General features: G+C 41.7%; 1 protein-coding gene and 1 pseudogene across 1 annotated transcript; one reads left to right on the top strand and one right to left on the bottom strand.

Annotated features, from left to right (window-relative positions):
* On the top strand, positions 14,997-54,288 carry LOC109219245 (annotated as a pseudogene).
* LOC109219238 lies at positions 65,333-65,858 on the bottom strand. Its single transcript, XM_019383684.1, has 2 exons — positions 65,559-65,858; positions 65,333-65,404 (listed from the first exon to the last, which is right to left on the bottom strand). Exons 1-2 carry the CDS (start codon positions 65,856-65,858, stop codon positions 65,333-65,335), a joined length of 372 nt encoding a protein of 123 aa, XP_019239229.1.

Here is a 72,089-nt window from a genome sequence, read left to right as displayed (position 1 = left end):
ATAAAAAATGGGAGTCTTCCATAATTTTATATTCCTTCCATTAAAACTCAACCTAGGGCGATTCTTGAAGAAGGATTTCAACACCAAATCATAGGTTTGTGTTCTTTAACTCATTTCTTTCATTTTCCATCAACACCCATTAGATTTCTAGTCCTAAATGTTGCTCTTTATGGGTAGAAATTAGGGATTTTTGGAGAAATGGAAATTTTACAAATTTGGAAATTTAGACCACGATTTGGGGTCGGATTCCGAAACTAATTACATATTTGGGTCGTGGGTGAATGGGTAATCGGATTTTGGTCCGAACTTTGAGTTTTGACCAAGCAGGCCCGGGGTCAAATTTTTAACTTTTCGGAGAATTTGTTGGAAAATCTATAATTATGCATTAGAATTGGTTTCTTTGGCATTAATTGATATTATTAAGTTAATTATGAATAGATACAGGCGGATTGGAAGTGGAAACTAAGGTAAAAGCGATATTTGAGGCTTGAGTTTGGCCGTGGAATCAAGGTAAGTGTTGTGGCTAACCTTTGCTTGAGGGATTAGGTATTGTTGCCTTAACTGCTACATGTTTATTTGATGAGTACGGCATATAGGTGAGGTGACGAGTATCTGTACGTTGTTGTCGGGTCATAGCATGCGAGTGAGTCTTATACTTGTGACCGTTGTGTTACTTTATACGTATCGTTCCTGCTTAAACTGGTTATTACTCATGTTAAACAAGTTTTATTATGTTTTTCCTGGTTTTGGATATTGTTGAGTAATGGCTTAAGTTGAGAATTCTGTTGTGAAATTAAATGATGAAACGAAGTTGTTTAATTATGATGCCCTTGCTGGGTTGTTATTGTTTCTGTTGTTCTTATGGTTGTGAAGAGTGATAAAGCACGAAAAGTGATGCCGTGCATGTTTCTATTACTTATGTGGTGAGGAAGAGTGATAAAGCACGAAGGGTGATGCCGTGCACGTTTCTATTATTGATTGCCTGGTAAGGATTGAGAGTAAAAGCACGAAGGGTGATGCTGTGCATTTTCTGTTGTTATTGTTTCCGTTGTTCTTATGGTTGGGAAGAGTGATAAAGCACGAAAGGTGATACCGTGCACATTTCTATTACTTATGTGGTGAGGAAGAGTGATAAAGCACGAAGGGTGATGCCGTGCACGTTTCTATTATTGATTGCCTGGTGAGGATTGAGAGTAAAAGCACGAAGGGTGATGCCGTACTTTTCTGTTCGTTGTGTTTATTTGTTATTATCGGTTCAAGGTGTTTTAGCTGTTTAAATTCCCTTACTGCTTTGATTCTTTATTTTGGTACCCCCATAGCACGTTGCCCCTTCCCGTTAATTTCTGCTTAACTTCTATTAATTGTTATTCTGTTAGCATATTGTTTAACTGCACAGGTTTATGTTATTTGTCGTGTCCTAGCCTCGTCACTACTTTGTCGAGGTTAGGCTCGGCAATTACCAGTACATGGGGTCGGTTGTACTGATACTGCACTCTGCACTCTCTGTGCAGATTTCGGTGCCGGACCTCGTGATGAGAGTTTGGGTTGCTTCCTTCAGTCCACAGGAGACCCAAGGTAGATCTGTCGGCGTTCACAGACCCTGGAGTCCCCTTCCCTCTATCTTAATTCCTGTTTTCTTTCATTTCGAAAAACAGATGTATTATTCTTGAAACCAGTGCTTGTAGAAATTCTTAGACGTTCGTAGATTGTGACACCAAATCTTTGGGGTAGTCGTGTATTAGAGTTTTAAACTGTTATAAAACTTCTGCATTTCATATCTATTTAGTTTTAATTAATGTTATTTACTGTTTTTGATTAATGGTTAATGTGTTAGAACTATATCTGTTGGCTTGCCTAGCATTCTCAGCGCTAGGTGCCATCATGATCCCGACGGTGGGAAATCCGGATCGTGACAATTAACCTGCGCTTCACGCGATAATACATTTCTGCTTTTAATTTTAATTGATATAGAAGAAACAAATTTCTTTTAGTACGAAAACTTTAAGAAAAAAGACGAATATTTAATCTAAGGAATGCATACAAAAATGCACAAAAATCAAATGTATAAGAAAAATACACAAGGAAAAGGTTAATTAGGAAAAAATACAAATAAATTGTCCATCTTCTTTTACGTGTACAAAGAAAGAGTTCTGGACGAATTATCCTCTCAAATCTCAATTGGGAAGAGATGTTAGCGCTTACTTTACAAAGAAAAATATCGTGTAATGTAAGTCTTCTTCCCTTTGGAATTTGGCTTTGTGGCAATTGCAGTTTTTCTAAAATCTGATGTTTAATCTCCCATGAGATCTTATACACACATGGAATTTGAAAATAAAATGCAAGAGATTTGCAAGATAATATTCTTCTATTTAAACTGTAAAGGATTATTGAACCATTTCTCTTCATTTCAAATTCTTATTTAATTGTTCATAATGCTATTACATTTATGCAATTAAAAGTCATATAAGCACTATTTTAATTTGCGTAGTTAGATTTGGCTTTGTAGTCAAACAAATATGTGCTTAATTATATGATCTTTTTTCACATGAGATCAAAATAACATAGAAGGTCGATCAACAGATTCTTGTAATGTCATTTTCTACCATTGAAATTATAAGTGGAAATAAGAGAACTCAATTTCTCGCAAATAAAAGACTACACTTGTTACTACTTAATTAATATTTTTGGAAGATAGTATTTATTAATTATCAAAATTATCAGTTGTATATTTTTAAGTGCATGGACAGAGAGTAAAATGTATAAACCGTCTATAAGGTTTCATACTAGAACTTCCTATTTAATAGACTCATATTTCTACTTCATTTTTAGTTTGGCAAGAAAAAAAAATAATATAAAAGGGACCAAAGATATTTTGACACATTTAGTAAATTACATAAATGATGAAAGTTTTGAGTAAATCTATTTATACTTGATTGTGTTATAATTAATTGAGCGATCAAATTACCATGAAAGTTTTCCCCTAAATTACTATGTATTATACCATCAGTTTTCTTTAGTCTTTCTTTTTTCCTTCCATGAATTAAAATGCTTGTGTTGATTGGAAAAAGTAAAGATAAATTAGAAAAAGAAAATGATAAAGATAAAGTTCCAAAATGAGGGATTTACCCCAAAAACAGAAGGGAATCACCTATAACCAATTTTGTTTCAACAATTAACTTCACGAAGTATTTCCCAACTTGAATCAATACTAACAATGATCAAATATTCAACACTATCATTCAACTTGCTCAACATAGAGAAACATCTTTTTAAGCATGAATGGTACGTGATAAAAGACATAACAGTCATAATATAAGATTCATTTGCATGCTCGACACCAACGTATAGATACTCGTCACCACACCTATACGTCGTACTCAACACTAACACGTAGCAAATAAGACCACAACACCTATTCCCTCAAGCTAAGGTTAGACCAAACATTTACCTCAATTCCACGGGCAAAATCAAGCCTCAATTACCTCTTTACCTCTCGGTTCCACTTCCAATCCGCTTGTATCTAGTCATAATTTACTTAATAACATCAATAAATGCTAAATAAACCAATTCTAATGCATGAATAAAGATTTCCCAATGGTTTCCCCAAAAAGTCAAAAATCGACCCCGGGCCCGCTTGCTCAAAACTCGAAGTTCGAACCAAAATCCGATTACCCATTCACCCACGAACTCAACTATGCAATTGGTTTTGAAATCCGACCTCAATTTGAGGTCTAAATCTCCAAAAATTAAAATTCCTAATTTCTATCCAAGAACACCCAATTTCCCATGAAAAACCCTAGATTTTGAAGTGAAATCATATAAAAAGATGAATTAGATTGAAGAAGATGAGTTAGAAATCACTTACCAATGATTTGGAGAAGTTTGATTCTTTGAAAAATTGCCTAGGGATGCTTAGGGTTCGAAATTTTGAAGAATGAAGTTGAAATCCTGTCTGAAATCTCACTTAACAGGCTGCAGTTATCGCAATTGCAATTAGGGGTTCGCAATTGCGAACCCTTTGAATTACTGCTGCCTTCGCATTTGCGACACATACGTCGCATTTGCGACTTCTGGGGCCTTCGCAATTCCGGCCAATGTTTCGCATTTGCGAAGTTGGCCTTCTTCGCTTTTGCGACAATATTGTCGCATTTCCCAGGCCAACAAACTTTGCATTTGTGAAGCCTGATCTCGCATTTGCGAGATCAGAGGCCTGTGGCAAGCACCAGATGCACAACTGATTTTCTCTAAGTCCCAAAACACTCCGTGACCAAGCCAAAACTCACCCGAGCCCTCGGGGCTCTAAATCAAACATGCACACAAGTCTAAAAGTATCATACGGACTTGCTCATGCTATCAAATCGCTAAAATAACATCTTAAACAACGAATTTAACACCAAACCTCATGAAATTCATAAGATAGTTTAAAATTCTATTTTCTCAACCAAGGGTCCGATTTATATCAAATCATTTTTGTTTTTCACAAATTTCATAGATATGACTTAAATATTATATTAAACCTGTACCGGGCTGCGAAACCAAAATACGGGCCCGATACCATCACGATCACACACTATTTCATTTATAAAAGTCCTTATATTTTCCAGCAAATAATTTTCTTTAAAAATTCTTTTCTCGGGTTAGGGACCTCGGAATTTGATTCCGGGCATACGCCCAAGTTCTATATTTTACTACGGACCCTACGGAACCGTCAAATCATGGGTCCGGATTCGCTTACCAAAAACGTTGACCGAAGTCAACTTTAATCAATTTTTAAAGGGCAATTCAATTTTTTTCTTAAATTTCACATAAAAGTTTTTCGGAAACGCGCCCGGACTGCGCACGTAATCGAGGGGACATAGAAAAGTACCTGAATCTAAAACAAAAGATGACCCTTTGGGTCATCACATTCTCCACCTCTAAAATAACCGTTCGTCCTCGAACGGACATAGAAAAGTACTTGAATCGGTGAAAAGATGGGGATATCGACTTCGTATATCGGACTTGGACTCCCATGTCGCTGCCACAACAGGCTGATCTCTCAACTGCACACGAACTGAAGGGAAATTCTTCAATCTCAACTGACGAACCTGCCGGTCTAGAATAGCTACCGGCTCCTTCTCATAGGTATAGTCCTTGTCCAACTGGACAGTGCTGAAGTCTAACACCTGGGATGGATCGCCGTGATACATCCGAAGCATGGACACATGAAACACTGGATGCACAACTGATATACTCGGGGGCAACGAAAGTTTGTAAACCACATCTCCCAATCGATCAAGTAACTCAAAAGGACCGATGAACCTAGGTCTTAGCTTGCCCCTCATCCCAAATCTCATCATGCCCTTCATAGGCGACACCCAAAGCAACACTCGCTCTCTGACCATGAATGCTACATCTCAAACCTTACGGTCGGCGTAACTCTTTTGCCTGGACTGAGCTGTACGAAGCCTATCCTGAATGATCTTAACCTTGTCCAAAGCATCCTGCACTAAATCTATACCCAACAACCGAGCCTCCCCCGGCTTAAACCACCCAACTGGCGATCGACACTTCAACCATATAATACCTCATAAGGGGCCATCTGAATGCTCGATTGATAGCTGTTGTTGTAGGCAAAACTCTGCTAATGGCAAGAACTGATCCCAAGAACCTCCAAAGTCAATAACATAGGCGCAGAGCATATCCTCCAAAATCTGAATAGTACGCTCGGACTGTCCATCCGTTTGAGGATGAAATGATGTGCTCAACTCGACCCGTGTACCCAACTCACGCTGAACTTCCCTCCAAAAATGCGAGGTAAAATGCGTACCCCGATCAGAAATGATAGACACGGGCACACCATGGAGACGAACGATTTCTCGAATATAGATCTCAGCTAACCTCTCTGAAGAATATGAAACTGCCACAGGAATGAAATGCGCTGACTTAGTTAGCCTATCAACAATAACCCATTGAACTTCCTCTAAGTCTGTGGGAGTCCAACAACGAAGTCCATGGTGATACGCTCCCACTTGCACTCAGGAATCTCAATCTTCTGAAACAAACCACCAGGTCTCTGACGCTCGTACTTTACCTGCTGACAATTCAAACATTGAGCCACATATGCAACGATATCCTTCTTCATTCTCCTCAGCCAATAATGCTGCCGCAAATCCTGATACATCTTGGCGGCGCCCGAATGAATATAATACCGAGAACTATGGGAATCCTCTAGAATCAACTCACAAAGTCCATCCACATTAGGCACACAAATTCGACCCTGCATCCTCAAGAATCTGTCATCTCCAACTGTAACCTACTTGGCACCACCGTGCCGCACTGTGTCCCTAAGGACTAGCACATGAGGATCGTCATACTGCCGATCTCGGACACGCTCAAATAATGAAGACCGGGCTACTGTACAAGCTAAAATACAGCTGGGCTCAGAAACATCCAACCTCACGAACTGATTGGCTAACGCCTGAACATCCAAAACAAGCGCTCTCTCACCGAGTGGAATATATGCAAGGCTACCCATACTAGCCGACTTCCTACTCAAAGCATCGGCCACTACATTGGCCTTCCCCGGATGATACAAGATGGTGCTATCAGTCTTTCAATAGCTCTAACCACCTCCTCTGCCTCAAGTTTAGCTCCTTCTGCTTGAACAAATACTGTAGACTCTTGTGATCTGTGAACACCTCACATGGCACGCGATATAAATAATACCTCCAAATCTTCAACGCGTAAACAATGGCTGCTAGCTCATGAACTGGATAATTCTTCTCGTGAATCTTCAACTATCGTGAAGCTTATGCAATAACCTTGCCATTGTGCATCAACACCGCACCAAGTCCAATACGAGATGCGTCACAATATACTGTATATGGCCTTGAACCTGTGGGCAAAACCAACACCGACGCCGTAGTCAAAGCTGTCTTGAGCTTCTGAAAGCTCGCCTCACACTCGTCCGACCACCTGAACTGGGCACCCTTCTAGGTCAACCTATTCATCGGGGCTGCTATTGATGAAAACCCCTCCACAAACCGACGGTAATAACCCGCCAAACCTAAGAAACTCCGGATCTCTGTAGCTGATGTGGGTCTAGGCCAGTCCTTGACAACCTCTATCTTTTTCGGATCCACCTGAATACCCTCTGCTGATACAACATGACCCAAGAAAGCAACTAAACTCAACCAAAACTCACATTTCAAGAACTTCGCATACAACTGACTGTCTCTCAGAGTCTGAAGAATGACTTGAAGATGCTGCTCATGCTCCTCTCGGCTGCGGGAGTAGATCAAAATATCATCAATGAAGACAATCACGAAGGAATCCAAATACGGCCTGAACACTCGGTTCATCAAATCCATGAATGCTGCTGGGGCATTTGTCAACCCAAATGACATCACCAGAACTCATAATGACCGTACCGAGTGCGAAAAGCTGTCTTAGGGACATCAGATGCCCTAATCCTCAACAGATGGTAGCCAGATCTCAGATCAATCTTCAAAAATACCTTGGCACCCTGAAGTTGATCAAGCAAATCATCAATCCTCGGCAATGGATACTTGTTCTTGATGGTGACCTTGTTCAATTGCCGATAATCTATACACATCCTCATCAACCCATCCTTCTTCTTAACAAACAACACCGGCGCACCCCAGGGCGAGACACTAGGTCTAAAGCCCTCATCAAGCAAGTCTTGAAATTGTTCTTTCAACTCCTTCAACTATGGCGGGGCCATACGATATGTCGGAATAGAAATGGGCTGAGTGCCCAGAGCCAAATCAATGCAAAAGTTGATATCGCTATCGGGTGGCATCCCCGACAGGTCTGCAGGAAATACCACCGGGAACTCCCGAACAACTGGCACGGAATCCATAAAAGGAACCTCAGCACTAGAATCACTAACATAAGCCAATTAAGCCAAACACTCGTTTTCAACCATACGTCGAGCCTTCATATAAGAGACAACCCTACTGACAGAATGACCAGGAGTCCCTCTCCACTCCAATCGAGGCAAACCCGGCAAGGCTAAGGTCATGGTCTTTGGATGATAGTCCAATATAGCATGATAAAGTGATAACCAATCCATCCCCAGAATAACATCAAAGTCAACCATATCGAGAAGTAGGAGGTCTACACGGGTCTCAAGAGCCCCAATAATAACCACACACAAGCGATGGACACGATCTACAACAATAGAATCACCCACCGGTGTGGACACATATACCGGAGCACTCAAAGAATCACGAGGCACAACCAAATATGTAGCAGAATAAGATGACACATAGGAGTATGTAGACCTTGGATCAAATAGAACTAAATCATCTCTACCACAAACTGAAACCGTAACTATGATAACGGCATCGGATGCCTCAGCCTTAGGTCTGGCTAGGAAAGCATAACATCGGGGCTGGGCCCCACCACTCTGAACAACATCCCTGGGATGGTCCCCTGGTTGCTGGCCTCCACCTCTAGCGGCCTGACCTCCACCTCTAACACCTCTACCTCCACCTCTAGCTGTCTGACCCGTGCCCCTAGCTGGCTGAGCCGGTGGTGGAAACCTGGTGCTTGAACTATGGCACGAGAACCCTGATGCTGAGAACTACTCGACGCTCGAGGGCAAGACCTAGCAACGTGCCTCGTATAGCCACAAGTATAACAAGTCCTCGGCTGCTGGGACTGCTGACCCTGAAACTGACCCTGACGATCTGTGTAACCACCCTAAAAACTCTGGAGCGGAGGTGCACTGATAGGAGCTGGTGATGCACTGTAGGGTAGCTGATCAGAATACTGCATATTGTTGATACCCAATTTTTCCCTATAATACTTTTTAAGTACATATATACCTTCAAAACTATGCATTAACATCAATTGATATTTTTCAATAATTTCTACATTTTTAAATTAATTCATTCCAGTATTTAATTTATATAAATAATTAAAAAATTGCATCACAAACGATCTTACAACATGTCATGATCAAATTTTTGCTATTTATAGTCATATTAAGTTCAAATTATCTCACAAATGCCCAGATTTACACTTTTTGGTTACAATTGCAATAACTTTGCAATTATAGCCCATGTGTACATTATTGCATTATTTTACCGGAAAATGGTTCATTGTATTTTTAAAATATTTAGTAATCATCTTAAAACATTTCTACGCATGAAAATTATTTTTATAATCAGTTAATTATTTTATAAAATATTTTTTATAAATTGTTTGGGCATTTAACAAATAGCCCCTTTTATTTCAGACCTGACCTCTTTAAAACCAGCCCAAAACCCTTTTTAAAATTAGCCCAAACCCCTTTTGGCCCAATCTACCAACCCCTGACCCACTAGCCCATTCAATCGTGGTCGTTGATCATTTTGATCAACGGTCCACATTTATCCTTACCTTAATTAACCCCCATAAACTACCCAAACCCTTCTCATTCTTTCCCTCACCCGCCGTCATCATCTCCCTCGTCTAAAACTCCCTCTAACCCTAACCCTAACCCTAACCCTAAAATGCCGTCACCGGCGTGAACCCCTCCTATGGTGCTTCTATGTCTTCTTCGACCAGACCTGGTCTTCTACACGCCACGGCTCTTCGATTTCTAGGGTCCTTGAGAAGCTCTCAAGGGAACCCCAACTGGTTCCGGTTTGAAACTTTGTTTATCAGCCTGTCTCAGACCATTTTCCGTCTGCGAGTAAGAACTTTTTCTTGTTTTATTACGGATCTTTGGGTTCTTGACATATTCTCTCATCTCTACTAATTTTCTGAAAACCCTAGCTCTATAATGTCGATTCTTCTCAGATCTTTAAAGATGTGAGATGATTCGAATGTTATTAAGTTATTTCTCTCAAAAAATCTTTGTTTTAATTGATTATTCCGATTTTTAATCACTCTTCCTAAACTAGGGTTCATCCCTAGTTATTTTTCAAATGTTTTTCTAACTTCTAAGTGTTTGATTAATTATTCTTTCGTCTTCGTGACTGATTTGTGCAAGAATATGTAAACCCTAGTTGATTCTATGTGGTTCCTTCAATCTTTGCTTTGAATTTGGTTATTTTTTTGTGACACCAGTCGTGCTAGTTTACTCTATCTTTTGGACTTAAATATTTTTTCTTGTTAAATCCAGTAATTTTGTGGTTTTGCCCTAATTCATTTTTTGGGTTCGAACCTGCTTTTCCGGCTAAGTTCTATATTTTCTATGAGGTCTTACTTAGTTTAATCTCTATTTATGAAATTTGAGTAATTCTTTCCGGAAATCAGTATTCATTTGAAGGTTTTGCTAATTACTTTACTCTTTTAAGATTCGTGTGCATAGATTTTATTCATTTCCTTGTATTTGACTTTAATTGGTCATCTATGCCTTAATTGATTGCCCATATAATTTTAGGATTCTTACTGATTCCTTATTGGTATGATTTGGACTCTTTGCCTTAATTAAACCCGTGTTGTTACCGTTAATCAATTACCCCTAATTAAGGGGGTCTATTCCGAACCCCTTTATGTGACTTGATTCTGTAATTCAGTGATTTTCCCCCATTGACTGGCTTCTGATTCTTTTACCTTATTTGTTCTACTCCTAAAGTTCTATATATACACTCTTGTTTTACCTCTCAACACACAAACAATTAGTTCAAAACACACACACACACACACAAAAAAAACTCTCTCTTCTCTATCTGCTACTTGTGCTAACTGCTTGTCTAGCTGGCCGAAAGCCAAGGTTAGACTGTGGAACTCTACTTGCTTTACTTTCTGCACTTTTCTTCCTTAACTAGTATGTTCCCAGTTTAATTCTGAAACTCAACTCTATGTGCTCCATGTTTGTTAATCCATGTATCCTTCTGCACTAGTTTAATGGCATATGTATTTAATTGCCCTTCTTGTTTACTGCTTTATTCAGCATGCTTAAGTTTGCCCTCTCTTGTTCAACTGTGTAATCAGCATGTCTGGATCTCACTTGTCTTGTTTGATACTTGGCCAGCATGTTTACTTGAGTTCCTGTTTATTTCCCTCAACTAGTATGCTCATGTTAGTATCATAGACATCTAATGTACTTGATTAACACTAAGCGGCAAGACTAATTCTGTGTGATAGACTCTTGTCCTCAGCATGACTACTCCCATACCCTGTCTCTATGTCTTACTGCCTATTACTATTTTAATTTTCGAGCAAGATTCCCTTGTTAACACTTTGAAGTAGTAGTTTTGTGTATCAATCAGTTCCTACTTGTTCTTTGTACTTACTGGTCTATATGCTTCTCCTCTTATCCATGTTTATGTGTTTGTGATTTGAGCTCTCTATGTCCCCAACCCCCCTGATCCTTGTCTGTAAAGTTGTTTGTTTCACTTAGAATAAGGTAATAAATGGCTCTGAATCTGGGCACTCTAAGTTTTTTTTTTGTTATTGTGTGTTTTCTCAGAATTGCTTCCAAAACTGTTTTCACTCTTAGCATATTTTCTAGAACTGTGTCGATTCCTGAAACCTTTTTTCACTCCTGAAAGTTTTACTTCAACACTGTTTTACTAAGTTCTTCCAAACTATGTCAAGCACTCTCACTTCTACTCTTAGATGATTTAAGTTCCGCCCCTCTAGTGTGTGTACTGCCTAGGAATCCATGAGATTCCTCCGAACTCTGGCACACTCGGGCTGGCCCCTCCACACTGCACATAACCAGTTTCTCTATTTAAGAAATGGTCTTGGTGTGAGCATTGCCCGTGATCCCTGAGGTCCTAAGGGAACTTTGATGCACCAGGATACCCCATTGGATACTATGGCATCTTGGACTGTTTTGAAGGCCTGGTATTCCCAGGTTCACTTTGGGCCTATTTCAGGCCCCCTATAGCATAGCTTATATTCATTATATCATTCATTCATTTTTGGCCTGTAATAATAACCTTTGTAAACAGATATTGGGGAATTTAATAAAAGGGGAGGGATGCCTATATGATTTTTGTGAGGGAAACCGGGTAGAAATCATGCCTTTAGGTTTGCTATGCCTGTTGGTAATAGAAATCATACCATAGGTCTGTTATGTTACTTGCATTAGAAATCATGCCTTAGGATTGTCATGTTTACTATTTTTTGCATACTATAAAGCCTGTTACAGGCTCATCACTTCATTCTGCTTCTGCATAATTATCTAGAAATTCTGTTATAATTCTGCATAATAAAATGGCCATTCTCTATGTGCATTAGAGATCCTGCTTTAGGACTGTATTTGCATTCGCATTAAATCACGTCTATATCGCCTAAATCAATAACCATCTCGTTTATAAAGATGTTTAAAATCAACCCCAACACATAGACACCATGTTATAGGGTAAATATGTATGAAATCAGTTTCATGATGGCCAACACCTAGACAAGCATGTTTCTAGGACGTATTAAAACCCAAATTGTTTGCTTTCCTTTAATCAATTTCCAGAATTTTGTTTGCGTTTTTTATACAGCATGTTATAAGGCATTGTAGTTCCACGCCTAGGCAAGCCTATAGGTAATCAAGGTTTTATAAATAATTGTAAAAATTGTGCTCTGCTTATTCGTGAACTGCCCAGATTCAACAAGTGCTAAAATCAGTAGGCAAACTGATTAGGTTTATGCTACTTCGCTCTAAAACAATGCTGCATATTCTCTGTTTGTCATGCTCACCTAGATATCCTGTTCTAGGACCTTTCTGAAATTCTCTGAAATCTGCTGTTTGAGACGTGCTAATTATCTGCTTATGTGTGGAGGTAAACATGAGCCCCCTTAATTGTTTTCTTATTTGACAGTCCTATATGTTCTTTGTTGTCGCTTAGATTTTCCCTTTTAAACACCTTAGGAGGGTCTAGAACTGCCTAAGATTAGAGGTCCTAAACACCTCTAGGGCCACAAGGAAGGGACGGGTAAAGCACGCTTAGAGTTCGTTAATTAAAACCGCTTATATAACCGCTAAGGGGAGGGTAACTAGGTAGTAGAGGATATGATGACCTGTGCGCTAATGCCACGTGTAACCCCTCTATTTGAGGAAGGCTTACCGGGTATTGTACAGATGTGATCCTATAGGCCAACAAACCTAGGACTTCCCTCACCTTATTCACATATGTGTATATAGACTACCTATCTGTTAACCTTCTTTTATTTACGTATGTCAAACTTCTTTTACTTGCAAATGGGTGCTTAGACTGCCTATCTGTTAAATGACTAATTCACATAATTGAGTTCGGCCGGGACCCACCGTTGTTGACCGCGAGGGGTGCCTAACACCTTCCTCCCAAGGTTATTTCGAGCCCTTACCCTAATCTCTGGTAATGCAAACTAGTTATATGAGTTAATTGCTCTAAGTGCCCTAACGCACCTTAATCCGTTAGGTGGCGACTCTTCAAATTCAAATACCCAATTCTCAAAAGGAAATGAGTTGTTCCCTATGAATGTCGAAATCCAGACTCCGCGAGGAAAAAGCGGGCGCGACAGCATGGCGACTTTGCTGGGGATATCTTAGGCTCTTACCATAACGAACTTGTTTTTGTGAATTAATCCCAAGCATGCTTTATTTTGATACAACCTTTCCCTTCCCCTTATTTGGATTTAACTGCTTATTTCCAAGAATTTATGATTTCTTTTGTTGTTTGAAATTGACTTGTTTCCTTGTTTTTCTTTTGTAACTGTCTTTCAATTATTTGAATACCGCATTTATCATTTTTTTTAACGTGCCAATACTTGGCAACATGCTATTTATTGTTGCATAAATCATGCTCAACATCATATTCCACTCGTGCGTAATCAATCCTATAGAAACGCTTGATGAGTGTTTGCTCGCTTCCTATATATCACCCTTTTAAATTTGGAAAGGCGTATTTGCAGTAAGACTAGTCGATCGCGGTGCGTTCGATGGTTCCATGTCTTCCCCCCTCAAGTTGTGCGCTTGAGGGTCCCAGTCTAGACCTCTATATAGTAACCTTACTCTGATCAATTGTGCATGCATCATGGTCAAACCTAGCCAGGTTAATATGTTGTCCGCATAATGACCCTTTAATACAAGCTCCACCCAGAAGTCCATCGGGTTTTCCATAATCCCAGCGGACGCAATCACAATTTTGTGCATTAATTTGGAGAAATAAGTGCCAATATGCTAATCATTATTGTATAAATAGACGAACCTAGAGGGGGAAAGGGCCTAACCATCTTTTGTTTTGCAGAAATGAGGCACGAAGTCCCCTGGTTCGGCATGGTTAGTAACGTACCTTAACTTTTGCTAGATTGGTGGAGGGATCTTCGTTCAAGTGACCAAAATCAGGTGAAACAAGTCCTAGGGAATTTGCCTTCTTTGTTGGAGCTTCAGCGAAACAAAATGTTGATTGAGGCTGCCACCATGTATTGGGACAAGGAAAGGGTTGTGTTTTGCTTTGGGGACATAGAAATGACCCCTCTTCTGGAAGAAATAGGGGGATTTTCTGTGCTACCATGGGATAGCCCTGGTTTATTGGCACCAGACAACCGCACCACTAAGGGAATTTTTGAAGATGATAGGGTTAAAAAATAATGATGACTTGGAGTGCCTGAAAAACTCTTATGTACCTTTCGATTTCCTCTATGAGCGATACGGTCACAGCAGGTCTTACCGTATCTTTGATGATGAAGTCTCCATCACCTCCTTGGGTTGGATTCATTGTAGGGTCTTTGTGTTCATTGTGTTTTTCTTGGGCATGCTAGTGTTCCCGATCCAAGGGGACAGAATCCACACCAGGCTGGCCATGGTGGCCAAAACATGCGGGTCATACATACTTTTACCCCTCATGGTTGGATGATAACATAGCGGGGATCTTCGAGCCAAGGGTTGGTCCAGGAAACAGGGTTATAGACGAAGTTGCCGAAGCACAATAAAGTACAACAAATTATGCAAGAGAATTTGTGAGTCTGAAGCCAAGCATTTGGAGCAGCATAAGGACGACATGGAAATGATCAATGAGTGGAAAGAAAGGGCTGTTAAATCCAGCGAAAGGCTGGAATATTTGGAGTATAGTCTGATGGAATTGGAAGGGAAAATAAGGAAGAGAGTCACTGATTGTCAGAATGCTGAGGGAAACGAAGGAGGGCCTTTGGCAAGGGAATTCTTACTGCTAAACCTGCACGAACTGGGGGAATTGATCGACAAGAGCATCAAGTCTGGAAAAGGTCCTTCTGGGACCAAATAGATTAGGTTTACTTGCTTTCTAAATGTAATAGGGCCAAGTGCCATTAGTGACATTATCTTATTTAGTATTGTTTTGGGTCGTCTATTTTTACAGTAATGAAATGAGGCAATTATTGGCACTAAATTTCTCCAAATCTATTTGTCTCTAGGCCTACCTCGAGCACAACAGGGCTCCCAAATTAGGACGCGAATTCATACTCACGCGATACGTGTTTAAATACTGCAAATTTTTTAGAATCATTACTGACTTGGCTACCTTTTGTTTTTCTTTCTTTCTTTTGATTATTCCCATTCCCCAAAGGTTGGTTCATGTATACTGGCGTCATCAGCTTATCACACAAGATCAAGGGGCCCTCCACCTTCTCCTCCTCCTAGTCCACCAAAAGGCAAGGGAAAAGCAAAAATGGATGATTTGAGCGGCGCCGGAAAAGAAAACAACACACAGGTTGAACATGCAGAAACTTCTGATGGTCGGGGTACTCAGGCCCCAAATGAAGCAGTTTCATGGCTCGAACAAAACTACTGGAACTCCACGGTGAGCTTGAGCATGTCCGGAATATGGCAAACCTATCCTTCTCACTTAGCGTCCCGGACATCAGTCATCCAAATACTCAGAACCCCGCACCACCTCAAAACACACCCAACAATCGCCCACAAAATCCTCCCATACCTCACCATTATATAACTCCACCACAAAATCAAACTATCCCACCACAGTACCAGCCAAACACCTACCATACTCCCCAAAATACTCCACCAGTCATTCCTAAACCCCAGAATTCCACCAATGATCACCACTATACTCAAACTCCAGGTCAGCAAAACAACCCTATATATGTGGAGACCCTACCTCACTCCACTTAACCCATCTCCTATGCACCGGAATCTGTTGAGAAGGATATGCTCATTAAGAACTTGGCCGAGGAGCTCAAGAAGTTGACCAGCCGAGTTCAAGGCGTAGAAGGAGGCAAGGTGATAGAAGGTCTGAACTATAAAGACCTATGCATACAACCGGATGTAGAACTGCCAGAGGGATACAAACCTCCCATGTTCGAGATGTTTGACGGTACATATGATCCCAGGGTTCATCTAAGGACCTATTGTGACAAGCTTGTCGGGGTCGGAAAAGATGAAAAGATCCGGATGAAGCTTTTTATGAGGAGTCTTATGGGAGATGCCTTGTCCTAGTACATCAGCCAGGATCCTATGAAATGGTCCAACTGGGTGAGTATGGCGTCTGATTTCATGGACCGATTCAGGTTCAACATAGAGAATGCACCAGATGTCTTCTAAATTCAGAACCTCAAGAAGAAGCCCACCGAGACTTTCCGCGAATATGGTACTCGTTGGAGGTTTAAAGCGGCCAAAGTCAGGCCAGCATTGGACGAGGAACAGATGAACAAGTTCTTCTTCAGAACACAGGATCCGCAGTACTACGAAAGGTTGATGGTTATTGAAAACCATAAGTTCTCTGATATCATCAAACTTGGTGAAAGAATCGAAGAAGGCATCAAGAGCGGGATGGTAACGAACTTTGAGGCGTTGCATGTCACTAATAAAGCATTGCAGTCAGGGGGGTATATCTAAAAAGAAGGACGTGGGAGCAATAATGGTCGCCCAAGGACCCAAAACTCCATTCGTATACCGAACCTCTCCACTTACATATCAAACACCTCCACCCACATATCAAGCACCTCCACCTACATATCAACCCTCGTCCCCTAGATACTCCCAACCAGCCATTGCCTATCATACCTTTAATTCCCAACCATCTCACTTTCAGCCACCTCCAACTCGTCAAAATTACCCAAGACCGCGACCTAATTTTGACCGCTGACCACCCAAATAATACACTGCCATTGCTGAACCCATCGACCAGCTATATGAAAGGTTTAAGGCTGCTGGTTACGTCACTCCCGTCCCTGCTGTGGCCACGGAGAACTCATCCCAATTGGTTAAACCGAATTAAGAATTATACATACCATTCCGGTATGAAAGGGCACACCATTGACGAATGCCACAAATTAAAGGACAAAATCCAGACTTTGATTGACAACAAGATCATCTAGGCAAAGGAGGCTACACCTAATGTCCACAATAACCCCCTCCCAGATCACAGTGGTGAAGGTGTCAATGTGATAGAGATGGATGAAGAATGGGATCCGAAAGGATCAATCGGACTTATCAAAGAGGGTGACGATCCCAAGAAACCCAGTCACTCTGAACCCCATTATAGTGCAGGTACAACCGCCAGTGGAGGTCGAGGTAACTGCATCAATCGCATTTGAAGTTGAGGTAGCACCCCCTACAGTTGCACCTATTCCATTTGAGGTGAAAGTAGCCACACCATTTACAGTGCCGGTATCAACTACACCGCCTTTCAGCACCGAGTCTGTACCATGGGATTATGTGGCCGAAGCTAGAAGAAAAGGAAAAACCAAGATGGGGGAATCTGGTGCTGCACAAGGGATGACTAGGACTGGAAGGGTCTATACACCCGAGCATTTGGGAGAGTCCATTAAACAGGCCTCTAACAGACTTCTTGTTATTGAAACAGGTCGAGATGACCTCTGGAGGAAATTGCAAGTGAGGGAGTATTTAGTCCTCGATCATCTGAACAAGACTCCTGCTCAAATAGCTATCCTGTCGCTACTACAGAATTCAGAAGCGCACAGGAATGCTCTGATGAAAGTATTGAACGAAGCATATGTGCCCAATAACATCACAAGAGGAGAAATGGCTAACATGGTAGGACAGGTATTGGAAAGTCGCAAAATCACTTTCCACGAGGATGAGTTGCCGCCTGAGGGTTTGAATCACAATAGGGCGCTGCATATCACAGTGCAATGTGAAGACTACTTCATTACCAGGGTCCTGATTGATGGAGGATCCTGTCTCAATATTTGCCCATTAACAACACTGAAGAGGTTGGGCAAAGGCCTATACAAGATACGAGAAGGGACCATGAACGTAAAGGCATTTGATGGGTCCCAAAGGGCAACCATCGGGGAAATTAATCTCTGTCTGCAAATGGGGCCTACATGGTTTGATGTCGAGTTTCAGGTGCTGGACATATCTGCATCCTACAATTTGCTATTGGGACAACCATGGATACACGCCGCTGGGGCTGTGGCATCAACTTTGCATCAGGTAGTGAAATTTGAGTGGAACCACCAGGAGGTGATTATCCACGGAGACGGGAGCAACCCCATTTACACCCATTAGACTATTTCGATGGTCGAGAATAGGAGAAAGCTGGGCGGAGAAACTTATCAATCGACAAAGATAAGTGGTGGGATGGAAAGATAGCAAGTATGTGAACTGGGGAGGGTATGAGCCTGGCAAGGGTCTTGTTAAAAACCTTCAAGGCATCACCAAGCCAATACAACCAAAGTACCATGGAACCACTTTTGGGCTGGGGTATCAATACACCTGGCAAGAATACAATGATTGATCACCACCATGGCGAGGTCCTTACTATCCATTGGAGCAACCTATACCGCACTTGAGTCAGACTTTCCAACATGCCGACATGATATGGGGATCAGAGGAGGAAGAGGCACTGGCAGCCTTAAGGAACCTGTTCTTGGAGAATGAGGCCATGGACTGTTGTGTAATTGTTGAGGAGGAGGAGGAGGAGGAAGGCCCTACCATCCGAGCTATGGAGAGAGGATCATTACTCAATAATTGGACTGTCAGACCATCCAGGGCCCGACGAGTCCCGGGGTAGCGAGGCTGAACAACATTATTTCATTTATTTTCTATGAAAAATGATTTCCCTTTTTGGCATTTTGTTTTAAATAATATTTCGAATGTTCCGAAACGTTGTTTAAATTATCAAAAATCGCTTTCATGCTTAAATGTATTTATTATTACCATTTTTCTCTCATATCTTTATCTATACAACATTACCATTTCTTGTCTCGATGAACCAAGAACTGTGACATGTAATGAGACGACAAAACAAAAGGATAGTGATTCGGAAGAAGAAGATGTCATACCTGAGGAAATTGTCAGAGAAGTAGAAGACTTTGAGATTAAGCCTAAGTCCAATCTTGACGAAACAGAAATAATCAACTTGGGAAACTCCGAAACTGTCAAGGAAACCCGTATCAGCATCCACCTATCGCCATCAGAAAAAGAAGAGTACACACAGTTCCTGAAAGAGTATGAGGACATCTTTGCATGGTCATACAATGATATGACCGGGTTAAGTACATCCATTGTGGCTCACAAGTTGCCCACAAACCCAGCATGTCCACCAGTAAATAGAAACTCAGGAAGTTCAAGCCTGACACGAGTCTGAAAATCAAGGAGGAGGTTACTAAGCAAATCAAGACCAAGGTCCTCAGGGTGGTTGAATACCCAACTTGTGTGACGACCCAACCCGTCGTCTCATGTATTACAGCCCCATTTCCCCCCATTTATTGCTCTTTCATGTTTATTTCAGCAACAGGTGAGTTTGAGTTGAATTGAATTGGTTTGGATAGAAAATGAGACACTTAGTCTCTTTAAGGAAGGTTTGGTTTGGAAAAGTCAACCGACATTGACTTATTAGTTAGAAGGCTCAGATGTGAATTCTGGTGATTCAGTTAGCTTCGGGAGGTGATTTGTGACTTAGGAGTGCGATCGGAAGTGATTTTGGAGGTCTGGAGTAGGATTAGGCTTGAATTGGCAAAGTTGGCATTTTGGTGAATTCCGGTGGATAGGTGAGATTTTGATCCCAGGTTCGGAATGGAATTTCGAGAGTTGCAGTAGCTCCGTTAGGTGATTTTGGATAAGTGTGCAAAATTTCAGGTCATTCGGAGGTCTTTTGGTCGGTTTTATGATCGAATGCGTAATTCAGAAGTTTTTAAGAAACTTAGGCTTGAATTTGATGTGATTTGATGGTTTTAGCGTGGTTTGATGTGTTTTGAGGATGAGAACAAGTTTGAATGAGGGCTTAGGATGTATTGGTGTTTTTGGTTGAGGTCCCAGGGGCCTCGGGGTGAATTCGGGTGTTTAAACGAGAGTTTGGAAGTTTGCTTCAGGTCTGTTGTTGTTATCATCTGGTATATCTGCTTCTGTGGAAATGGACCGCAGAAGCGATTCTGCAGAAGCGAGTGAAGGAGCGCCGAAACGGTTCGTGGCCTGGTGAGGAGATTCCGCAAAAGCGGAATATAGTCCGCAAAAGCGAGTCAGCAGGAGCGGACTGTCAACCGCAGAAGCAGTACTGGGTGATCTGCAGAAGCAGATTTTGGGACGCAAAAGCGGAAATTGTAACTTTAATGAAAACCGCTTAAGCGGACTTCTGACCGCAGAAGCGGTCCCGCATAAGCGGAAGCGGGACCGCAGAAGCGAAAAACAACTGTTACAGAAGGGATTAAAATATTAAATTTCATCTGCGAACAAGAGTTGATTTCTACCATTTTTAAGCAACTTCGAGAGCTTTGGGCGAGAATTTTCGAGGGTTTTGACTGAGAATCAATTGGAGGTATGTCTCTTGGCCAAATTATTCGAGTTTATGGTAGAAATTGCATGTAAATTGTGGAAAATTCATCAAAAACGGGTCAAGCTAGGGCTTGAAAAGTTGTGATGTAAAAACGGATTTTGAAAGGGCATTTGAACTCCGATTTTGGTAAAATTGGTATGTGTAGACTCGTGGCGAGACGAGGAATCCAGTGATGTAAATTTTGTAATTTTTCGAGAAGCGGGCCCGGGGCTCAGGTTTTTGCCAACTTAGTGAATTTTGGTGTTTTTCGAGTTTTTTCGATTGGGTTAGGTTTCTTTAGCCTATTGTAATGTATTTGTTGTGGTTTTAATCAGATTCGGCGTGTGAAGAGGTTGATTCAAAGGGCAAAGGCATAGCGAGCTAGACTTGTGGCCGGCTTGAGGTGAGTAATAGATGTAAATGATGACATGAGGGTTCGAAACCCCGGTATATCACATTGTGACACTTTATTGAGGCGAGACGCGTACTCTATAACGAGTGTGGGGTCGATTGTGACTGGGGATTGTGACCTAGTCCGTTCCGATTGATGTTCGTAGTGTGTTCTTGACTAGAAATTGTTGGTAATCATCCTACTTGGATTTTATGAATATGTTCGGGGCTTTGTGCCTATCATTTGCATCCTTCAGGGACCTTATCACTGCTTCCATGATGCTTAGCATATTTCATGATATCAGTCCTGAGTTAGACACTGCCTCGAAATGTTTAGTAAATAAATAAAGGTTTAAACACATAGCTCTATAATTCCTAATAATTGAAACTAAAATGAACAATTTGACTTTGCCCGAGTGGCTTGCATGCATATATATCTGGACTGAGTGTGGATCGGGCTGCACGCCGCAGCGAATGCTACGATGATATTGTGCTTGGGCTGTAGGAGCCCCTCCGGAGTCTGAACCCCCACAGTGAGCGCGGGTACCCAAATGGATCGGGCTGCGCGCCGCAGCGGTCATGTGCATTGCATTGCATTCATGCATTTTATATCTGTTGGTCTTAATTGTCATTGTTTGCTGTTGTTTTATCGTTTACCGTGCTGAATCGTTGATTATAGCTTTATATTGTAATATTTCGAAATTTCTTACTTTCAGCCATTATATATGTTTATTACTCACTAGGTGGGAAGTACTCACTTTACTCCCTGCACCATGTGTGCAGATTGAGGTGCTTCGGAGACTTAGTGGAGTTGTTTGCTGTTTTCGTGAAGTTTATTTTCAGGAGTTGTTGAGGTAGCTGCCCGACGTCCGCAGGACCCGACTCCTCCCCTTCATTTCATTTATCTTTCCATATCCTAGACTTCTTTATTACTATGGATATATTACTCTGTTACATCTGGAGGCTCTAGACTCCTGACTCCAGATCTATTGGGGAATGTTTGGATATTCGTTATTATTTTCCGTACTAATTTATTTAGAGTCCGATTGGAACCTTGATATTTGCTATTTTAATCGTATTATTTGTTAACAGATTGCTTAATTAGGTTGAGAGTATTTAATTGGTCGGACTTGCCTAGCATTAGTGTTGGGCGCCATCACGACCGGGATTGGGGTCGTGACAAGTTGGTATCAGAGCCTAGGTTACTAGGCCTCGCGAGTCATGAGCCGGTTTAGTAGAGTCTCGCGGAACGGTACGGGGACGCCTGTACTTCTCCTCGAGAGGCTGCAGAACCTTTAGGAAAACTCCATATTCTTGAAATTCTTGTCGTGCGGCTTTGTGATTCGAAAACTAAATTCCTGTATTCTATTCTCTCGCAGATGGCGAGAACTCGTGCTACCGGACGCGATGGTCGACCACCAGTACCACCCACTAGAGGCCGTGGACGCGGTCGTGGTCGTGACCGAGGTAGGGCAGCAGAGACAGCACCTGCTGACCCACCAGCTGCTACAGTTCAGGACCAGATTCCAGTTGTCGATGTCCCAGCAGCACCTGTGCAGGCACCAGCAGTGCCTATTGCTATTCCTGGTCTCCAGGAGACCTTGGCACAGATACTATCAGTTTGCACTGGCCTGGCTCAGGCAGTCTCAGCTTCTACTGCAGCAGCTGCTTCCCAGACCGGGGGAGGACATCAGACCCCTGTTGCTCACACACCTGAGCAGGTTGCCCAGGGATTTCAGACACCGGAAGCAGCCATAGCTCCGCCAGTTGCTCCAGTTGCTCCAGTTGCACCAGTTCCAGCCTATGAGGTTCCAGCTATGCCGGACGATGAGCAGCGTCGTCTTGAGAGATTCGGCAGGCTTCAGCCTCCGACGTTCAGCGGTGCCGAGGGCGAGGATGCCCAGGGTTTTCTGGATAAGTGTCAGCGTATGCTTCGCACTGCAGGGATCTTAGAGTCGAGTGGTGTGGCTTTTACTACTTTCCAGTTCTCAGGGTCTGCATTCACCTGGTGGGAGGACTTCGAGAGGCGTAGGCCGGTTGGTGCAGCGCCCCTTACATGGCAGCAGTTCTCCACTCTCTTTCTGGAGAAGTACGTACCGCAGTCTCACAGGGAGGAGCTGCGTCGTCAGTTCGAGTGGTTGGTTCAGGGGGACATGTCTGTGACCCAGTACGAGTTGAGATTCACGCAGCTAGCTCGGCATGCCACTTGGATGATCCCGACAGATCGGGAAAGGATTAGGAGGTGCGTGGATGGCCTCAACTATTCACTTCGCATTTTGATGACCAGAGAGAGCGTTATGGGTGCCTCATTTGAGGAGGTAGTTGACATGGCTCGAGAGATTGAGACGTTTCGCCGTCGGGAGCGTGAGGAGAGAGAGGAAAAGTGGCCTCGAAGTTCAGGTAGTTTCAGTGGTGCTCCGTCTAGGGGCGAGTTCCAGCGTGGCAGAGGCCGTTCCTTCAGGCCTCCTCAGTCAGCTCGTCTAGAGTACAGTGGGGCCTCTTCAGGCTGTGGTCATCAGGGATTTCAGCAGGGCCAGACTTCACTTAGTGCCCTTCCAGCTTAGAGCTCTACACCTGCCTCTTCAGCCCAGGGTTCTTTAGCAGCGAGGGGTTTCCATCAGTCCCCTTCTCCAGCGCCGGGTAGTTGTTACGAGTGCGGTGAGTTCGGTCATATGAGGAGACAGTGTCCTGGGCGTCGTGGTAGTCAGTCTCAGCAGAGGGATCAGCCCTCATCTTCTGCTCCTTTTTCATCAGCACCCGCCCAGTCAGCTAGGGGTGGAGGTCAGGTAGCCAGGGGCCGCCCCAGGGGTGGAGGCCGGACTGGCGGTGGTCAGGCTCGATTCTATGCTCTTTCGGACAGGAAGGACGCCATTGCCTCATATGCTGTTATCACAGGTATTATCTCAGTCTGCCACAGAGATGCCCCTGTCTTATTTGATCCCGGATCTACCTATTCCTATGTATCTTCATATTTTGCTCATCACATGGGTACTACCCGAGGTTGTCTTGATTTTCCTGTTCACGTATCTAACCCGGTGGGTGATACTATCATTGTAGATCATGTATAACGATCCTATTTAGTGACTATTGGGGGCCTGGAGACCCGAGTTGACTTATTGTTGTTGAGCATGGTTGATTTTGATGTTATTCTGGGTATGGATTGGTTATCTCCGTACCATGCTATTCTGGACTGTCATGCTAAGACAGTTACGTTGGCTATTCCGGGTATTCCGAGGATTGAGTGGCGTGGGACTGATTATGTTCCCAGCAGGATGATTTCTTTTTTAAAGGCCCAGCGGATGGTTGGGAAAGGTTGTCTATCTTATTTGGCTTTCGTGAGAGATATTGGAGCTGAGACTCCTAGTCTTGACTCCGTCCCCGTCGTGAGGGACTTCCCTGATGTGTTTCCAGCAGACCTGCCGGGCATGCCACCGGACAGGGACATTGATTTTGGTATTGATCTGGTGCCGGACACTAAGCCCATCTCTATTCCTCCGTATCTCATGGCACCAGCAGAAATGAAATAACTAAAGGATCAGCTTCAGGAACTCCTAGATAAGAGGTTTATTCGTCCTAGTGTGTCACTGTGGGGTGCACCGGTTCTATTTGTAAAGAAGAAAGATAGCACAATGAGGATGTGCATTGATTACAGACAGTTGAACAAGGTGACAGTTAAGAAGAAGTATCCACTACCTCGTATTGACGATTTGTTTGACCAGCTCCAGGGGGCAATGGTATTCTCGAAGATTGATCTCCGTTCAGGCTATCACCAGCTGAAGATCAGGGATTCAGATATTATGAAGACTGCCTTCAGGACTAGATATGGGCACTATGAGTTCCTGGTTATGTCTTTTGGGCTGACTAATGGCCCAGCCGCGTTCATGCACTTGATGAACAACGTATTTTGGCCGTATCTGGATTCATTTGTTATCGTTTTTATTGATGATATCCTAGTGTACTCGCGTAGCCAGGAGGAGCATGCTCAGCACTTGAGAGTGGTGTTACAGAGGTTGAGGGAGGAGAAGCTTTATGCAAAGTTCTCCAAATGTGAGTTTGGCTTGGGTCTGTAGCTTTTCTAGGACACGTGGTGTCCAGTGATGGTATTTAAGTAGATCCAAAGAAGGTAGAGGCAGTTCAGAGTTGGCCCAGACCGTCCTCAGCCACGGAAATTCGAAGTTTCCTCGGTTTGGCAAGTTATTATCGCCGGTTCATCCAGGGTGTTTCCTCTATTGCTTTGCCCTTGACTAAGTTGACGCAGAAGGGTGCACCATTCGTATGGTCAGACGAGTGCGAGGAGAGCTTTCAGAAGCTCAAGACAGCTTTGACCACAGCTCCAGTATTAGTTTTGCCATTAGCCTCAGGTTCTTACACTGTGTATTGTGATGCTTTGAGAGTCGGGATCGGATGTGTGTTGATGCAGGGGGGTAGAGTTATTGCATATGCTTCTCGTCAGTTGAAGCCTCATGAGCAGAACTACCCCGTACATGATTTGGAGTTGGCTGTTATAGCTCATGCGTTGAAGATTTGGAGGCACTACTTATATGGCGTATCTTGTGAGGTATATACGATCATCGCAGCCTTCAGCATTTGTCCAAACAGAAGGATCTTAATTTGAGGCAGCGGAGGTGGCTTGAGTTACTCAAGGACTATGATATTACCATTTTGTATCATCCAGGGAAGGCCAACGTAGTGGGCGATACGTTAAGCCGGAAGGCGGTCAGTATGGGTAGCTTGGCGTACATTCCAGTTGGGGAGAGGCCCTTTGCAGTTGATGTTCAGGCTTTGGCCAATCGGATGGTGAGGTTAGATATTTCGGAGCCTAGTCGGGTGTTGGCTTGTGTAGTTTCTCGGTCTTCCTTGTATGACCGCATCAGAGAGCACCAGTATGATGATCTACATCTGCTTGTCCTTAAGGACAGGGTTAAGCATGATGACGCCAGAGATGTGACTATTGATGATGATGGCGTGATGAGGATGTAGGGCCGGATTTGCGTGCCTAATGTGGATGGGCTACGGGAGTTAATATTAGAGGAGGCCCACAGCTCGCGGTATTCCATTCATCCGGGTGCCGCGAAGATGTATCAGGATTTGAGGCAGCACTACTGGTGGAGGAGAATGAAGAAAGATATAGTGAGTTATGTAGCTCGGTGTCTCAACTGTCAGCAGGTTAAATATGAGCATCAGAGACCCGGTGGTGTACTTCAGCGGATAGATATTCCCGAGTGGAAGTGGGAGAAGATTACCATGGATTTTGTGAGTGGTCTCCCTCGTACTCGAAGAAGTTTGATTCTATTTGGGTGATTGTGGATCGGCTGACCAAGTCCGCGCACTTCATTCCGGTGTGTACTACCTATTCTTCGGAGCGGTTGGCAGAGATTTTCATCCGGGAGATTGTTAGGTTGCATGGGGTCCCAGTTTCTATCATCTCGGATAGAGGCACTCAGTTTACTTCCCATTTCTGGAAGACTTTTCAGCAAGAATTGGGTACACAGGTAGAGCTGAGCACAGCATTTCATCCCCAGACGGACGGGCAGTCCGAGCGTGCCATTCAGATATTGGAGGACATGTTGCGTGCCTGTGTTATTGATTTTGGAGGTTCTTGGGCGGAGTTCTTGCCACTTGCAGAGTTCGCGTAAGACAACAACTAGTCAGTCCAGCATTCAGATGGCACCGTATGAGGCCTTATATGGGAGACGGTGTAGATCTCCGGTTGGTTGGTTTGAGCCCGACAAGTCTAGACTATTGGGGACAGAGTTGGTTCAGGATGCCTTAGAGAAGGTGAAAGTGATTCAGGAGAGACTTCGTACAGCTCAGTCGCGTCAGAAGAGTTATGCGGACCGGAAGGTTCGAGACGTATCCTACATGGTGGGCGAGAAGGTCTTGTTGAAGGTTTCGCCTATGAAGGGCGTTATGAGATTTGGAAAGAAAGGAAAGTTGAGTCCACGGTTTATTGGCCCTTTTGAGATACTTAGGAGAGTTGGGGAGGTGGCCTACATGCTTGCCTTGCCACCCAGCTTGTCGGGAGTTCACCCGGTATTTCATGTTTCTATGCTCCGGAAGTATGTTGGGGACCCGTCCCATGAGTTAGACTTCAGCACGGCTCAGTTGGATGATGACTTGACTTATGATGTGGAGCCAGTGGCTGTTTTGGGTCGTCAGGTTGGGAGATTGAGATCAAAGGATATAGCTTCGGTAAAGGTGCACTGGAGAGGTCGGCCCGTAGAGGAAGCTACTTGGGAGACTGAGCAGGATATGCGGAGCAGATATCCTCACCTATTTGAGACCTCAAGTATGCTTCTCGACCCCCTCGAGGACGAGTGTTTGTTTAAGTTGGGGAGGATGTGACGACCCAACCCGTCGTCTCATGTATTACAGCCCCGTTTCCCCCATTTATTGCTCTTTCATGTTTTATTATCAACAACGGGTGAGTTAGAGTTGAATTGAATTGGTTTGGATAGGGAATGAGACACTTAGTCTCTTTAAGGAAGGTTTGGTTTGAAAAAGTCAACCGAATGTTGACTTATTAGTTAGAAGGCTCGGATGTGAATTCCGGTGAGCCGGTTAGCTTCGGGAGGTGATTTGTGACTTAAGAGTGCGATCGGAAGTGATTTTGGAGGTCCGGAGTAGGATTAGGCTTGAATTGGCAAAGTTGGCATTTTGGCGAATTCTGGTGGATAGGTGAGATTTTGATCCGAGGGTCGGAATGCAATTTCGAGATTGCAGTAGCTCCGTTAGGCGATTTTGGATATGTGTGCAAAATTTCAGGTCATTCAGAGGTGTTTTGGTCAGGTTTTTGATCGAATGCGTAATTCGGAAGTTTTTAAGAAACTTAGGCTTGAATTCGATGTGATTTGATGGTTTTAGCGTGGTTTGATGTGTTTTGAGGATGGGAACAAGTTTGAATGAGGTCTTAGGATGTATTGGTATTTATGGTTGAGGTCCCGGGGGCCTCGGGGTGAATTCGGGTGTTTAAACGAGAGTTTTGAAGTTTGCTTCAGGTCTGTTGTTGTTGTCATCTGTTATTTCCGCTTCTGCGGAAATGGACCGCAGAAGCGGTTAGAAGCGGGTGAAGGAGCACAGAAGCGGTTCGGCCTGGGTGAGGGAATTTCCGCAAAAGCGGAATGATAGTCGCAAAAGCGAGTCCGCAGGAGCGGACTGTCAACCTCAGAAGCGGTACTGGGTGATCCGCAGAAGCGGATTTTGGGACGCAAAAGCGGAAATTGTAACATTAATGAAAACTGCTTAAACAGACTTCTGACCGCAGAAGCGGTCCCGCATAAGCGGAAGCGGGACCGCAGAAGCGAAAAACAACTGTTGCAGAAGAGTTTAAAATATTAAATTTCATCCGCGAACAAGAGTTGATTTCTACCATTTTTAAGCAACTTGGAGAGCTTTGGGCAAGAATTTTCGAGGGTTTTGACTGAGAATCAATTGGAGGTAAGTCTCTTGGCCAAATTATTCGAGTTTATGGTAGAAATTACATGTAAATTGTGGAAAATTCATCAAAAACGGGTCAAGCTAGGGCTTGAAAAGTTGTGATGTAAAAACGGATTTTGAAAGGGCATTTGAACTCCGATTTTGGTAAAATTGGAATGTGTAGACTCGCGGCGAGACGAGGAATCCAATGATGTAAATTTTGTAATTTTTCGAGAAGTGGGCCCGGGGCTCGGGTTTTTGCCAACTTAGTGAATTTTGGTGTTTTTCGAGTCTTTTCGATTGGGTTATGTTTCTTTAGCCTATTGTAATGTATTCGTTGTGGTTTTAATCAGATTCGGCGTGCGAAGAGGTTGATTCGAAGGGCAAAGGCATAGCGAGCTAGATTTGTGGCCGGCTTGAGGTGAGTAATAGATGTAGATGATGACCTGAGGGTTCGAAACCCCGGTATATCACATTGTGACGCTATATTGAGGCGAGTCACGTACTCTATGACGAGTGCGGGGTCGATTGTGACTGGGGATTGTGACCTAGTCCGTTCTGATTGATGTTCGTACCGTGTTCTTGACTAGAAATTGTTGGTAATCATCCTACTTGGATTTTGTGAATATGTTCGGTGCTTTGTGCCTATCAATTGCATCCTTCAGGGATCCTTATCACTGCTTCCATGATGCTTAGCATATTTCATGATATCAGTCCTGAGTTAGACACTGCCTCGAAATGTTTAGTAAATAAATAAATGTTTAAACACTTAGCTCTATAATTCCTAATAATTGAAACTAAAATGAACAATTTGACTGTGCCCGAGTGGCTTGCATGCATATATATCTGGACTGAGTGTGGATCGGGCTGCATGCCGCAGTGAATGCTACGATGATATTGCACTTGGGTTATAGGAGCCCCTCCGGAGTCTGAACCCCCACAGTGAGCGCGGGTACCCAAATGGATCGGGCTGCGCGCCGCAGCGGACATGTGCATTGCATTTCATTCATGCATTATTACCTATTTGTCTTACTTGTCCTGGTATTGTTGTTGTTCCACCGTTTAATATGCTGAATCGCTCATTATAGCTTTATATTGTAATATTTCGGAATTTCTTACTTTCAGCCATTATATATGTTTATTACTCACTGAGTTGGAAGTACTCACTTTACTCCCTGCACCATGTGTGCAGATTCAGGTGCTCCGGAGACTTAGTAGAGCTGTTTGCTGTTTTAGTGAAGTTTATTTTCAGGAGTTGTTGAGGTAGCTGCCTGACGTCCGCAGGACCCGACTCCTCCCCTTTATTTCATTTATCTTTCCATATGCTAGACTTCTTTATTACTATGGATATATTACTCTGTTACATCTGGAGGCTCTAGACTCGTGACTCTAGATCTATTGGGGAATGTTTGGATATTCGTTATTATTTTCCGTATTAATTTATTTAGAGTCGGATTGGAACCTTGATATTTGCTATTTTAATCGTATTATTTGTTAACGGATTGCTTAATTGGGTTGAGAGTATTTAATTGGTCGGGCTTGCCTAGCATTAGTGTTGGGCGCCATCACGACCGGGATTGGGGTCGTGACAACATGGCTAGCCAATGTCGTGCCAGTTCCAAAGAAGGATGGGAAGGTCAGGGTCTGTGTTGATTATCAGGATTTCAACAAGGCCAGCCCAAAGGATGATTTCCCACTTCCAAACAAACACATCCTAATCGACAATTGTGCCAAGCATGAGCTCCAATTGTTTGTGGATTGTTTTGCCGGTTACCATCAGATCTAGATGGACGAAGAGGACGCTGAGAAAACGGCTTTCATTACACCATGGGGAGTATACTGTTATAAGATGATGCCATTCGGTCTACACGATGCTGGGGCCACCTACATTAGGGCTATGACTACCGTTTTTCATGACATGATACATAAGGAGATCAAAGTGTATGTGGATGATGTCATCATCAAATCCAAGGAAGCCACATATCATATAGCCGATTTGAGGAAGTTTTTCGACAGACTGCAGAGATACAACCTGAAACTAAACCCTGCAAGATGTGCATTCGGGGTTCCTACTAGAAAGTTACTTGGGTTCATTGTCAGCCGACGAGGGATAGAATTGGACCCGTCAAAAGTCAAAGCCATCCAGGAGCTACCGCCGCCGAAGAGTAAGAAAGATGTAATGAGTTTTCTAGGACGGCTAAACTATATCAACCGCTTCATAGCTTAGTCTACAGTTATATGTGAGCCAATTTTCAAGATGTTAAAGAAGGACGCTGCAACCAGTTGGACTGAGGATTGTCAAAAGGCTTTCGACAAGATCAAGGAGTACTTATCAACACCACCAGTCTTGGTCCTGCCAGAGCCAGGTAGACCCTTGCTACTCTACCTTGCAGTGCTAGATGGAGCCTTCGGCTACGTTCTGGGGCAGCACGACGAGACAGGGAGAAAGGAACAAGCTATCTATTACCTGAGTAAGAAGTTTACTCCATATGAAGTGCGGTACTCTCTATTGGAACGTACCTGCTACGCTCTAACCTGGATAGCTCAGAAGCTGAGGCATTACTTCTGTGCCTACACAACATACCTCATATCAAGGATGCATCCCTTGAAATATATCTTTCAGAAACCCATGCCACTAGCAAGCTGGCTAAGTGGCAAATCTTGATGAGTGAGTTTGTCATTGTTTATGTGACATAGAAAGCAGTCAAGGGACAGGCACTGGCAGATCATCTTGCTGAGAACCCCGTGGAAGACGTATTTTCCCAATGAAGAGGTGTTATTGATAGGAGAAGATATTGCTGAGTCCTATGACGGTTGGAGAATGTTCTTTGACGGAGCGACAAATTTCAAGAGAGTCGGCATTGGAGCCGTTTTGGTATCAGAAACTGGCCAACATTATTCGGTATCTGCTAAACTCAGATTTCCCTGCACCAACAACATGGCAGAGTATGAAGCCTGCATACTAGGGCTCAACATGACCATCAATATGAATGTTCAGGAGCTACTGGTAATCGGTGATTCAGATTTGCTTGTGCACCAGGTACAAGGAGAATGGGCACCAAGAATTCCAAGATATTGCCATATCTGCACCATGTGGAGGAATTGAGAAAGAGGTTCACGAAGATAGAGTTTCGGCATGTTCCCAGGATTCAGAACGAGTTTGCCGATGCATTGGCCACCTTGTCATCCATGATACAGCATCACGATAAGAGCTTCATCGATCCCATCCCAGTAAGGACCCACAGTCAACCGGCGTATTGTGCCCATGTTGAAGAAGAAATAGACGGGAAGCCTTGGTTTCACAATATCAAAGAATATTTGGCGAAAGGAGAATATCCGTAGCATGAAAGTCATACTCAGAAACGTACGCTTTGGAGGTTGTCCAATAATTTCTTTCACAACGGAGAAACCTTGTACAGAAGAACTCCTGATTTGGGATTGCTAAGGTGTGTCGACGCAAAAGAAGCTTCTAAGCTAATTAAGGAGATACATGCAAGAACTTGCGGCCCGCATATGAATGGCTTTGTCTTGGCCAAGAAGATACTTAGAGTCGGTTATTTCTGGATGACCATGGAGATAGATTGCGTCCAGTATGTCCAGAAATGCTACCAATGTCAAGTACATGCCGATATGATAAAAGTGCCGCCAAATGAGCTCAATGCAACAAGCTCGCCTTGGCCATTCGTCGCCTGGGGAATGGATGTCATTGGTCCAATCGAGCCCACTGCCTCAAATGGGCATCGGTTCATCTTTGTAGCTATCGATTACTTCACCAAATCGGTCGAAGCAGCATCCTACAAGGCAGTAACTAAGAAGTGATCTGATGAAGACCATGTGTGAGACTTTCAAATTCAAGCACAAGAATTCCATAGCCTATAGACCTCAGATGAATGGAGCTGTAGAAGCCGCTAACAAGAATATCAAGAAGATACTAAGAAAGATGGTAGAAAATCACAAACAATGGCACGAGAAGCTGCCATTCGCTTTGTTGGGATATCGTACCACAGTCCGCACATCAACCGGGGCAACTCCCTACTTACTAGTTTATGGTACTGAAACTGTTATTCCCACTGAAGTGAAGATCCCTTCTCTGAGAATCATACAAGAAGCTGAGCTTAGCAACGCGGAATGGATAAGAAGCCGTTTTGAGCAGCTAGCCCTCATAGATGGAAAAAGGATGAATGCAGTGTGTCATGGGCAACTCTATCGAAATAGAATGTCCAGAGCTTTCAACAAACGAGTCAAGCAGAGACAGTTCACACCAGGGCAGCCGGTGTTGAAGAAGATCTTTCCGGATCAGGACGAAGCCAAAGGGAAATTCTCTCCCAACTGGCAAGGCCCTTACATGGTTCATAGAGTATTGATAGGAGGAGCCCTCATACTTGCAGAAATGGACGGAGAAGTCTGGCCAAAACCAATCAACTCAGATGTAGTCAAGCGATACTATGTGTAACTATTTATGTTTTCACAAAATGATGTATATTGAACTACGCTCGACGTGATTCCCGTTTAAGAGGGGATACGTAGGCAGCCCTGTGGGTTCGGTCACAATTCAGTAAAAATCCTATTTTCCCCACAACCAGAAAATGGGGCAGAATTTTGAGGACCCTCAAAATTTCGGAGCAAGTCTAGCCAACGCCACCATATGCCAGAAAGTCAGAAGTCAATTAGAAACTGGAGCAGAATTTTGAGAAGGACCCTCAAAATTCCGAAGCAATTTCAGTCGATCGCAACATGTGCAATAGTCAGACGTGTCCATCTAACTGGGGAAGAATTTTGAGGAGGACCCTCAAAATTCTATAGCTTGAGAGGTTGCGATGTCTCGGATCATGTCACAGTCACTGGTTCATCTAACCAATTTCTAAAATAATATATTTCTGTTACGTCTTTGAAACTATGCATGCTTTCTTGTAAAATGACTTCGTATAGCCAACGCTACCCCAAAGATTTGAACAGGACCTGCGGACCAAGCAAAGCAAGCCAAGCAAGCCGATGGAGGCACGAACCGACCTACCCCCTTCATAGAAATCATGATTTTTCTTTGGATGCAGGAGCGAAGAATATACATGCCTCCAAGTCACAATCTCCATAACAACCGTGATGCTAAAATCTATTACCAGCTAAGAAAACCCTGCTATCACCTGCTATTTATTCTATTTTTGCATGGGACTAAGCCCTGTCCCAAAATCCTGCCTGAGGCTAAGCCCTGCCTCCATATCTGCATAATGCTATGCACTACCTTCCATTTTCATGGGACTAAGCCCTGTCCGGAATCTTGGATGAGACTAAACTCTGTCTCTATCTACATGAAGTTAAGCCCTGCCTCCATATCTGCACGAGGCTAAGCCCTGCCTCCACATCTGCATGAGGCTAAGCCCTGCCTCCGTTTTTGTATAAGGCTAAGCACTGCCTTCCATTTGCATGGGACTAAGCCCTGTCCCGAATCTTGCATGAGACTAAGCTCTGTCTCCATCTTCATGAGGCTAAGCCCTGCTTCCTTTTTGCATAAGGCTAAGCCCTGCCTCCATTTTGCATATGGCTAAGCATTGCCTTCCATTTGCTTGGGACTAAGCCCTGACCCGAATCATGCATGAGACTAAGCTCTGTCTCCATCTGCATGAGGCTTAGACCTGCCTCCATATCTGCATGAGGCTAAGCCTTGCCTCCATTTTTGCATAAGGCTAAGCACTGCCTTCCATTTGCATGGGACTGAGCCCTGTCCCGAATCTTGCATGAGACTAAGCTCTGGCTCCATCTGCATGATGCTAAGCCCTGCCTCCATATCTGCGTGAGGCTAAGCCATGCCTCCATTTTGCATAAGGCTAAGCTCTGCCTCCTATTTGCATAAGGCCAATCATCGCCTTTATTTGCCGAGACTAAGCATTGTCTCTCCGGCACTATCTTTTTGCTCCTCTTTCGGGCTAAGCTCTGCCCTCAACCTCACAAGACTAAGCCTTGTCTTGTTCATTTTAGCATTATATTATTGCATCTCATGGGCTGAAATATCGCCAACTTGCCCAAAGGTGTCATAGTCCGAAGGCATCATACTCACAGCCTGAGGACACCATGCCATGGCCTGAGGATCTCTCAAATTTGCATATCATTATTCAAAGGCGTCATGGTTCGGAGGCACCATTTTCATGGCCCGAAAATATCATTTCATGGCCTGCGAATTCCCCAACGAACAATTCATGGCCCTGGACATCATGGTCAAAGGACGTCATCCTCAACCGTCCGAAGACAACTTTCATAGTCTGAAGAGAATCTGCATCATGTTTAAATTTACGAACAAATATATGCTCGTAGTATCTCTTTATTTGCAGGTGACCCACTAAGCAATCGCTACCCCAAAAGGAGCAATCCCGCTCTGATCCCTTCAAACTATCTCAAACCTGACCTCTCACCACAACCATTCTTCACATATTCTCCGTTCTTGTGATGACTTCATCGGTATATTCCACTGATGTGTCCAGAACTACACATGGCCTGATTCCTGTATAACCAGGGATATGTAGGCAGTTCAAAGACCAGAGTCCGGCCTCTATTTTTTAAAAACACCCCATTCGGTCAAAATTGGCCATCATTTCTTTACCCGAAAACTCTTTCATCCTTCCCGGGTAAAGAGAGGCAGCTGTTGATACCCAATTTTTCCATATAATACTTTTAAGTGCATATATACCTTCAAAACTATGCATTAACATCAATTGATATTTTTTCATAATTTCTACATTTTTAAATTAATTCATTCAAGTATTATATTTATATAAATAATTACAAAATTGCATCACAAACGATCTTACAACATTTCATGGTCCAATTTTTGCCATTTATAGTCATATTAAGTTCAAATTATTTCACAAATGGCCAGATTTACACTTTTTGGTTACAATTGCAATAACTTTGCAATTATAGCCGATGTGTATATTATTGCATTATTTTACCAGAAAATGGTTCATTGTATTTTTAAAATATTGAGTAATCATCTTAAAATATTTCTAGGCATGAAAATTATTTTTATAATCAGTTAAAATATTTTTTATAAGTTGTTTGGGCATTTAACAAATAGCCTCTTTTATTTCAGACTTGACCTCTATAAAAACATCCCAAAATTCTTTTTAAAATTAGCCCAAACCCCTTTCGGCCCAATCTTCCTACCCCCCGATCCACTAGCCCGTTCACTCGTGGCCGTTGATCATTTTGATCAACGGTCCACGATTATCCTTACCTTAATTAACCCCCCCCCCCTAAACTACCCAAACCCTTCTCATTCTTTCCCTCACCCGCCGTCATCATCTCCCTCGTCTTAAACTCCCTCTCAACCTAATCCTAACACTAAAACGCCATCACCGGTGTGAACCCCTTCTATGGTGCTTCTATGTCTTCTCCGACAAGACCTGGTCTTCTACACGCCATGGCTCTTGATTTCATGGGTCCTTGAGAAGATCTTAAGGGAACCCCAACTGGTTCCGGTTTGAAACTTTGTTTACCAGCTTGTCTCAGGCCATTTTCCGTCTATGAGTAAGAACTTCTGATGTTTGGCTATAATTCCATATTTTTAGTGCATTACTTACTTTACATTTTGATGTTTTAATGTTAAATTGTAATACAATCGTGCTTAATTGAGTTTATTTTATGTGTAGGTACATTGAAGATGGGATTTTGGAACAAAATGCACAAAACAACTGGAGAAGATGACGAGGAGCCTATGTGATGCCTTAAAGTTGAGATTGGAGCTAATTTGGAGCAAGAAATATCCCTCGGAGCTGAGTGCGCGCAAAGACTAGAGAAAGAATTGAAGAAAAATGGCCTGAACTAGCGCGAAATCTAGCGCGAGGTCTAGCGCGTTCGTGCTAGTCCAGAAGCGGGAGGCAGAATGTCAGGAACTTTAGCGCGAAAATTAGCGCGTTCGGGCTAGTCCCAGTTCCGGAAAAGACTTGTCACGGGTAAAATTGGAAGTTTGGAGGAAAGTTTGTCTCCTTTTTAGTTTTGGACTTGGTTATTTCACCTAGGCTTTTTCCTACGCATATAAATAGTCATTAAACACTAATTTTGAGGGGGACTTTTGGCGAGAAAAGAGGAGGACGTTTTTGAGAGGAAAACACAAGCACAGAGCCGCCGTGGAGGCCGGGTTTCATCCTTTCTTCCACCAACTTAGTCTTCTTATGTTTCTTTGTATGATTTGTTGTTTTGCTACCATGTCTATGTGGAGCTAAACTTCACGTTCTAGGGTTGTGGTTCTTTCATGATTATTGTTATTCGGATATTGATTTTGATTTCTTAGTTTATCATATTGGTTTATTTATTCAATCCTGTACTTAATTATTTAATTGCTTGATCACCAATTGAATACTATCTACAAATCTTGAATTGAACTCGAAAGTGGGAATTCTAGATTGCATATAGGATTGAGTAGAGTAAGTTCTTGAACCTGGGCATCGGGGAACGGATTCGCGGTTAGGATAGACATATACCTAATTGTCTTGCTTTGTTGATTTGCAGGAATTATAAATGCGTTCTTGTTGATTCTAATTCCACAGACATATAGGAGTTAGGTTAGCTTGAATAGGCGAGTAAGAACTCGACAGATTCTTATGAGCAATATTAACCCTGTCAACCAATAAACTAGATAAATTAGTTAGTCAATTCAATTGAAGAATACAATAGGAATGTTAGATAGCCCATAACCCTAGATCATTTTCATTACATTGATATCATAAAAATCTGCTCTTTCTCTCTGTTAAAAGTTCATTATTTTATATTTCTTATTTTAATTAGTTTAGAATCAATTACTTCTAGGTTTAATTCTTGTTTAGATAATCAGGATAGTCTAATTTAGTTAATGGTTAATCACAAGTCCTCGTGGGATCGACATCCGACTTTTAGTCACTTTATTACTTGACGACCGCGTATACTTGCGTGTGCGATTGGGAGCAACAAGTTTTTGGTGCCGTTGCCGGGGACTTAGAAATTAACTATTTTTCTAAATTAGACTTTTTCTTTTTATCTTAACAACTTTTCTTTTATTCTCTTTTTGTAAATATTTTTATTTTTATAACAATTTTGATCTTTCTCTTAGTGTGTTTCTAGTTCTCTCAACATGACATCCGGGGATGAAATATCCGGAGGTAAGGTTATTGATGAAGACGCTTGGTTGACGGAAAACTTTTACAGCCGTCTTTTTGGGCTTGTCATGACCTGAACTCCGGGAGGTCTGAATTTGAATATGGGAGTAAGGGTTTGTAATGGAAAGAATATTCACGATTAAGGGAATATGAAGAACGACGTTGTTTTCTAACAACGTTGGTAAATGATTTGTCTAAGGAGAGAGATGAACGTGCACATAAAATTGATAATTTTGGCTTGGCTGTACATAACTTAGATACAGATTTGAGTGCAAAGGTTGATGCGTGTAACGCCCAACAAATTAATAATGAGTTGTGTGAAGCTGAAAAAAATCTTCTAGACCAAATTGAGGAGCTAAAACGAGAATACCAATCACTAGACCATGTTTTTCTTGAGGATGCCAATATTGAGAAGAGTGCTCTAGAGTCATGTGAGGGAGTAGATAACATTACTTTGGCAGACTTGAGTGTGTGTAAATATGGGGATGTAAATAGTAGTAAAATTCATGAGTTAGGGCGCATTAGACCTCATTCCAATCATTTTTCCACATTGTATTTAGATAGTGAGATACTAATCAAGACATCTGAGCCTATAGAGGAGTCAAAAGGTGAGGATGAGAGTGCCTATATTCTTGAATTTGTTGTGCCAGAAAGCAAAAATTATATTCCCCATCTAAAGGCCAAGAAGTGCAGAGTGAAAAAATAATTACTTGGCCTTGTTATCATTGTAGCCCCACCACTGGAGCATAGCCGCAGACTGGATGCCATATTAGGGGTACAATTCATAAGTTCAAGGTGGAGGAAAAAGTGGTTCACGTCATGCCGCGACGTTAAATTAGGCGCTTGTTGGGAGGCAACCCAGCTTTACTGCTTTCTTTTATTTTTATTTATTTTTGTTTATTTTATTTTTCTATCTTTGTAGAATTTTTTGTAGGATTTTGAGCATAGGGAGCAAAACCACAGGAAGTGTGCAAAAGTGAGCCATGTGGTTAGAACTTAGTGTGGGGTGCCCGCACAAAGGATTGTACCTGAGAGAAGTCTGAGTATCCCGTGAGCTGCTAATGCTTCGGCCTTTGGCCTACCAGGGAGTCTCTTCTACCCTCTTGTTATTTTTAGTGTGCATTGAGGACATTGCACAATTTTAAGCGTGGGGTGAGGAGATTGTTTGGGTGATTTTCTATGCTATGTTAGCTTAGTTATAGTACTCGTTCTTAGTGCAGTAATTTTTTTTAAAACAAAAAAAAACCAAAAACAAAAAACAAAAAAAACGAAAAAAAAAGAAGTAGAAAGTTTGGACTTTTCCCGACGATGGATTTTGTGGACAGTTTTCTTGAGGGATTAAAGTCTAAACAAAAAACACAAAAATATATCTTTTAGCTTTCTTTAGGTAGTAATAATCCCCCATGGTTTTTCTTTGTGCCTCGGTTCTTTTCCATGGGATGTAGTTTGAACCGGGTAGTAGTATTTATTATTTTTATTTTTAGAGTAGATTAGAATTTAGGGAATAAATGGAGGAAGAATGATGAACCTAGGCGCCCTTGACTTGTTTGATAGTAGCATATTTAGGCTTTGGCATGTGTAGTATCTTCCCTATGATTTAAAATTATTGATAATGCCTTGCTTAGTTGGATAGCATATCTTGTGATGCCTATGTCTCGTTTTCTTGACTTATGTTCATTTTGTGCTTCATGATTAATATCTCGTGGCTCCGTGAATACTTGCATTTGTTTGAGAGTCGGAATGGGATCGTCCTTAGTGAGTCATGTGCCATGTGTGGTGAGATTTTTGTGTAGTCCATGTATTGTACTTGTGTCTAGAACTTGCCCGGTTTGTGAGTCAAAGCGAAATTTAAGGTGATGCTCGGTTTGAAAAATGATTTTAGGCTTTTGTTGATCTTTTGCACTAATTGCTTACCACAAGTAAAATTTATCCCTAGTTAACCCTTTTGAGCCTATAGACTTTTATTTGGCACCCACATTACAAGCATATACCCTTTTTGTTCTTAAATTGACATTGTTTTGATCCTTTTACCTTTTAAAGCACTTTAATTATGAGATGAGCGCTAAAAGAAGTAATAAGGAACTAAGAGTTGGGTGGCTTTTGATTGGAGCCGATAAAAGGAAGAAAGGTGCACTTATTTTTTTTTAAATAATACACCACTAGTGGAAAAAGAAAGAAAAAAAAAGAAAAATAGAGATGAGTACATTGTTGTCTTGTTCCTGCTAGTGGGTATGAATTAATGTAGTGCTTAAAAAAGAAGGGAGCATTTTTGGGGTGATATTGTTTGTGAAAGTGAAGTGGATTGAAGAATTTATGCTTAAAGTTGATTATGTGGTGTGTTAAAGTGCTTAGGAAGGTTAGTCACTATTCCAAAATATATCCTACCCGTCCCTTAGCCCACATTACAACCATGAAAAAGACCTAATTGATTTTAGATCGAGCGAGCCTACATTAGTAGAGATTTACATTAAGGGCAAGCCTATGGTACCAAGTGCATGCATGTGACTTCTTTTTTGAGGGTGAACGATTTTCTTTGATATATGTGAGCATGAGATTCGAATGAGTGGATTGATTTTACTTTCTTTGCTTTGGTTATAAGGGCACATGGTTTCACGAGGGATAGGTAACATTATTAGACTTCTCTAGGATGTTCGGTGTTCAAGCCATGAGTGCATTTTGACATTGAGTCGGTTTTTGAGGCTAGGATAGTTGTGAGCATATTGTCTTTGTTTGAATATTTTTGAAGAATGACATAAGTAAAGGGGAGTGTATGATGATTGCATATGCTAGAGTTTAATTGTTGCTATTAACCATGGTCATTGGTATAGTGTACCTCAATTGTGTAATAACAAAGTGCTGAAAGATAGAGTAAAGTGTTGGTTGACTCGAGGACGAGCAATACTTAAGGGTGGGGTAGTGATGTTTGGCTATAATTCTATATTTTTAGTGGATTACTTACTTTACATTTTGATGTTTTAATGTTAAATTGTTATACAATCGTGCTTAATTGAGTTTATTTTATGTGTAGGTACTTTGAAGATGGGATTTTGGAACAAAGTGCACAAAACAATTGGAGAAGATGACGAGGAGCCTATGTGATGCCTAAAAGTTGAGCTTGGAGCTAATTTGGAGCAAGAAATATCCCTCGGAGCTGAGTGCGCGCAAAGACTAGACAAAGAATTGAAGAAAAATGGCCTGAACTAGCGCGAAGTCTAGCGCGAGGTCTAGCGCGTTCGCGCTATTCCAGAAGCGGGAGGCAGAATGTCAGGAACTTTAGCGCGAACATTAGCGCGTTCGTGCTAGTCCCAGTTCCGGAAAAGACTTGTCAGGGGTAAAATTGGAAGTCTGGAGGAAATTTTGTCTCCTTTTTAGTTTTGGACTTGGTTATTTCACCTAGGTTTTTTCCTACACTTATAAATAGTCATTAAACACTAATTTTGAGGGGGACTTTTGGTGAGAAAAGAGGAGGACGTTTTTGAGAGGAAAACACAAGCATAGAGCCGCCGTGGATGCCGGGTTTCATCTTTTCTTCCACCAACATAGTCTTTTTATGTTTCTTTGTATGATTTGTTGTTTTGCTACCATGTCTATGTGGAGCTAAACTTCACGTTCTAGGGTTGTGGTTCTTTCATGACTATTGTTATTCGGATATTGATTTTGATTTCTTAGTTTATCATATTGGTTTATTTATTTAATCCTGCACTTAATTATTTAATTGCTTGATCACCAATTGAATACTATCTACGAATCTTGAATAGAAATCGAAAGTGGGAATTCTAGATTGCATATAGGATTGAGTAGAGTAAATTCTTGAACCCGGGCATCGGGGAACGGATTCGCGGTTAGGATAGACATATACCTAATTATCTTGCTTGGTTGATTTATAGGAATTATAAATGCGTTTTTGTTGATTCTAATTCCATAGACATATAGGATTTAGGTTAGCTTGAATAGGCGAGTAAGAACTCGACAGATTCTTATGAGCAATATTAACCTTGTCAACCAATAAACTAGATGTGACGACCCAACCCGTCGTCTCATGTATTAAAGCCCCGTTTCTCCCATTTATTTCACTTTCATGTTTTATTATCAGCAACAGGTGAGTTAGAGTTTAATCGAATTGGTTGGATAGAAAATGAGACACTTAGTCTCTTTAAGGAAGGCTTGGTTTGGAAAAGTCAACCGAATGTTGACTTATTAGTTAGAAGGCTCGGATGTGAATTCCGGTTTTCGCTTAGCTTCGGGAGGTGATTTGTGACTTAGGAGTGCGATCGGAAGTGATTTTGGAGGTCCGGTGTAGAATTAGGCTTGAATTGGCGAAGTTAGTATTTTGGCGAAATCCGGTTGATGGGTGAAAATTTTATCCGAGGGTCGGAATGGAATTCCGAGAGTTGCAGTAGCTTCGTTAGGTGATTTTGGATATGTTTGCAAATTTTCAGGTCATTCGGACGTCGTTTGGTCGGGTTTTTGATCGAATGCGTAATTCGGAAGTTTTTAAGAAACTTAGGCTTGAATTCGATGTGATTTTATGGTTTTAGCGTTGTTTGATGTAGTTTGATGATGGGAACAAGTTCATATGATGTTTTGGGATATGTTGGTGCCTTTGGTTGAGGTCCCGGAGGCCTCGGGATGATTTCGGATGGCTAAACGGAGGTTTTGAACTTTGGAAATGTTGCAGAAAATTGCACAGCTGTTGCAGGCCACTTTTGGCCTTCGCGTTTGCGGAGGTGCCCATCGCGTTCGCGTAGTGTGATTTCTGGGTCATCGCGTTCGCGATCGTGGCCTCGCGTTCGCGTAGAAGGGCCTGGGGACCCTGCCTAGTTTGTTCATCGCGTTCGCGATGAGGGAGTCGCGTTCGCGTAAGAGGATGCTCCTGTGCATCGCGTTCGCATTTGGAGTATCGCGTTAGCGTAGGAGATTAAGCCGGACCATCGCGTTCGCGTGATGGTCAACGCGTTCGCGTAGAGGAAAAAACTGGGCGACAGAAGGGTTTAATTATGATATTTCATCCGCGACTCATTCATTATTTCCTCCATTGTTAACCTTCTTAAGAGCTTTGGGCAAGAAATTTCGAGGGTTTTGACTGAGAATCGAGTGGAGGTAAGTTCCTTGGCTTAATTACTCGAGTTTATGGTAAATTTATCATAGAAATCAGTGGAAATTCATCAAAATGGGGTAAGTTAGGGCTTGAGAAATTAGGATGTAAAAATGGAATTTGGAGGGTCAAACGAACTCCGATTTTGGTAAATTTTATATGTACGGACTCGTGGCGAGACGAGGAATCTGGTGATGTAAGTTTCATAATTTTTCGAGAAATGGGCCCGGAGCTCGGGTTTTGCCAACTTCGTGAAATTTGGTGTTTTTCGAGTCTTTTCGATTGGGTTATGTTTCTTTAGCCTATTGTAATGTATTTGTTGTGGTTTTAATGAGATTCGGCGTGCGAAGAGGTTGATTCGAAAGGCAAGGGCATAGCGAGCTAGACTTGTGGCCGGCTTGAGGTGACTAATAGATGTAGATGATGACCTTAGGGTTAGAAACCCCGGTATATCACATTGTGACGCTATATTGAGGCGAGACACGTACTATAATGAGTGCGGGGTCGATTATGACTGGGGATTGTGACCTAGTCCGCTCGGATTGATGTTCGTACTGTGTTCTTGACTAGAAATTGTTTGGTAATCATCCTATTTGGATTTTATGAATAGGTTTGGGGCTTTGTGCCTATCATTTGCATCCTTCAGGGATCCTTATCACTGTTTCCATGATGCTTAGCATATTCCATGATATCAGTCCTGAGCTAGACACTGCTTTGAAATGTTTAGTAAATAAATAAAGGCTTAAACACATAGCTGTATAATTCCTCATAAGTGAAACTAAAAATGAACAATTTGACTGTGCCCGAGTGGCTTGCATGCATATATATATATATATATCTGGACTGAGTATGGATCGGGCTGCACGCCGCAGTGAATGCTACGATGATATTGCGCTTGGGCTGTAGGAGCCCCTCCGGAGTCTGAACCCCCACAGTGAGCGCGGGTACCCAAATGGATCGGGCTGCGCGCCGCAGCGGTCATGATTGCATTCATGCATTTTATATCTGTTGGTCTTAATTGTCATTGTTTGCTGTTGTTTTATCGTTTACCGTGCTGAATCGTTGATTATAGCTTTATATTGTAATATTTCGGAATTTCTTACTTTCAGCCATTATATATGTTTATTACTCACTGAGTTGGAAGTACTCACTTTACTCCCTGCACCATGTGTGCAGATTCAGGTGCTCCGGAGACTTAGTGGAGCTGTTTGCTGTCTTCTTGGATTTCGGTTTAGGAGTTGTTGAGGTAGCTGCCTGACGTCCGCAGGACCCGACTTCTCCCCTTTATCGCATTTGTCTTTTCCTATCCTAGACTTTATTTATTACTATGAATATATTACTCTGTTACATTTAGAGGCTCTAGGCTCGTGACTCCAGATCTATTGGGGAAATTTTTGGTATATTCGTTATAATTTTTCATACTATTTTATCTAGTTCCGGATTGGAAATTTGATATTTACTATTTTAATTCTATTATTTGTTAACGGATTGCGAATTTGGGTTGAGAGTAATTAATTGGTCGGGCTTGCCTAGCCTTAGTGTTGGGCGCCATCACGACCGGGATTGGGGTCGTGACCGTCTCATGTATTACAGCCCCGTTTCCCCCATTTATTGCTCTTTCATGTTTTATTATCAGCAACGGGTGAGTTAGAGTTTAATTGAATTGGTTTGGTAGAAAATGAGACACTTAGTCTCTTTAAGGAAGGCTTGGTTTGGAAAAGTCAACCAAACTTTGACTTATTAGTTAGAAGGCTCGGATGTGAATTCCAGTGTTTCGGTTAGCTTCGGGAGGTGATTTGTGACTTAGGAGTGCGATCGGAAGTGATTTTGGAGGTCAGGTGTAGAATTAGGCTTGAATTGGCGAAAATAGTATTTTGGCGAAATCCGGTTGATGGGTGAGAATTTGATCTGAGGGCCGGAATGGAATTCCGAGAGTTGCAGTAGCTTCGTTAGGTGATTTTGGATATGTCTGCAAATTTTCAGGTCATTCGGACGTCGTTTGGTCGGGTTTTTGATCGAATGCGTAATTCGGAAGTTTTTAAGAAACTTAGGCTTGAATTCGATGTGATTTTATGGTTTTAGCGTTGTTTGATGTAGTTTGATGATGGGAACAAGTTCATATGATGTTTTGGGATATGTTGGTGCCTTTGGTTGAGGTCCCGGAGGCCTCGGGATGATTTCGGATGGCTAAACGGAGGTTTTGAACTTTGGAAATGTTGCAGAAAATTGCACAGCTGTTGCAGGCCACTTTTGGCCTTCGCGTTTGCGGAGGTGCCCATCGCGTTCGCGTAGTGTGATTTCTGGGTCATCGCGTTCGCGATCGTGGCCTCGCGTTCGCGTAGAAGGGCCTGGGGACCCTGCCTAGTTTGTTCATCGCGTTCGCGATGAGGGAGTCGCGTTCGCGTAAGAGGATGCTCCTGTGCATCGCGTTCGCGTTTGGAGTATCGCGTTCGCGTAGGAGGTTAAGTTGGACCATCGCGTTCGCGTGATGGTCGACGCGTTCGCGTAGAGGAAAAAACTGGGCGACAGAAGGGTTTAATTATGATATTTCATCCGCGACTCATTCGTTATTTCCTCCATTGTTAACCTTCTTAAGAGCTTTGGGCAAGAAATTTTGAGGGTTTTGACTGAGAATCGAGTGGAGGTAAGTTCCTTGGCTTAATTACTCGAGTTTATGGTAAATTTATCATAGAAATCAGTGGAAATTCATCAAAATGGGGTAAGTTAGGGCTTGAGAAATTAGGATGTAAAAATGGAATTTGGAGGGTCAAACGAACTCCGATTTTGGTAAATTTTATATGTACGGACTCGTGGCGAGACGAGGAATCCGGTGATGTAAGTTTCATAATTTTTCGAGAAGTGGGCCCGGGGCTCGGGTTTTGCCAACTTAGTGAATTTTGGTGTTTTTCGAGTCTTTTCGATTGGGTTATGTTTCTTTAGCCTATTGTAATGTATTCGTTGTGGTTTTAATGAGATTCGGCGTGCGAAGAGGTTGATTCGAAAGGCAAAGGCATAGCGAGCTAGACTTGTGGCCGGCTTGAGGTGAGTAATAGATGTAGATGATGACCTTAGGGTTAGAAACCCTGGTATATCACATTGTGACGCTATATTGAGGCGAGACACGTACTATAATGAGTGCGGGGTCAATTATGACTGGGGATTGTAACCTAGTCCTTTCCGATTGATGTTCGTACTGTGTTCTTGACTAGAAATTGTTTGGTAATCATCCTACTTGGATTTTATGAATAGGTTTGGGGCTTTGTGCCTATCATTTGCATCCTTCAGCGATCCTTATCACTATTTCCATGATGCTTAGCATATTTCATGATATCAGTCCTGAGCTAGACACTGCTTTGAAATGTTTAGTAAATAAATAAAGGCTTAAACACATAGCTCTATAATTCCTCATAATTGAAACTAAAAATGAACAATTTGACTGTGACCGAGCGGCTTGCATGCATTATATATCTGGACTGAGTATGGATCGGGTTGCACGCCGCAGCGAATGCTACGATGATATTGCGCTTGGGCTGTAGGAGCCCCTCCGGAGTCTGAACCCCCACAGTGAGCGCGGGTACCCAAATGGATCGGGCTGCGCGCCGCAGCGGTCATGTGCATTGCATTGCATTCATGCATTTTATATCTGTTGGTCTTAATTGTCATTGTTTGCTGTTGTTTTATCGTTTACCGTGCTGAATCGTTGATTATAGCTTTATATTGTAATATTTTGGGATTTCTTACTTTCAGCCATTATATATGTTTATTACTCACTGAGTTGGAAGTACTCACTTTATTCCTTGCACCATATGTGCAGATTCAGGTGCTCCGGAGACTTAGTGGAGCTGTTTGCTGTCTTCTTGGATTTCGGTTTAGGAGTTGTTGAGGTAGCTACCTGACGTCCGTAGAACCCGACTTCTCCCCTTTATCGCATTTGTATTTTCCTATCCTAGACTTTCTTTATTACTATGAATATATTACTCTGTTACATTTAGAGGCTCTAGACTCGTGACTCCAGATCTATTGGGGAAATGTTTGGTATATTCATTGTTATTTTTCGTACTATTTTATCTAGTTCCGGATTGGAAATTTGATATTTACTATTTTTATTGTATTATTTGTTAACGGATTGCGAATTTGGGTGGAGAGTATTTAATTGGTCGGGCTTGCCTAGCCTTAGTGTTGGGCGCCATCACGACCGGGATTGGGGTCGTGACACTAGATAAATTAGTTAGTCAATTCAATTGAAGAATACAATAGGAATGTTAGATAGCACATAACCCTAGATCGTTTTCATTACATTGATATCATAAAAATCTGCTCTTTCTCTCTGTTAAAAGTTCATTATTTTATATTTCATATTTTAATTAGTTTAGAATCAATTACTTCTAGGTTTAATTCTTGTTTAGATAATCAGGATAGTCTAATTTAGTTAATGGTTAATCACAAGTCCTCGTGGGATCAACATCCGACTTTTAGTCACTTTATTACTTGACGACCGCGTATACTTGCGTGTGCGTTTGGGAGCAACAACTTCTTCTTGATTTATTACGGATCTATGGGTTCTTGACCTATTCTCTCATCTCTACTTCTTTTCTGAAAACCCTAGCTCGATACTGTCAATTCTTCTTTTCTCAGATTTTAATCACTCTTCCTAAACTAGGGTTCATCCCAAGTTGTTTTTCAAAGGTTTTTCTGAATTCTAAGTGTTTGATTTATTATTCTTTCATCTTTGTGACTGATTTGTGCAAGAATATGTAAACCCTAATTGATTCTATGTGGTTCCTTCAATCTTTGCTTCGATTTTGGTTATTTTTTTGTGACACCGGTCGTGTTAGTTTACTCTATCTTTTGGACTTAAATATTTTTTCTTGTTAAATCCAGTATATTTTTGGTTTTGCCCTAATTAATCTTTGTTAGGGTTCGAGCCTACTTTCCGGCTAAGTTCTATATTTTCTGTGAGGTCTTACTTAGTTTAATCTCTATTTATGGAATTTGAGTAATTCTTTCCGGAAATCAGTATTTTTTTGAAGGTTTTGCTGATTACTTTACTCTATTAAGATTCGTGTGCATATATTTTATTTATTTCCTTGTTTATGACTTTAATTGGTCATCTCTGCTTTAATTGATTGCCTGTATAGTTTTAGGATTCTTACTGATTCCTTATTTGGTATGACTTGGACTCCTTGCCTTAATTAAACCCCTGTTGTTACAGTTAATCAATTACCCTAATTAAGGGGGTCTATTCCGAACCCTTTATGTGATTTGATTCTGTATTTCTGTGATTGTCCCTAATTGACTGGATTTTGATTCTTTTACCTTATTTATTCTACTCCTAAAGTGCTATATATACACTCTTGTTTTACCTCTTAACACACGAAAAATTAGTTCAAAAACACACACACACACACACACATAAAATTCTCTCTTCTCTCTTTGCTACTTGTGATAACTGCTTGTTTAGCCGGCTGAAAGCCAAGGTTAGACTATGGAACTCTACTTGCTTTACTTTCTGCACTTTTCTTCCTTAACTAGTATATTTCCAGTTCAATTCTGAAACTCAACTCTATGTGCTCCATGTCTGTTAATCCATGTCTCCTTCTGCACTAATTTAATGGCTTATGTATTTAACTGCCCTTCTTGTTTACTGCTTTATTCAGCATGCTTAAGTTTTACCCTCTCTTGTTCAAGTGTGTAATCAGCATGTACGGGTCTCACTTGTCTTGTTTGATACTTGGCCAACATGTTTACTTGAGTTCATGTTTATTTTCCTCAACTAGTATGCTCATGTTAGTATCATAGAATCCTAATGTACTTGATTAACACTAAGTGGCATGCTAATTCTGTGTAATAGACTCCTGTCCTCAGCATGACTACTCCCATACCCTGTCTCTATGTCTTACTGCCTATTACTATTCTAATTTTCGAGCATGATTCCCTTGTTAACACTTTGAAGTAGTAGTTTTGTGTGTCAATCAGTTCCTACTTATTCTTTGTACTTGCTGTTCTATATGCTTCTCCTCTTATCCATGTTTATGTGTTTCTGATTTGAGTTCTCTATGTCCCCGACCCCCCTGATCCTTGTTTGTAAAGATGTTTGTCTTCACTTAGAATCAGGTAATAAATGGCTCTGAATCTGGGCACTCTAAGTTTTTTTTTTTGTGATTGTATGTTTTCTCAGAAATCCTTCCAGAACTGTTTTCACACTTAGCATTTTTTCTAAAACTGTGTCTATTCCTGAAAACCTTTTTTCACTCCTGAAAGTTTTACTTCAACATTGTGTTACTAAGTTCTTCCAAACAATGTCAAGCGCTCTCACTTCTACTCTTAGATTATTTAAGTTCTGCCCCTCCAGTGTGTGTACTACCTAGGAATCCATGAGATTCTTCTGAACTCTGGCACACTGGGGCTGGCCCCTCCACACTACACATAAACAGTTTCTCTATTTAAGAAAGGGTCTTGGTGTGAGCATTGCCAGGGATCCCTGAGGTCCTTAGGGAACTTTGACGCACCAGGATACCCCATTGGATACTATGGCATCTTGGACTGTTTTGAAGGCCTGGTATTCCCAGGTTCACCTTGGGCCTATTTCAGGCCCCATATAGCATAGCTTATATTCATTATGTAATTCATTCGTTTCTAGTCTAGAATAATAACCTTTGTAAACAGGTATTGGGGAATTTAGTAAAAAGGGAGGGATTACTATATGATTTTTGTGAGGGAAACCGGGTAGAAATCATGCCTTTAGGTTTGCTATGCCTATTGGTATTAGAAATCATGCCATAGGTCTGTTATGTTACTTGCATTAGAAATCATGCCTTAGGATTGTCATGTTTACTATTTTTTGCATACTAGAAGGCCTGTTACAAGCTCACTTCATTCTGCTTCTGCATAATCATCTAGAAATCCTGTCATAATTCTGCCTAATAAAATGACCATTCTTTATGTGCATTAGAAATCCTGCTTTAGGACTGTATTTGCATTCGCTTTAAATCACGTCTATATCGGCGAAATCAGTAACCATCTCGTCTATAAAGATGTTTAAAAACAACCCCAACACATAGACACTATGTTATAGGCTAAATATGTATGAAATCAGTTTCATGATGGACAGCACCTAGACAAGCATATTTCTAGGACGTATTAAAACCAAAACTATTTGCATTCCTTTAATCAATTTGCAGAATTCTGTTTGCGTCTTTTTAGACGGCATGTTATAGGGCATTACAGTTCCACGCCTAGGCATGCCTATAGTTAATCAAGGTTTTATATAAAACTGTAAAAATTGTGCTCTGCTTATTCGTGAACTGCCCAGATTCAACAGGTGCTAAAATCAGTAGGCAAACTGATTAGGTTTATGCTACTTCGCTTTAAACAATGCTGCATATTCTTTATTTGTCATGCTCACCCAGATATCCTGTTCTAGGACCTTTCTGAAATTCTCTGAAATCTGTTGTTTGAGACGTGCTAATTATTTATTTATGTGTGGAGGTAAACATGAGCCCCCTTAATTGTTTTCTTATTTAATAGTCCTATATGTTCTTTGTTATCGCTTAGATTTTCCCTTTTAAACACCTTAGGAGGGTCTAGAACTGCCTAAGATTAGAGTTCCTAAACACCTCCAGGGCCACAAGGAGGGATAGCTAAAGCACGCTTAGAGTTCGTTAATTAAAACCGCTTATATAACCGCTAAGGGGAGGGTAACTAGGTAGTAGAGGATATGATGACATGTGCACTAATGCCACGTGTAACTTTTCTATTTGAGGAAGGCTTACCGGGTATTGTACAGATGTGATCCTATAGGCCAACAAACCTAGGACTTCGCTCACCTTATTTACATATGTGTGTAAAGACAACCTATCTGTTAAACTTTCTTTATTTACGTATGTCAAACTTCCTTTACTTGCAAATGGGTGCTTAGACTGCCTATCTGTTAAATGAGTAATTCACATAATTGAGTTCGGCCGGGACCCACCGTTGTGGATAGCGAGGTGTGCCTAACACCATCCCCTCAAGGTTATTTCGAGCCCTTACCCTAATCTCTGGTAATGCAAACTAGTTATATGAGTTAATTGCTCTAGGTGCCCTAACGCACCTTAATCCGTTAGGTGGCGACTCTTCAAATTCAAATACCCAATTCCCAAAAGGAAATGAGTTATTCCCCATGAATGTCGAAACCCGGACTCCGCGAGAAAAAAGGGGGCGCGACACATATGAGAACTACGGCCACCTGGTGCACCATGGGAAGCCTCAAGTGCTGAATGAAACAGCATGGAAAGATGGCCCCTACCAAAAAAATCCCCGCCTCCAGACGAGGGACCACTGAATCTACTAGAATGACGAGGCCTCTTGTCAGACCCTGACCACTCCCCTAAGCTAGAACCATCTCAACCCGCCTAGCCACATTGGCCGCATCCTAGAAAGAAATCTCGCTCCCTGTCTCCTTAGCCATCTGCAATCGAATAGGCTGAGCGAGTCCCTCAATGAACCTCCTCACTCTCTCTCTCTCTCTCGGTGGGGATTATAAGAAGAGCATGACGAGCCAAATCAACAAACCTAGTCTCATATTGGGTGACACTCATAGAACTCTGGTGGTGGAGGCGCTCAAACTGCCTCCGTTAATCCTCTATCCGGGTGATAGGGAGAAACTTCTCTAGAAATAGCTGAGAGAACTGACCCCACGTCAAAGCAGGCGACCCAGCTGGTCTAGCCAAACAAAAATCCCTCCACCACTTCTTGGCGGACCTGACAGGCGAAAAGCAGCAAAGTCGACCCCATTGGTCTCCACTACCCCCATATTCTGCAAAACCTCGTCACAGCTGTCCAAATAATCCTAGGGATCCTTTGAAGATGTACCGCGATAAGTAGTAGTAAAAAGATTGGTGAACCTGTCCAGCCTCCACAAGGCATCAGAAGACATAGCTGGCCCATCACCGGTCTGTGCCACAACACCCGGCTGAACTATCCCAACTGGTTGAGCTGCTGGAGTCTGAAACTGGGGAGCCATCTGCTCCGGAGAGTGAGTAGCAGGAGTCTGGGCTCATCCTCCAGCCTGAGAGACAGCCGGTGCTACAGGGAATACGCCTGCCTGAGTGACACTCTCCATAAGGCCCACTAGACGGACCAAACCATCTTAGAGTACCGGGGTCGCGATGAACCCCTCTGGGACCTAAGTTGTCCCTGCTGGAACTGTCTGTGCCAGAACCTCATCATCAAACTCAACCTGAGGCTCCACCGCTGGTGCTGCTGCTCGAGCTCTGGGCTGAGCCCTGCCTCTGCCTTGGCCTCTAGCACAGCTTCGGCCTCTGCCCCTCGTGGGAGCTGCCACTGGGGGCTCGGGCTGCCGGTCAGCTGATGAAGCGGTACGTGTCCTCACCATCTACGAAAGAATAGAGTGGAAGTTCAATTAGCATTGAGAAATCAAGTCGCACGACAGGAAAGAATAGATGTGAAATTCTTCCTAAACTCTGTAGCCTTTGGGGGATAAGCACAGACATCTCCGTACCAATCCCTCAGACTCTACCTAGCTTGTTCGTGAATTGTGAGACCTAAGCAACCTAGAGCTTTGATACCAACTTGTCACGACCCGGTTTCCCCACCTTCGGGAATGGTGATGGCGCCTACTCGTGAAAGCTAGGCAAGCCGACTACTACAGTTTTGTTACTACTATTATTATTAATTCAAACAGGAACAGATAACGGTTAAAACAAAATATTTCAAAATGCGGAAATGATATAACAGTGCCACAACTCAAGTAGAAAGCTACCCCATAGATCTGGTGTCACAATCCACGAACGACTAAGATTTACTACAAATACAAGTCTGAAAGATGTACAACTGTTCTCGAAATAGAAGAGACAGCAGAAAACCAAAGCGGGGAAAGGTGGACTTCAGGCTCTGCGAACGCCAGCAGATCTACCTTTGTCTCCCTGGACTGAAGGCAACTACCTCAAGCTACTCACAAGGTCCGGCACCAAAATTTTCACAAAAAGTGGAGAATGCAGTATCAGTACAACCGACCCCATGTACTGGTAAGTGTCGAGCCTAACCTCGGCAAAGTAGTGACGAGGCTAGGACACGATAACCATATAAACCTGTGTAGTTAAATCATATACGAGTAGAACAATAATAACAGGAAATAACATATAAAGATGGGAAGGGAACATGCTGCGGGGAATATCAAATTCTAACAATCACTCAATAGAGAAGCATAATGAACACCATATTTGTATCAACAGGACTAATGAAACAGTAACACGTGTATGGCATCATCCTTCGTGCTTTTACTCTCGTCCTCACCATAAGAAACAATAGAAACGGCACAACATCACCCTTCGTGCATTAACTCTCGTAATCATGGCACAACATCACACTTCGTGCATTAACTCTCACAATATCGGCACGACATCACCCTTCGTGCATTAACACTCACTCACAATATCATGCACGGCATCACCCTTCGTGCTTTACACTCTTCCTCACCCAAACAATAGAAACAATACATCCCGGCAAGGGAATCAACAATAGAAACAATAATATCCTGGCAAGGGAATCAGTTTCAACAATTAACTTCACGAAGTAATTCCCAACTTGCGTCAATACTCAACAATGATCAAATATTCAACACTATCATGCAACTTGCTCAACATAGAGAAACATCTTTTTAAGCATGAACGGTACGTGATAAAAGACATAACGGTCATAATATAAGATTCATTTGCATGCTCGACACCAACGTATAGATACTCGTCACCACACCTATACATCGTACTCAACACTAACACGTAGCAAATAAGACCACAACACCTCAAGCTAAGATTAGACCAAACACTAACCTCAATTCCACGGGCAAAATCAAGCCTCAATTACCGCTTTACCTCTCGGTTCCACTTCCAATCCGCTTGTATCTAGTCATAATTTACTTAATAACATCAATAAATGCTAAATAAACCAATTCTAATGCATGAATAAAGATTTCCCAATGTTTTTCCCAAAAAGTCAAAAATCGACCCCGGGCCCGCTTGGTCAAAACTCGAAGTTCGAACCAAAAACCGATTACCCATTCACCCACGAACTCAAATAGGTAATTGGTTTTGAAATCCGACCTCAATTTGAGGTCCAAATCCCCAAAATTCGAAATTGCTAATTTCCACCCAAGAACACCTAATTTCCCATGAAAAACCCCAGATTTTGAAGTGAAATCATATAAAAAGATGAATTAGATTGACGAAGGTGAGTTAGAAATCACTTACCTATGATTTGGAGAAGTTTGAGTCTTTGAAAAATCGCCTAGGGATGCTTAGGGTTCGAAATTTTTAAGAATGAAGTTGAAATCCCGTCTGAAATCTCACTTAACAGGCTGCAGTTATCGCAATTGCGATCAGGAGTTCACAATTGTGAACCCTTTGAATTACAGCTGCCTTCGCATTTGCGACACATACATCGCATTTGCGACTTCTGGGGCCTTCGCAATTCCAGCCAATGTTTTGCATTTGCGAGGTTGGCCTTCCTAGACCTTCTTCACATTTGCGACAACATTGTCGCATTTCCCAGGCCAGTAGACTTCGCATTTGCGAAGCCTGATCTCGCATTTGCAAGATCAGAGGCCTGTGCAAAACACCAGATGCACAACTGATTTTCTGTGATGACCCGGCTCGTCGTCACGTGAGTTACTGCCCCATTTTCTTCATTTTCCGCTTCCTTATGTCTTATTATAAGGGTCTCGGGTGAATGAGTCGATTTGGATTGGTTTTGGATGGAAATGAGACACTTAGTCTCTTTAAGGAAGGCTTGTTTTGGAAAAGTCAACCGGATGTTGACCTATCCGTTAGAGGGCTCGGATGTGATTTCCGGTGATTTTGTTAGCTTCGGGGGATGATTTGTGGCTTAGGAGTGTGATCGGAATTGAATTTGGAGGTCCGGTGTAGAATTAGGCTTGAATTGGCGAAGTTAGTGTTTTGGCGAATTCCGGTTGGTAGGTGAGATTTTTATCCGAGGGTCGGAATGGAATTCCGAGAGTTGTTGTAGCTTTGTTGGGTGATTTTGGATGTGTGTACAAAATTTCAGGTCATTCGGAGGTGTTTTGGTCGGGTTATTGATACAAATGCGTATTTCGGAAGTTTTTGAGAAACTTAGGCTTGAATTCGGTGAGAATTTATGATTCTAGCGTTATTAGAAGTGTTTTGATGATTGGAGCAAGTTTGGATGATGTTTTAGAATGGGTTGGCACTTTTGGTTGAGGTCCCGGGGGCCTCGGGGTGATTTCGGATGGCCAACGAGGTGAATTTTGGACTTGTGTGATTGGTGATATGCCTGGTATCTGGTATTTCCGCATCTGCGGAAAGGGGGCCGCAGATGCGGTTTCGCAGATGTGGGTAAATGGTCACAGGTGCGGTTTTAGAGGAGAGAGGCCGCTTCCGCAGGAGCGGTCGGTGGCCCGCAGATGCGGTCACCGCAGAAGCGGTATTGGACCACAGAAGCGGTCCTGGGTGAGTTAGTAAATTCCGCAGAAGCGGAAAAATGACCGCAGAAGCGGAAAGGCCAGGTCAAAGATATTTAATTCCATCTTCGCGAATTTTTGAAAGAACTCAACATTTTCACTTCGGACTTGGAGGTTATTGTGCGATTTTGGAGAGGGAATCAAGGGACTTCATTGAGGTAAGGAATTCTGAGCCTAAAATATAAATCTAATGTGTTATTACATGAATTAAGGGTGAATAATCAAGGAATTAGAGGTTAAAAATGGAGGTTAGGGCTTGAACTTAAGAGAAAGAAAATTTTGGGTTTGAGGGAGCATTTGAGCTCGGATTTTGGTAAATTTGATATGTATATACTCGTGGCGGGATAAGGAATCCGGTGGTGTGAATTTTCTGATTTTTCGAGAAATGGGCCCGGGGCTCGGGTTTTGCCAATTTTGTGATTTTCAATATTTTTCGAGTCTTTTCGATTGGGTTATGTTCCCGTAGCCTATTGTAACATATTCCTTGTGGTTTTGATCAGATTCTACGAACGAGAAGGTTGATTCGCGAGGCAAGGGAATAGCGAGCTAGGACTTTAGCCAGCTTGAGGTGAGTAATGGTAGTAAATGATATCCTGAGGGTTTGAAACCCCGGATTTGCACAACATAGTGCTATATTGAGGTGAAACACGCGCTTAATGGCGAGCGCGGGGTTGTTTACTACTGGGGATTATGACTTGGTCCGTTTCGTTTGATATTTTACCACACAAATGACTAAGCTGATTTGTTTATCATCGTTATTTGGGCTTATTGCCATGTTTTGGGCTTAATGCCGATTACTTGAATCCTTCAGGGATTGTTATCACTATTTCCTCACTGTTTTGATACGTTATTTGAACTCAGTCCCTATAATTATACTGTTTTGCAAACTCAGCCGCCTTAATTGAATTTTGTGATTTTAATGACATTTTTACTGCTGTTTGGGCTGAGAACTATTATTTTATTGATGCCCGAGGGGCTTATGATGTTTCTGGACTGAGTGAGGCTTTCAGGCCTTGAGCGTATTGTGAGGAGGCTTTCAGGCCTCGAGTGTATTGCTCGAAGGCTTTCAGGCCTCGAGTGATATGTGAGGAGGCTTTCAGGCCTCGAGTGTGATGTGTGAAGGCTTTCAGGCCTTATGTTGATATAGCGCTTGGGCCGCAAGGGGCCCCTCCGGAGTCTGCACACCCACAGTGAGCGTGGGTACCCATGTGATATGAGAGTGAGCCCGAGGGGCTGTTATTATGCTGAGTGACTGATACTGAGCCCGAGGGGCTGATACTATTCTGAGCGATTGATGCTGAGCCGAGGGGCAGATTTCCACTCACTATTTACTTGTTGTTTTACCTGATTTACCTGATTTTAAAAGGAGATTTCATTCGACTCTTTACTATTCCACTGTTTTACTATTTTTACTGCCAGATATAGATTGCTTTGTGCAATTTTGTGTTTTCATGCCTTCGGTTATTATTTATTATTATTACTCACTGGGTCGGAGTACTCACATTACTCCCTGCACCATGTGTGCAGATTCAGGCATAGCAGAGTCCACACCTGAGCACTGATTTCCTTCCAGAGCAGGCAGCGATTTGGAGATACGAGGTAGATGTTGACGTCCGCAGCCTCTTGTCTCCCCTATCTTATATCATTTATGTTTTCTTCAGACTATTGTACCGAATATTACTCTTTGTAGACCTATAGCAAACTCTGTAGTAGCTCATGACTTGTGACACCCCGGTTTGGGCTATGTCGGGACGGTTTCCTTTGTTTTTATCGCTGATTCCGCATTATTGACTATATTAAGCATGTGTTAGAATTGTTAATATTAATTAATTACTTTGAAAGAGGTGTTGCGTTGTTCTGGCTGGCCTTGTCTTCACGAGAGGCGCCATCACGACCGGGTTTGGGAATTGGGTCGTGACATTTTCTCTAAGTCCCAAAGCACTCTGTGGCCTATCCAAAACTCACCCGAGCCCTCGGGGCTCCAAAACAAACATGCACACAAGTCTAAAAGCATCATACGGACTTGTTCGTGCGATCAAATCGCCAAAATAACATCTTAAACAATGAATTTAATACCAAAACTCATGAAATTCATAAGAGTTCAAAATTTTATTTTCTCAACCAAGGGTCCGATTTATATCAAATCTCTTCCGTTTTTTACCAAATTTCACAGATATGACTTAAATATTATACTAAACTTGTACCGGGCTCAGGAACTAAAATACGGGCCCGATACCATCACGACCACATTCCATTTCATTTCCAAAAGTCCTTATATTTTCCAGCAAACAATTTTATTTAAAAATTCTTTTCTCGGGCTACGGACCTTGGAATTTGATTTCGGGCATACGCTCAAGTCCCATATTTTACTACGGACCCTACGGGACCGTCAAATCACGAGTTCGGGTCCGATTATCAAAAATATTGACCGAAGTCAACTTTAATTAATTTTTAAAGGCCAATTCAATATTTTTCTTAAATTTCACATAAAAGCTTTCTGAAAATGCGTCCGGACTGCGCACGCAAATTGAGGAGAAAGAAAAAAAGGTTTTCAAGGCCTCGGAACCCGGATTCGATTTCTAAAACAAAAGATGACCCTTTGGGTCATCACAAAGGGCTAGCTACTTTACATCGAGTTCGAGCAAATCCACTCGACTATAAAGCCTAAGGGCTACTTTACCTCGAGTTCGAGCATGTCCTCACTTGATCATAAAACCTAAGGGCTATTTTTATTTCGAGTTCGAGCAAGTACTCACTCGACCATCAAGCCCAAAGGCTGCCTTACCTCTAGTTCGAGAAAATCGACTATTGGGCCTAAAAAGCTTCTTAAACTCAAGTTCAAATGGTCATTCAGGCTTCATCGATCTAGAACGCTCGAGGGCAGTACAGTCATTACCATCTCAAACTCCGAACCTTCAAAAGCAATTTTATGCTAAGGCGTTTTGACCCACACAAAAGGATAACAGATTCAGAAGCCATGGAAGGAAAAAAGCTTTATATATTAGCCAAAACCTTTTCACAAGGGGTATAGGTCCCGATCAAGAATACTTTACAAGAGCCGATCAGCCTCAAGGTAAAAGAAAAAAATTACGAAAAGCACAAAGCCTCAGCAGCACGATCCTTTTCGGTAGAAGTGTCTTCACCATCAGAATCTTCTCCACCGCCAGACTCGCTAGAGTTCTCGGAGTCTTCATCGGGAAAGGCCAGCTTCCGAGCTTTTATTCCCTCTATCACTTACGGTAATGATGTCATGGCGAATCGGGGAAAAGGTCGAGGACTCAAATCGTTTCTTGTCGTTATACTCCAAAAAACGAGGGGACTATCTGTATACGGTTAAAATTGGGCCCACCCGATTTTACTAGTTGACCGAGACCAGGAGCAGATCGAGGATCGGCCCCGTAGCTTGTCAGACCCAGGCACGAGGACAAGGTAGCGGGTTCGAGGTTCGAGGTACCTATCGAGACCGAGACTAATAATGATCGAGATCGAATTCGAGCAACACCGAAAATAGCACAATAATAGAAAGGCGAGATATCCGAGACTAGCCGAGAATTGCGGCGGGAATCTCGCAACAGATCATAGGATTTTCTTCTGTAATTAGAGCTATACCATAATTAGGATTCCTATACTATATAAGGGGAAATTCTAATCATTTGTATTACATTGTTCACATATCAAAGCAATATAACACCTTCTCTTTAGCTCATATTTCTTGTTCATTAGCTAGTTATATTTTTAACTGTTCTTGCATCAATCAGTCCGAGAGTATTCAAGCTCGAGGACTGAATTCCATTCAAACACTAGTTTGCTTTTTTTAACTGTCAATTTCAATTACTAATCTCTACATTTATCAATTTGTATTAGGTGAAATCACGTATCCTTAATACCGCATTATAAATTTAATTGTTATCCAATTTTTAGGGTAAACAATGTCTATCCGGGCTATATACCTTGAGAAACAGGTAGTATATATTTTATTAAGAGGGTGTTGGCGTCAAAATAGCTTATAAGCAATTTATAGTTTATTTACGTGTTTGATAAACCCCAAAAGTACTTATAAGTTAAGTACTTATAATCCAAAATAGGCATAGGAACATTTACTATTTTGTCCATATATTATTCTATAATTCTGAAATATATTTACTGAGGTAAAACTCTTAACTCTATTCTTCACGTCACTCCATCATCTTTTCCGGGCTTTCTTACTCAGAAACATTGTTCACCGCCAACATGAACAACAAAAAGCTCTTTACCGTCAATATCAAATCGATCAAATTGATTTGAGTTAGAAAAACTATATTTTGTAAATCGAATTTCTTCTTCTCTTTGAAAATGTGGCTGTTTGGCATAATTCAAAGTCCTATTGTGAAATATGAACTAAATTAATATCTACTTTTAGTTGCATTGTGTTTGTAATAAAAAAACAACGTTGTAACAATCATCTCTTTATTGTACTTTAATTCACTGTTGCTAAAATTGTATATACTTATTAAAAATTAATTTAATCTAATTAATTTTGAAATAAAAAAGTAAATCCATAAAATAATTTATACTTCAATCAATTTAGAATTTAAAATCTTGTATAATTTAAGATCTTGAACAATTATATATTTATTAGTGTAAACAGTTTTAAGGGGCATTTAAGTCATTGCATCATAAGAAAATGCTTATCATATCTCTTTACCAAATACTTTAACTGTTTATTTTCAGTTTCAGAACTTAAATCCAAACACGTAACTGCTTATATATTAAATCAATTTCAGCACTCTATGCTTATCAGCCATTATGAATCAGTTAAGTTGGCACCCCTAATAAAGAAATGCTTTTGGAGGGCATTTGTTGCATCTGCAGCTTAGAGCTGCTCATGCTCCAGCAATGCCTTTATAATTGTTTACTTGCAATGCCTCATTTTCTTTTTCTTTTTTTACTTGAATAACTTATCAGCCCAAAATTCTTTCTTTTGGTTTTTTCTCTTTAGTGTTCGCTCCCTTTTTTGGGCTTTTTTTTTTGGTGTCCCACCCTACCCTTCCTCTAAAAATCCCAAACTTACTTCTCTCTTCATGCTAAAAACTGAAACTTAGATCTTATCATAATCATCAAGTTTTTCGAGAGTTGTACGCCAAACTTTTTAGTTAGTAATTACGAGTCATGACTAATTAAAAATAATGGTGCCTCTGTTATCTCCAAATTCTGGGTCCGTCTTTCGGTACTAGGGATATTCAACCACCAAAGATCGTGGTGGATAGATACGAACTCTCCACCCTTAATCACAGTTTCGATTCAAACTTTGAGAATGTAAAAACTCTGGTAGAGAATGCTTCACTTTAATGGACTTTACACTACTTGAATCCGGGTTCCAACGCGGGTATTAGACGAGGAAATGGTCTCTTATAGTCACTTATAATTTGAATAGAAGAAGATGACCATTTCAAATCTCTTGTGTATTATTTTTAGATATCTTATAAAAAATATAAAACTAAAAATATATTTGTAAAGGACTGTAAAAGTGTTTAACCAAAATTTGGGATTTCGGTCAAAGCTTTATTTTAGAAGAACTCGGGTTACTGATAATCAAATATATAATGAATAAAAGGAATTGACTTTGATAAGCAGAAGAAAGCAAAATAAATCTGTATATTGCAAGAGTATTTTCGTGTGCTTACAAATGTTCAATCTTCTCCCTTTTATAGCTACCTCGAAGTAATAGAGTCTTTATGACAATTAATAGAATTAATGTAACGTTATAATTGTCAATAATAACTGATTCTTTGCAAATTCCATAATGCTTTCCGTAAATAGTGCCTATTAGTTACCAATAATACGTATCTGTACCACTTTTACTATAAAAGTTCATTCTTCTGATATAACTGTTGAATATCAATAGGTACGAGCTTTTATCCTTCCTCTGCCCGTGTCTGTTGAAGCTCGTGCCTTTTTTCTTTGCCAATCAGTCACTCTTCTACTAGTCCACGTGTCATGATATGTCACCTCATATTTAATTCCATACACGAACTCAATTTTTCCCAATACAGATAGTCCCCCCACTTGCCATTTATTCTTCAATAGAATATTTGGAAAGTGGATCTCATTAAAGCGGGAATTTTTGCCGCCATTATTTCTTCTCTGGAACTGACGCTTCATATGTCATTTCCATTTAACGTTCACGACACGTGGCACCTCTCGATTGGTTCAGCAACTTTTCAGCGCTTTTAGGGCTTTTTTACGGCTTCATTAATTACGAAATGACAGCTTTCATCATGACATTTATATCATTGCGTTTTTTCCTTTGACGGTTGCTTTTGAGTATAAATATAAGGCTTCATCTTTGCCTTTTTCACAAAAGGTTCAGAATATTCAACTTTAGTCTTCTTCTTCCTCGTACTATTATGTCTTCTTCAAACCCTACCCTCGTAGAGTTCCTATCGTTGATAACCTTCCTCTTGCTCCTATTAGAAGTAGGAGAGGAGGAAGACTTCGTAGTTTAAGTTCTTCATCTTCTCGGGGTCCTTCTCTTCCTTCTACGAGTTCAACTCCACCTTCTAGAACTAGAGGTTCCCTTTCTCAAAGGTCTTCATCTAGAAATAAAGAGCCCAATGAACCTCTTCGTGAACCTTTGGTTGACGAAATTGTTCCTGCTGAACTATCTTTTTATAATGATAGAGAGTCCATCAGAAACCAAGTTTCTTCTATGTCTTCATTAGATCGTGCTGATATTTACCCAACTCAGATCACTAAAGGTTTGATTTTCGTGGTTCGTAGGGATTGTCATTGGAGTCATGATTTTCCCATTATAATTCCCAATGCAAACCAAAGAATCACTTCTTATTTTATTGGATTTTCTTTCGTATGTACATACCCTTTTACTTTGAATTTCAAACCTCCTATTGACCCGGTTATCCTCGAATTCTGTCATTTTTTTTATGTTCTCTTAGGACAAATTGGCCCTATCGTGTGGAGGGCCGTTGCTTGTTTGAGGCATTTGGCCAACATGGCTGGCTTGCCTTTTACTTTCTTCCATTAATCCGTCTTTATTCTCCCAAACTTTTCCGTCATGGAATTTTTAGCTTAGTGGTGAGAAGTAAAAGAGTTTTGGTCAGCCCAGAGGACGATAAAGACCGTGGTTGGTATGCCAGGTTTGTTGCTGCCCCCACTGTTGGTTTAGTGGGTGAAGAGAATGTTCCATTTCCTGAGAAATGGAACTCTGCACGTAAGTTTTCTTTTCATAACTTTTCTATGCCTCTCTTTTTATTTTTGATGATTGTCATTTAACTTCTTCTTCTTTTTCAGCAACCATGGGAATTGTTGATGAAATTCCCAATTTCCGTGGTTGGGTAGAAAAGTTGTTAAGTGTTGCTCCGATGGAAGGTAGATCTTGGAAAAACCTTTCTCATCGGTTTGGTTGGAAAGTGAAAACTCACGGTAAGTGCTTTTTCCTTTATATCCTTCGTATTTCTATCTGCTTCTTTCCTTAAAACTTACTTTAATCCTTCTTTTTATCAGGATTTCCCATTCGAGGCATAACTGTTGAGGTCGTCATAGCTTCCAGAGTTTCTTTGGAAAGAGCCCAAGAGATTGTTCTGGGCTCTTCATCGAAAAGGAAGGCCTCCGCTGATCAAGATTCTGAAGAAGAGGAAGAACAAGATGAGGGTTCTTTGATAAAAAGACCACGAGCTAGAAGACGCATTATTTCAGATGATGAAGCATCTCCCCCTCGTTCTATTCCTTTAATTGAGCCCGTTGAACCCGCTTTGGTAATTTCCGATGATGACACTCCCGCGACTGCTCGTGACTCTGTTGATCAGCTTTTTGCTCGTGGGTTTGATAGTGAAAGTTTAGGTCTGGTTTCTGATGAAGCGCCCCATCGCCTCATTTTCCATGCCTGCTCCTGTGACATCTTCTTTACCGGTTGTGACCGCTACTGTCGCTGCTTCGCCCCAGGCTATTTTGAATCCTTCCACAGTCCCTCCTACAGCTGTCCATCATACTGAGGTTGGTTCCTCAAGTGGAAGTTAAGCTATGAGGCAAGTTATCATCGAGGTTCCTGCCGATGGTAACCTTTTGAGGAAATCAGGTCGGGCTGATGTGTAGTTGAAGCCTCTGATTGGTCCAGTTGAGAAATCCAAACTTGAGAGTCACAACTCTATGACTTGGATGAATGACATAGTGCAATCATCTTTAAAGGTATTCTTTTTCATACTTTACTTCACCCTTCTTTTATTTAAGGTTCTTACTGTTTTTCCTTTTTTTTAGATCAATCTAGTTGGCACGGAGATGATGAAAAGAATTTCCCACACGGAGCAATTAATGCATGATTATCAAGTTGAAGCGGACAACTGGAGAGAACAGTATGAAGGTCTTCAAATTGACATGGAAGTGTTGGAAGAGAGTAAGTGTACGTTGGAGCAGCAACTGAAGATTTTAACTTCAGAGTTAGCAATCGAGAAGGCTTCCTCAAATCAAGCTGATAAGGACAAGAATCTCCTCGAAACATCTTTCTCTGAGCAGCTTTCTAAAGCCAGTGAAGAAATCAGAGAACTGAAGGCTTTGCTAAGCAAAAAGGAAGCTTGTGCTGGTGAACTCGTGCAAACCCTTTCTCAGACCCAAGAAGATCTTCGTGAGTCTTCTAACAAGGTCAGTTTTTTAGAGAGTTCACTCGCTCCCCTGCAAGCTTTTTATGATTCTGCCCTGGCTGAAAATGAAAAGCTTAAAAACGAGATTGATCAGTGGGAACAAGATTACGAGATTCTTGAGGACAAGACTGCAATGGAAGTGAGTTGGGCAATTTTAAACACACGCCACGATACCCTAGTGGAAGTTGGCCAAGAGGGCTTTAGTTTTGATGCTGAGTTAGCCAAAATAAAAGAGACTATTGAAAAAACACAGCAAAACCAAGACTTCCCTTCTCCCATGGCTGATATTCCCTAGCACATTGAAGATGATATGGGTACGGTGAATGCTCCAACTCCTTTAAGCCATCACGAACCTTCTGCTACTTATGACCCTGCTTCAGATCCTTCTTCAGCCCCTTAGTGAAAAGTTTATGACATGTTACTTTGCCCTTTTTTTTTGGAATGTGGTTGTAACCCCCGGTCCCATTTGGGAGTTTAGTTTTATGGAAATGATAAGTCCCCAGACCTTTTCGGGGCACTTTTGTATAAATGACAAATAGTTTATGACTAAGTTTTGTACTTAGTCTGAACTTTTTAATATTAAGAAGTTTTCTGTTTTAACTTAGTTATTTTGAGCTTCTGTTTTGCTCGTCTTTGCCTTTATACTTTAAAGACTTGTTAATTAATTCGTGGGTTTATGTTTTACCCGTTTTTTGCATTTTTTTGTCTTATAAAATGCTTTTTTAACTTCATGGATTTTCGAATCACACATGAATTTTATAAAAGAGGGCCCTTTTATTTTGGACACTTAATGAAGAAGACGTATCAACTTCATAATGGTGCAAAAGTACGACAAAAGAAATAGGAATACACATATTTCTTGAAATAACATGGATAAAGTTTTCATTTGAAGTTTAAATAACATCTTACATGTGTTCAAATAACTTCTATAACTTTTCTCGTAACTGTTTTCTTTTACAACAGATTTCAAAAGAGAAAATAAAACTCAAGGTTTTCCTTTACAACTTGTTTCTATACATTGCCTTTAACCTAGATATCATAAATTTTTTGAAATCTATAAGGTTTTTCGAATGGCTTTGTTATTTGGCCTGTAACTTTGCTCTGAACTTCACTCATTTGATGAGTAGAGTTTGAGGCTTTGATTTGTACTTTCGACTCTCTTCTTAGTCTTCTTTGCCTTCTTTATACGTATGCCGTATATTATATAGTCCCCCAAGTGTTTGAGCTTTGAAGTATGATATCTCGAGCACTTGTTTACTCCTCTTATTTGGTCCTTTCCCTGAAAAGGAAAAACATACGGGACTCGGAGGTGCGATTATAGATGAAGACTGCTAAACCCGTTTGAATTTCTATCAGAATAAATTGTAACCCTAGACCGGGAATTTATGTTTTTCCTCGTGTCTTGTAGGTCGTGACTCATCATTTAGTACGGGTTAGCTTTTTGCCTATCATCTAAAATCGTTAGTAAAATTTTAATAATTCAAAAAATAAAATTCGAAAATGAGGGTACCTGCCCGTGGATACTTCTTTTCCTTATAAATAATATCTCTTTAGATGAACGACATTCCAATGTGAAGGTAAAATCTTACCATCCACTGTTTCCAGCTCGTATGCTCCCTTTCCTGCGATACCGTGAATCTTATAAGGTCCTTCCCAAGTTGGACTTAACTTTCCCGCGTTAGCCGCTCTCGTGGATTGAAAAACCTTTTTGAGTACGAAGTCCCCAATCTTGAAGTATCTTAGGCGAGCTTTCCGATTATCATATCGTTCCATAACCTGTTTTTGTGCTGCCATTCTTATTAACGCAGCTTCCCTCCCTTCCTCAAGTAAATCTAAGTTTATTCGCATTTCTTCTTCATTGGATTCCTCAGTTGCTTGTGCATATCTCGTGCTCGGCTCCCCTATCTCGACTGGGATCAAGGCTTCAGCTTCGTATACTAGTGAAAATGGTGTTTCCCCCGTACTTGTTTTTGCTGTCGTGCGATAAGCCCATAAAACACCAGGCAACACCTCTAGCCAATTGCCTTTCGATTTCTCCAATCGTTTCTTCATATTGTTGGTAATGACTTTATTCATCGATTCAGCTTGTCCATTACCCACTGGATGATAAGGTGTTGAGGTAATCCTTTTGATTTGCCAACTTTGAAAAAACTTTGTGATTTGCGCGCCTATAAATTGTGGGCCGTTGTCACATACGATTTCCTTTGGTACGCCGAATCGGCATATGATATTTCGCCAAATGAAATCTCTGACCTCTTTTTCTCATACCTGTTTAAAAGCACCTGCTTCTACCCACTTAGTAAAGTAATCAGTGAGTACTAGCAAAAATCTTACCTTGCCTTTTGCTTGTGGTAGTGGACCCACGATATCCATCCCCCACTTCATAAAAGACCACGGTGCAATGACTAGATGTAAAAATTCTGCGGGTCTATGCATATTGTTACTGTATCTTTGGCACATGTCACATTTAGCTACAAAGGTTTCCGCTTCTTCTTCCATTTTGGGCCAATAATAGCCTGCTCTAATCATGGTTTTCACTAAAGATCTTCCTCCCGCGTGATTTCCACAATGTCCCTCGTGTATTTCTCTCATCACATAATCTGTTTGAGAATGTTTCACGACCCCAGCTCACCCTCCATGAACATGTCGTGAGGGCACCTAGTTCCTACAACTAGGTAAGCCTAATAATGCGGAAATTCAATATAACTCGCGGAAATAATTAATCAAAACTGAACATATGTAAAATAATAGTTGTATATAAGGCCGCTCGGCCTATACAACTCAAAGAAATGCGGAAGTCTACAACTCAATCCCAAAACCCGGAAACTCACGGGAAACACAGGCTAATAGAAAGGAAATACACTACTCTAACTACAGAATGTCTACACAACCGAAAGAAAGGAAGGTCATATACTAAAACTGGAATAAGATAGAGACTTCTGGTCTGTGGACGTGGCAAATATACCTCAAAGTCTCTGCTAGATCTCTCCTCCACGAGGATAGTACGCCTGGGTGGAGGTACCTGGAGCTGCACATGTAAAACATGCGCAGAAGGGGCATAAGTACACCACAGCGGTACTCAGTAAGTGCCAAGCCTAACCTCTGTTGGGTAGCGACGAGGAAGGTCAGGGCCCTACTGAGATAAAATAAAATAATAAGGTTGACAACAATATGAAATAAACAGAAATAATGAGATACAGCTATTGAGTAAATCGGATTACACAAAACAACAATTTATACGCAGAAAATAAGATAACACAGAGTAAACAGCTCAATACCAACACCAATAATGAGGATCTCCCAGGATACCGTCTCGTAGTCTACCGTATGAATATATCTGAAGGATCTCCCAGGATACCGTCCCGTAGTCCATTTTATCAATCTGTCCGAGGAGCACCCGGGATACCATCCCGTAGTCCACCATATGAATATATCTGAAGGATCTCCCAGGGTACCGTCCCATAGTCCAACTATCAATATGCTGGGGGATCTCCCGGGAATCTAACCCGTAGTCCCAAAGTAAATGTGCAGGGGGATCTCCCGGGAATCTAACGCGTAGTCCCAAAGTAAATGTGCAGGGGGATCTCCCGGGAATCTAATCCGTAGTCCCAAAGTAAATGTGCAGGGGGATCTCCCAGGAATCGAACCCGTAGTCCCAAGTAAACAAACAAAGGGGGGAGCTACTGGAATCCCGCATCCGTAGCCCCAATGTAAATGCGCAACCAAAATCAGAGAATATTCAGAAATTGAAGTACAACAATACAATGCAACATATAATTCTGGCCTAACATGCTCCACGTAATTACAATTAAGGCAAATTAAGCAAATAGGCAATTTGGATCAACTAAACATGCTTTTCTATACTAGCACAAGCTATAATAGCAAGTAGAATAAAGCAATTACGAAAGAAACTCAGTTCAAGTATTTTAAGTAAAAATTCGGGTTTTCAACAATTAGCTCAAGTACGCGCTCGTCACCTCACATACAAGGCATCAATTACCAAATATCACATCCTAAGGGACAAAGTCCCCCACACAAGGTTAGACAAGCCACTTACCTCGAACAAGTAACAAGTGCAAGTCAACCTGAAACCACGCTCTTGCCACGAGTTATCTGACTCCAAATGGCTCAAATCTATTCCAATTAAATTTGATATTGTAATATATAACTTTCAAGTTATTGATTCTACAGTTAAATTCTAGCTAATTACGCAAAATTGTGTATAAATGACCAAAAATGTCCCTCGGGCCCACATTCTCGGAATCGGATAAATTTTAACCATTTCAGACCCTCGTACTCTCACGAGTCTACCCATATAAAAATATCTTCAAATCGGGATGTCAAATTACCCACTCAAAATCAACATTTAGTCTAGGATTTTGACCATTTTCATTCAAAAATCCGAAAATCGAAGGAAATCATGATAAGATTAGTAGGTTATTAGCATAGAGAGTAGGAATCGTTACCCAATCGTTGCTCGCGGAAAACCCCTAAAATTTCTCCCAAAATCGACCTCTAGAAGTCAAAATGGAAAATGGGAACGGAAGTCCATTTAGACACTTTAAGTTTCTCTGCCCAGGCCCTTTTTTTCGCTTCTGCGGAAAATTTTCCGCTTCCGCGAATATTTTCCTTAGCGTACCGCTTCCACGCAAAATTTCCGCTTTTTGCGACAATTTTCCCGCTTCTGCGGTGTTATGACAGCAACCTAGCACTTCCTCGACACCGGAAATGAGCATAACTCCCTCATACGATGTCCAAATTCGATCGATTCTTTTTTGCTTGCTCCGGAAAATACGATACGGATCTAATGGTCAATTAAAACACTAATTTTGGAGCTCATTTACTTAATATGGCTACCCCTTTAGGTCCAAAGGTACGCGTTGAAACATCAAATAAGAGCGCAAATACACCCAAGAAACACCACCCGAGGGCCCCCGGGACCTCAACGAAGCACCAACGCATCTTAAAAACATTATCAAAACTTGCTGTTCCAATCCTCAAAACACCTCAAACAACGCCAAAACCATCAAATTACATCGAATTCAAGCCTTAAGTTTCCTCTAAAACTTCCAAAAACGCATTTCGATCAAAAAACCCAACCAAAACACATCCGAATGACCTGAAATTTTGCACAACATACCCAAATCACCTAACGTAGCTTACAACAACTCTCGGAATTCCAGTTGACCCTCGGAATCAAAATCTCACCTATCAACAGGAAAATCGCCAAAATATACTAACTTCATCAATTTCAAGCCTAATTAGCTATGGACTTCTAATTCATTCTGTACACGCTCCCAACCTTCGAAATCACCTAACGGAAGCTAACTGAACCATTCGGATTTTTCATTCCTAGCCGTTTTTCACACTTGTTCCAATTACGGACCATTTTCCACACTTATTAAGCTCTTCATTTTAGGGACTAAGTGTCCCAGACTCTCCAAAACTCAACATCTGAACTCCCGGCAAACCAAAATAGCAGAAATGAACACTTAGGGGAAACAGTTAATAGGGGATCGGGGCTGTATAATTTCAAAAACGACCGTGCCGGGTCGTTTTACATCCTCTCACGCCTTAAACATTCGTTCGTCCTCGAAACGAGCATAAAAAGGCATACCTGAAGTAGTGAAAAGATTGAGGGGTATCGGCTAGCGGAATATCCCGCTCGGTCTCCCAAGTCGCCTCTCGGGCCGGCTACCCCGCCACTGAACCTTTTACTGAGCAAATGTCTTTGAATCTCAACTTTCTGGAAATGTCTGTCTCCAATTATGCCACTGGCTCCTCAACCTAAGATAAATCCTTGTCCAACTAGACTGACTTGAAATCCCAACACGTACGACGGGTCCCTGGTTGATATTCCGAAGCAGCATCGAACATGAAAATACCGGATGAAACTTCCTGCCAACTGGGGAGTTAAAGCAAGTTCATAAGCAACCTCTCCAACACGGCTTCAATACCTCAAATAGGGCCAATAAAACCTCCGGACTCAATTTCCCTTTTCTATCCCAAATCTCATAACGCCCTTCACAGGCGAAACTCGAAGCAGAACCCGCTCTTCGACCATATATGAAACATCACGAACCTTCCTGTCCACGTAACTCTTCTGTCTGGACGAGGCTATACAGACTCTATCGGACTGAATCACTTTTAAACTTTTTCCAACGCATCCTGAACTAAGTTTCGTGCCCCAATACTCTAACCTCACTCGGCTCGAACCAACACCACCGAGTCTCTGGAGTGCGCATTTAATTAACCTGCACTCACGTTGCGGACCAATCGAGCTACAAGTCCGATTACGGCTCTGAAAGATACAACCTCATACTGACTGGAAAGGCCTTGAACATCCATCGCCATAGGTTCTTGATAAGTAGGTAAGCCAAACTTTCCCAAACCTTCTGAACCTGGCGACTCAAAAGATGGCACTACATTAAGGCGGTAAGTGCGAGCATTCTTCGACTAAACCCCTATGCTAAATGATCCTGCTACATATCTGCAAAACCGGTGTCATTAACTCACAAGCAGCCGACATAATTACGACTTAACATAACAATAGCTACCGTCCGGGACGAATTTCTTTCTAAACGTCGACGCGTTGCAATCATGGGAGCATATAAGCGATGTTCAGTTACTCCCTTCTCTGCTACGAGGACCAATATCCCAGGCGACCCGACCAGATCAAACGCGACAGCGCCAATCCATCAACCGCGCTCATTTCGTCCATTACCAGAAGATCCAATAACCGGTTCTATCCTTAGAAGTCTCCCATCACTAGCACGGAAGCACAGCTCTACGAAATCAATGACTGTCCGTCAGATCTTCAACACGAGCCTTCGCCCCAGGGTCGGAACGGTAATTCTTTCATAATATCCTCAAGTCTGTAATGGACGGTATGCATCTACCCCTACCGTCCTGCATCAACACCGCTCCAAGGCCAAACCCGCGAGGCATCACAATAACTGGTACAAGACCCCGAACCAGTAGGCAATATCAAAATTGGAGGCTGTAGTCAAAGCTGTCTTGAAGCTCTAAGCTCGCCTCACACTCCTCTGTCCACTTGAAATGGAGCAACCTTTCTGTGGGTCAATCTTAGTCATAGGGGCTGCAAATCGATGAAAACCCCTCCACAAAACGACGGTAGTAACCCGCCAGGCCAAGGAAAATGCGTTATCTTCCATAGCTGAGGGGGTCATAGGCCAATTCTCTCGGCACTGCCTCTATCTTTCTTCAATCAGCCGAGCGCCCTCACTCTATACCACGTGCCTAGAATGCCACAGAGTCCAACCAGAACTCACATTTTGTGGGAACTTTGCATATAACTTTTCTCTCTCAGGTCTGAAGCACTGTCCTCAAGGTGCTGGCTCATGATACTTCCGACTCCGGAAGTATACAAAGGAATATATCTATGAAAACAACCACGAAATAGTCGTCACCGATATGCCGAACACTACTCGTTGCATCAAATGCATAAAAGTTTGTCTGTGTTATGTCTTCACATTTGGCATTCGCGCTCAGCCCACATATTGCCATAAACAACAAGGAAACACGTAATTACCCTACCGAGTCCTGAAAGCAGTCTTCGGGATATACTGCTCCCCGAATCTTTCAAACTATGGAACCTCGAGCGCAAAATCAATTCTTTAGAAAATACCTGTGCGCCCTTGAGCTGGTTCAAATAGCAATATCAATACGAGGCAAAGGCATAACGGTTCTTACTTGTAGCTTATTCAACTGGCGATAATCGATACACATACGCATTACTCCTTCTTCTCTTCAACAAACAGCGGGACCGCTAATAGTGTACCATGGTGCCGAAAAGAAACCCTTTCACATTCTCCTTCGTACTCATCCTCAATTTAACTTGAATGTTTCACCCTCATCCTTAGATCCAACACCTTTACAGGACAGGACGCAAACTTCATAAATCTAACTTTTTGCATTCGTCATAGGTTCCGAATTCCATTCATTCACACTGCATGTTAAGATACTTATTGGTCGAGACACTCTTCACATTATAATAGCGCTTAAATACTTTCGAAATTGTTTTTCATTTCACGGATGATTACATCTCCCACACTTAGAGATCATTTCGTCCTTAAATACACAAACGTAACTTTTCTTTCTTCGCAACTATCTTAATAAGATTCATTCATATTTTTTCTAACTCCCCAGAATTTTTCAGAAGAAATTCTCGGCAGAGCACATTCCCTACATATTAGGCCTATCCATCTGCCAATACGTCTTAAAACAAAACTCATATATTCATAAACAAACATCCACAACCCAATGAAACACCACAATGTTATTATA

The sequence above is a fragment of the Nicotiana attenuata genome, chromosome 2 (assembly GCF_001879085.1).
Source record: "Nicotiana attenuata strain UT chromosome 2, NIATTr2, whole genome shotgun sequence".
Classification (NCBI taxonomy): Eukaryota; Viridiplantae; Streptophyta; class Magnoliopsida; order Solanales; family Solanaceae; genus Nicotiana; species Nicotiana attenuata.
This window is presented reverse-complemented; position numbering and strand designations above follow the sequence as displayed.

Coding starts and splice junctions, on each gene's coding strand:
- LOC109219238 (XM_019383684.1), bottom strand. CDS start 65,858: ATGAATAAAGTCATTACCAACAATATGAAGAAACGATTGGAGAAATCG. Junction 65,405..65,558: donor GAATGGCAGCACAAAAACAG/GTTATGGAACGA, acceptor ACGGTATCGCAG/GAAAGGGAGCATACGAGCTG.